The sequence below is a fragment of the Trachurus trachurus genome (assembly GCF_905171665.1).
Source record: "Trachurus trachurus genome assembly, chromosome: 1".
NCBI lineage: Eukaryota > Metazoa > Chordata > Actinopteri > Carangiformes > Carangidae > Trachurus > Trachurus trachurus.
This window is the reverse complement of record NC_139891.1, coordinates 36303284-36374925: the sequence shown is the minus strand read 5'-3', so window position 1 is coordinate 36374925 and position 71642 is coordinate 36303284. Positions and strand designations below refer to the sequence as shown.

Sequence of the window (71642 nt, the reverse complement as noted above, 5' to 3'; positions counted from 1 at the left end):
CAACCTCTGAGTCCTCAGCCTCTGCTTCCTCGACGGAAGGCGTGTCAGTGGGATTGAGGAGATCCTCGAAGTATTCCTTCCACCACCCGACGATATCCCCAGTCGAGGTCAACAGCTCCCCTCCTCCACTGTAAACAGTGTTGGCGGAGCACTGCTTCCCCCTCCTGAGGCGTCGGATGGTTTACCAGAATTTCCTTGAGGCCGACCGGTAGTCCTCCTCCATGGCCTCCCCGAACTTTTCCCAGACCCGAGTTTTTGCTTCCGCGACCGCCCGGGCTGCCGTCCGCTTGGCCTGCCGGTACTCGTCAGCTGCCTCGGGAGTCCCCCGAGCTAGCCAGGCTCAGTAAGACTCCTTCTTCAGCTTGACGGCATCCCTTACTTCTGGTGTCCACCACCGGGTTCGGGGATTGCCGCCGCGACAGGCACCTTACCTTACGGCCACAGCTCCGGACGGCCGCGTCAACAATGGAAGTGGAGAACATGGTCCACTCGGACTCAATGTCTCCAGCCTCCCTCGGAATCTGGTCAAAGCTCTCCCGGAGGTGGGAGTTGAAGGACCTCCCTGACAGGGGATTCTGCCAGACGTTCCCAGCAGACCCTCACGATACGCTTGGGTCTGCCAAGTCTGACCAGCTTTCTTCCCTGCCAGCGGATCCAACTCACCACCAGGTGGTGATCAGTTGACAGCTCAGCCCCTCTCTTCACCCGAGTGTCCAAGACATACGGCCGGAGATCAGATGACACGACTACAAAGTCGATCATTGACCTCCGGCCTAGGGTGTCCTGGTGCCACGTGCACTGATGGACACCCTTATGCCTGAACATGGTGTTCGTTATGGACAAACTGTGGCTAGCACAGAAGTCCAATAACAAAACACCGCTCGGGTTCAGATCGGGGAGGCCGTTCCTCCCAATCACACCTCTCCAGGTAACACTGTCGCTGCCCACGTGGGCATTGAAGTCCCCCAGCACAACGATGGAGACCCCAGTTGGGGCACTTTCCAGCACCCCTCCCAGGGGCTCCAGTAGGGTTGCAAAGGGGCGGAAAATTTCCAGTAAATTTCCGGAAACTTTCCGGAAACTTTCCATTGGAAGTTAAGCTGGGGAATTTTGGAAATATTCCAAATTGGAAACTTTCCATGGGAATTATGGGAATTTATGGGAATTATCGGGAATTTATGGGAATTAACTAGAAATTGGGGGTAATTTAAACAAGCTGTATCATATCCAAACATATATAATAAGTATTTTGTTTTGTCATAAGCAGACATCCATGCAAAATAATACAATTAAAAGCACTTTATCAAGTTTTAATTCTTGTTTGAACAATCAGTTCTTTTACTGAACAACAAAAACATGAATGTTGAGTAAAATTACCCCCCCCCCCCCCCCCCCCCCCCCCCCCCCCCAAAAAAAAAAAAAAAAAAAAAAATCCCATTCAAAATGTTAAAGGGACAACGAGGAGTTTTTATTTGGTTATAAAAAAGTCTCATATTAATGTGGATGAACTACATTACTGTTATTATTATTATTATTATTTAGTGGTCGGCTCACCCAGCATTTCCTAGTTTTGGTTTTGCGGACGCTGCCCTGTGGGTCATGGGAATAACGCCGCCGAATCGCGGTTTATGGTCGGAACTACGACGGTATCTGATCGTCTTCCAACCTCCGACTTTCATTCTTGATCAATGAAAACATTTTTGGCAAATGTTTTCGCTGTTTTCATCTTACGCCGGTCCAATTATTTCACTGTGCGCACGGAGGCTCATGGGAAATGTAGTGTGAAAACCCTTCACTTTCAAAAACTTCTCGTTGTCCCTTAAAATGAAAGGAGCCCCCCCCTTGTGCTTTGGGCTCAACAGTGTGGCCTTCAGGGTTCAAGAAATCATCTGTGCCGCGTGGCCTCAATAGCCCTGCAGTAAGCAGTGTGCTGTGTGCATGTGATGGAGGAATAGCATAGATATTCAAGTGCACTTGCATTAAATCTGGTTGTTTTAGCCAAGATTATGCTACAATATATTTTCTCCAACTATATTTAAGTTCCCTGTTAAGGGCCAACCATCAATTTAGTAAATTTCTTATTTATTCCCGTTTATTCCCATATATTCCCGTTAATTCCCATGGAAAGTTTCCAACTTTGAAAATTCCCGGAATTTTGCAACCCTAAGGCCGGGCACTCTGCACTGCCGTTCGGCCCGTAGGCCGAGACAACAGTGAGAGACCTATCCCCGACCCGAAGGTGCAGGGAAACGACCCTCTCGTTCAGTGGGGAGAACTCCAACACATGGCGGCTGAGCTGGGGGGCTATGAGCAAGCCCACACCAGCTCGCCGCCTCTCACCATGGGCAACTCCAGAGTGGAAGAGTGTCCAACCTCTCTCAAGGAGTTGGGTTCCAGAGCCCAGGCTGTGCGTGGAGGTGAGCCCGACTATCTCTAGCCGATACCTCTCAACCTCCCGCACGAGCTCAGGCTCTTTCCCCACCAGCGAGGTGACATTCCATGTCCCTAAAGCCAGAGTCGTTGTCCGGGGATTGGGTCGCCGGGGCCCACGGCTGCCACCCAAATCACACGGCACCGGCCCCTCATGGTCCTTCCTGCGGGTGGTAGGTCTACTGGAAGGCGGGCCCACGTCGCTCCTTCGGGCTGGGCCCGGCCGGGTCCCGTGGGCAGAGACCTGGCCACCAGGCGCTCGCCTGCGAGCCCCAACCCCAGGCCTGGCTCCAGGGTGGGGCCCCGGTGACGCCGATCCGGGCGACGTGAACTTCCTCGGTATAAATCCACTCATGAGGGGTTTTGGAACCGCTCTTAGTCTGACCCGTCACCTAGGACCTGTTTGCCTTGGGAGACCCTACCAGGGGCATTAAGCCCCGGACAACATAGCTCTTAACATACTCCATTATGAAGTGAACTTAAACCCTTTTCAAAACCTGTACTCTCTGTATGTAAAAAAGGCTAACAAATGCACATTGCACAATATTTAAAAAAAAACCAAGGAAAAAAAAAATCGATTTTTGAAAACAAAATCGATTTAAAAATCATCAAAAATATTGTGATATTCATGTGAATTGATTTTATCTCCCACCCCTAGCCGACGGTCCGGTCAGCTCGCCGGCGGACCGGGACCGCGACCAGGACCCGGACCAGGACCCGGACCAGGACCAGGACCAGGACCAGGACTGTCCCCAGGACGCCGCCGACCTGGAGCAGCGCTGCGCGGCGGCGGAGGGAACGACCTCGGACGACGAGGTCAGAGACACAAACAGAACTGGATCCGTCTCCGTCTCCGTGGCGGTGGCGGTGGCGGCGGCGGCGGCTGAGGACCGGGACGCTCAACAAAGGGACGAGGCCGCGGCCTCTGCTCAGGACGCAGAGACGGTTTGCACTAACGAGCCCGTCCCTCCGCCACCGCCGCTGGCGGACAGAGGCGACGGAGCCGCCGGAGACGAATCCAAAGACGGCGCGCCGGGCTACGACGAGCACGACCTGTCGCCCGACGGCGGCGCGGCGGCGGACAGCGAGGCCGGGCAGTCGGACGAGACGGAGACAGAGACTGAGACGTCTCTGGGCCGGCCGCTGTCCACCGACGCTCTGGAGGAGTACGGCGACGTGAGCACCACGGGCTCGGCGCCGTCTCCCCCGCTGCAGGGCGACACGGCGACGCCCGCCGACCACAGCCAGCTCGCTGACGAGGACGACGAGGACTTCGGGGACTTTGGAGACGTCGGCTCGTTTGGCGCTCAGAGCTTCGCCGACTTTGAGCCGCCGCAGCAGAACGGGGCGCCGGACTCGGCCGCTCGCGTCGAGGACGAGGACGAGGACGAGGACGACTTCGGAGACTTCAACTCCCCCAAACGCCACGGCGGCGGTGGCGGCGGGGGGGATGAGGCGTTCGCAGACTTCCCCGTCAGCGACAGCTTCGGGAACTTCAGCTCGGCGGCGGGCGGAGGAGCCGACGGGACGGAGGAGGAGGACGCCGGGTGGAACGCCTTCGGAGAGCAGCCGGCGGCGGGGGAGGGGGAGGAGTCCTGGGCGGCGTTCAGCACAGAGCCGAGCGGCGCCGCCGGCCCGGGGGAGAGCAGAGGGGGGAGGGAGGAGGAGGAGGAGCAGCAGGAGGAGGAGGAGCAGGAGGAGGAACCGGCAGCGAAGGAGGAGGAGACGGACAGACAGACGGTAAGAACCTGGTCAGACAGGAAGTGACATCATCACCTGTGGTTCAGAGAGTTGGTTCACAATTAGGGATGTCACAATTACTTGTTTTCACAATTAATCGCGGTATTAAACGCCACAATTAATTGATCGTAAAGATTCCTAAATACCGTCACTTTCACAAGGATTTGATGTTGGAACCGTATTGGCAGATGTGCGCAAAAATAAAGGTAAATGCTTTGATACTGGTCCATTTAACTAACGTAACTTTGAATTGGTAGGAATTTAAATGATTTTTATTTAAAAAAAAAAAAAAGCAAAACAAAACAAAAAACCATTAAAATAAATGCAAACATTTGGTATAGATGACAATTTATGACCTGAATATTTCAAACATTTCCCCTGGAGGATTAAGAATTGGTCATATATTAATAGATACTATACACTATTTTGTGTAAACAATGAGTAATGTAATTATATTTTGGACTATTTTTTACACGTTCATAGAAATTGCGTAATAATCGTGATAATCGTAACACCGTGATTATTTCTCCAACAATAATCGTACTAAGAAAATGTGTAATTGTGACGTCCCTAAGCTGTATTGATCATTTATTGATCATTTATTGACCGTGATGTCACAGACAGGTGAGTGAGTGACACACCTGTGACAGTCTGTGTGCTGCCGTGGTAACGCCAGAAGGAGGAAGTGAGCGCCGACTGAAATCACTTCTACTTCCTGTTTCTACACGGCTCAAACCAACTTCCTCTGAACACACACACAGACACACACACACACACACACACACACACACACACACACACACACACACACACACACACACACTCACACACACAGGTGTGGCCTCGCCCTCAGGAATGTGACTGAACCAGTGGAACCAGCTGTGACCTCAGAGCTGTGACATCATCCATCAGCTCAGGATGAAACCATCCTATTGGTTCCCTGTAGGTTAAAGGAGAAGTGCTGTTTTTTTTACAACCTGGACCTTATTTCTGTCATAAAACACAGTGGTTTCCTCGCCTGTAATGTCATTAGGTTAGATCCATTCAGAGCCGCGTTTATCCATATATAAAAACAGGGTGGATCGCCGTGGAGAGTGCGGTCGGGGCTCTGGTGTGTCTCAGTAACCAGGCCGTGGAGTGCAGAGAGAGTTCTTTATTTTCTAATAAAGTTGTTGCCTCTTACTGTGCCTTCATACCAAAAGCTTCCAAATCGTCAACAGATGAGAAGTTGAGCCTAAAGGTAATTAGCTATGACACGGTTCAGCTCCCCAACGACCAGCGCGATCGAATTTTGATGTCAGTATACGTATACGCTGCTCTGAATGGATCTAAATATCGTCTAAAGGATCCTCACTAGGACTGAACGATATGGACAAAATTTCATATCTTGATATTCATGCCAGATATCTCAACATCGATACGATATGATATGACTACTAAAACTGACTGATAAAAACATCATATACAAAAGAATGTGGAAAGTGCAGTTTTATTGATAAGAACTCACTGCCAGTCATCAACATTAACATAAAGTCACCAATAAATAAATTAAAAATCATTAACATTTTCCAGCAGCTCTGCTTTAACAATAAATAACAAATATGTATGCTGCAGCTGGTGGAAATAGTGCAACATCTTCTCAAGTGGGCGGAGCTTCACTGACGGACCGCTGTCCTCGTCCTCCTCTCCACAGGTATCACAGGTGTCTCTGTCCAGTCGACTGGAGAAGTTGTTCCACAGCAGCTTCCCCCCGGCCGCCGCCGCCACCGCCCCGGTGGAGGAGCAGGTGGTGTCGCTGCAGATCCTGCTGGAGCCCCACAGAGGACAGGAGGGGGAGGGGCCACCGAGCACCAGGTGAGCGTCATAACTTCTTTCAGCATCTAACTCATCTATAACTCACCTGTAACTCACCTGTAGTTCATCTATAACCACCTGTTGTACCTGTTCACTATAATACCTGACTGCTGTCGTCTGATTGGTCGTTCAGGGCGGTGGTGTGCGGCGGCGGCAGCGTGTGGACGCAGCTTCAGGACATCCACGAGGCGCTGGGCCTCCGCTACCAGTGGGGCGGCTCCCACTGCAACAAGGCTCTGCTCTGCTGCCTCGGCATCGACACCAGGAACATCGTGAGTTCACCTGGGGAGGAGGAGGGGAGGGGGGAGAGGGAGAGAGGGGGAGAAGAGAAGAGAGGAGACGGAGGGGCGGAAAGAGAAGGGGGAGAGAAGGAGAGTAGGGGGAGAAAGGGAGAAGAGACGAGAGGAGGAGAAGAGGAGAGAGGGGGAGAGAAAGGGAGAAGAGACGAGAGGAGGGGAAGAGGAGAGAGAAGAGGAGGGGAGAGGAGGAGGGATGGAGGAGAGTGAGGGGAAAGAAGGAGAGGAGAGAGAAGGGGGGAGGAAAGAGGAGGAAAAGGGTGGAGGAGAGAAGGAGAGTAGGGGGAGAGAGGGGGAGGGACAGGAAGAGAGGAGGAGGAGGAGTAGAAGTGGATTAGTAGAGAAGGAGGAGAGGAGGAGGAGTAGAGAAGAAATAGGAGAGGAGTAGAGTAGTGGGGGAGAAGAGAAGGAAGAGCAGGAGAGTGGTAGAAGAGAGGAGGAGGAGAGTAGTAGAGTAGAGGAAGAGAGGAGGAGGAGTAGAGTAGTAGAAGACATGTGGAGGAGTAGAGTAGTAGAAGACATGTGGAGTTCCTCAGGGGTCAGTCCTTGGACCCCTTCTGTTCAACCTGTATATGCTGCCTTTGGGTCAAATTCTACAGAACTCTAATGTCAACTATCATAGTTATGCAGATGACACACAGATATATCTTGCACTGTCTCCAGATGACTGCAGTCCAATAGAGTCATTATGTCACTGTTTAGAGCAAGTCAAAAATTGGATGAGCCAAAATTTCCTTCAGTTAAATCAAGAAAAAACTGAGGTCATTGTTTTTGGAAATAAAGAGAAGAGGGTTGCTGTCAGTAAACACCTTGAGTCACTGTCTTTAGAAACTAAAGACCAAGTCCGAAACCTTGGCGTGCTGATAGACTCAGATCTGACCTTCAACAGCCATATCAAATCAGTCACCAAATCAGCCTTTTATCAACTGAAGAACATATCCAGAATTAAGGGTTTTATGTCCCAAACTGATCAGGAGAAGCTGATTCATGCTTTTATCTCCAGTAGACTAGACTACTGTAACGGTCTTCTGACTGGTCTCCCCCAAAAAAGCATCAAACAGCTGCAGCTCATTCAGAACGCTGCAGCTCGAGTTTTAACCAGAACAAAGAGATCAGATCACATCACCCCGGTTCTTAAGACCTTACATTGGCTCCCAGTCAGCTACAGAATAGATTTTAAAGTTCTGCTCCTGGTTTACAAATCACTGAATGGTTTAGGTCCAGAATACATGAATGACATGTTAGTAGGGTATAAACCCAGTAGAGCTCTGAGATCTACTGACTCAGGTCAGATAGTGGAGCTCAGAGTTCAGACCAGACATGGTGAAGCAGCATTTAGCTGTTATGCTGCACACAAGTGGAACAAACTACCAGCAGAACTGAGATCAGCCCCAACTGTAAGCACTTTTAAATCCAGGTTAAAAACATTTCTCTTTTCACGTGCTTATAGCTGAGAACTTAAAACTTTATCTATTTTCTTTACTATTACTGGTATTTGCTCTTGCTTTTAACCCTGTTTTTAGTGTTTGTTTTTATTCTGTCTTATTTGCTCTTGCATTTAACTCTGTTTTTATTGTTTTGTTTGTTTTTATTCTGTCTTATGCTTCTTTTTTTAAAAAAATGTTTTGTCTTTATGTAAAGCACATTGAGTTGCCTTGGTATGAAATGCGCTATATAAATAAAGATGCCTTGCCTTGCCTTGCCTAGAAGTAGAGGAGAAGAAGTAGAGGGGGAGTAGAGTAGTAGAAGTAGAAGAGGAGTAGAGAAGGATGAGAGTAGTAGAAGTGGAGGAGGAGAGAAGAAATAGGAAAGGAGGAGGAGTAGAATAGTAGAAGAGGAGGAGTAGAGAAGGATGAGGAGAGTAGTAGAAGAGGAGGAGGAGGAGGAGGAGAGTAGTAGAGGAGGAGTAGAGGAGGAGCAGACCGGAGGAGCAGTGTGTGAACCTCCTCTGGTTGTTTGAACCTGTGATGTTTTCCTGACAGATGTTTCCTCTCTCTCTCTCTGCAGCTGTTCACGGGTCAGAAGAAGCAGCCGGTCATCGTGCCTATGTACGCCGCCAGCCTGGTCAGTCTCCACGGCAACCACCCAAACACCCCACCCCAACACACACACACACACACACACACACAGACACACACACACACACACACACACACACACAGTTTTAGTTTAGTTTAGATTTTTTATTTGCACATTATAAAACCTGTATAAACAATGAAAATAGTAAAATTAAACTTTGTGCAGGAGAGGTAGAAGCCAAAGAAGGCTCATAAAAATACCTCCCCTATGAAAAAACAACAACAGTGGTGGTCTTCAGAGTAGGAAGACAACACGGAAATTCACAACATAAAAAACAGAAAAGAAAGAAAAACAAGGAAAAAAGAAAGACAAGTTAAAGCAGAAGTAAGCGATATTCTTGTATTAACTCATTGAGTGCCGCGCTCCTTTCCAAAGTTTTAGTCAAGTGTACCGGCAATTTAGACCATTTTTGACGATTTTTGTAGAGCCACAGTGTATTCTATATTATTGCCACCAACACATACTGTAGCTCAATTGAAAGGTTTAACTTAATGCTTCAAGTGGCCACAAACCGTTTGTTTCTACGTGCCTCCGTTCCTGAGAAAAGTCAAGCTAAACATGGCTGGGTTTCACCAAAATCCCTCCTTTTTTTCTAGAAAAGGAGATAGAGCGTCTTTTATGAAAGGTGCGCTGTTTGTGTCTGTCGCTCTTCTCACACTCGCATTTCTGGATCAAAGGGCTCGTATAAGATAAATATATACAACAATTGTTGTTCTATTCACAAAACCACCATCGGGGGCGGGGGGGGCGCCACTAAACAACAATAACACAGACGCACCGTGCCGTGTCACAGCTTCTCCCCGCGGAGCGTGAGGGTCAGTCGGCCACCGCGGCTCGGGAAGACCGGTCCCGCCGGTGGTCGCGGTCCTTCTGTGGTACGGGTCAGTGATGCCGGTCTGCTTTGGCCCAGAGACCATCAGATTTTACCGCGGGAGGACTTTGGGGAGGACACGGTGTTGCTCCAGCTGAAGACCGGGCGGGACAGTCGGCTGAGAGCTTCCTGGTTCAGCTCCGAGCAGCTCGAGCAGCTGGAGCAGCAGCGCGGGTGAGAGCAGAGCAGCTGCGGAGCAGCTGCGCTGCATCTGCATGCAGAACTCGTTTGCAGAGGCCGAGTTATGATAAAAACTTCCAGATCATGAGCTGTCATGTGACTTTGATCGTCATCTATTTCAGTTCTCCTCGTCGTAGAGTCCCCAAATTTACATATAATGTGTATTAAAGTGTCTATTTTCATAATTTAAAAAAAAAGCAAAAAACGTAAAATTACGTTTTCGGCACTCAACGCATGGGAACGAAAAACGAGAAATTACGTGGTTGGCACTCAATGAGTTAATATAAGTCTTAAATAGTTGTATCTTCCGACAGCAATCACTTCTATAGAGTGTTTGGACCGAAACACGGGTCTGTCAGTCCCCGAGGAGAAAACTTTTATCGTATCCTACAATTTTTATCCAATGAGGAGAGAGAACGGCATAAAGGGGCAGTCCTCTCTGTGTGTGCAGCCAAGGGATGCGCCTGAATGTGGTGACGTAGGGACGAGGACCAATAGATCCATGACGAGGGCGGGGGCTGCTAACTCCATCGGCTGACAAGAAGTTATGGTGCGTTCAAGGCAACTCGTAACTCGTGTTTTTCCGACCTGTGAAGTCATACCAGTTCAATCTGGTACGAGTTCACAGGTCAGAAGTTACGAGTGGCCGTTATAGTGACTTTCACAGGTAAAACAGGTCGGAAAAACACGAGTGGGTTGCCTGGAACGCTACAAAGTCGTAAGTTGTGACTTGAAGCTGTAATTTACGGTTTCAAAAGCCTGCCTGGAACGCAGCATTAGCCAAAACGACCGGATCGCTTACTTCTGCTTTAATAAAAAAAACTTTAAAAAACTTTAAATTACATGTGTAGTTTTATTTTGAAAGGATTCAGTGTGTAAACACCTGAGTGTCTTCATCTCACCTGTGTGTGTGTGTGTGTGTGTGTAGGGGATGCTGGAACCGACCAAAGAGCCAGTGAAGCCGGTCTCTGCAGCGGAGATGATCGCCTCCATCGCCCAGGCCCCCCCACCGGCCCCCGAGAAAACCTCCTGCCCCCCCGACCCCGTCCAGGTCAGTACACAGCTCTGAGTGTGTGTGTATGTGTCGGTGCAAGCTATTTTTAGAACGGCGGAGCAGAGCCGTGAGCTGCTCAGAGCTACGCTACGGAGGCTCATGGGATTTCTTGGTTTCCCTCATCAAACTCATCAAATACACAATCCAACAACTCCACAACGCTCTGGTGGACAAGTTGTGACCTGCACATTCACCAGAATGAGATAATAACACAACGTTACCACACAGAGTTGTTTTAGAGGGAAATACAGAGACTGTTGATGAAAAACTGTCCCTGAAGGCAACGACCATCAGTGGTTTTGCATGTATTTCCCTCTAAAACAACTCTGTCTGGTAACGTTGTGTTATTATCTCATAGCGTGGTGAATGTGCAGGTCACAACTTGTCCACCAGAGCGTTGTGGAGTTGTTGGATTGTGTATTTGATGAGTTTGATGAGGGAAACCAAGAAATCCCATGAGCCTCCGTAGCGTAGCTCTGAGCAGCTCACGGCTCTGCTCCGCCGTTCTAAAAATAGCTTGCACCGACAATTAAAGGTAACGAACCTACTGCTATGACTATAGGGATTATGGCAATTGGACAATTTGACAAAATGTTGAACTATCCCTTAAAGTTGATTAACTCATTGAGTGCCATTGACGTATATATACGTCAATCAAAATCCAACGCTTGAGTGCCATTGACGTATATATACGTCAAATGCAGTTTTCTGCGGCTGGTAAATGGGGACGCTGTTGCGCACACTGTGAGTAATTTTGGGGCTTCTGGGATGTGTAGAACGAAGAAGACTGTAGATCAGAGCAAGAAGTGAAGAGGAAGGAGAAGACGAGTGCGATCGGTACAGAGATAAAAAAGTTGGGAAAAGTTTCTATTTCTAGAGGAAAACGACGGGCAGAGCCTGGAACAAGTGTAACGTGGAGCTGGAGGAAAGCTTAGCCACGGATGCTATTAGCATAGCTCCAGCATGAAGTGATCGGAGGAGGCAGGAAAGGTAAACTGATCTAGATGATCAGCACCGAAATGCCGAAGCGAAAGCGGATCGCGGAGTCAGTTTCACCAGTTGCTGTAAACCGACGTCGTGACGACGAACCGAGAGATCAGCGCGGTGCGTCGCTGCCGCGGCCGCGTCCAGCAGAGAGGCTGAAGACGCCATGACGTCTCCCTCCCTCCTTCAGAGACGAGGGGAAGCAGCAGGAGGAGAAGTAGGAGAGGGGAGGGGCAGAGAGGGGGTGAGGGGAGGGGGGAGGAGGGGGTTAGGAGAGGGTGAGGGGGCAGCAACTGCAGGAGGAGTAGGAGAGCAGGCATCACTCTGCATAGTAGGACTCCTACTTGTTGTATTTTAGTTTTTTTTTTTTTTTTGTACAATGAAAAAACATGTGAAATGAAATTTTCAGATGTCTTACATGTTTCTGAAGCCAAAATTAAAACGGATAAATCACTGTTTGTCTTGAGAGACTCTCTTTCACAAAAATGCATTTTTCTCAGCTTTCTAGAAAAAAAGTGGTCTTTTTGGTGCAACCAGGCTCTATTCAACTTAAGATAAATTAAGAATGGAACAAGGTACAAACAAATGGTTTTTCCCTAGTTAAATAGAGAGTCTCCTCTTTCCTTTGAGCTATTTTGTGTTTTCAGAGTCATAATACAAAATATTCTCTTGGTCTTAAAATATTACTCAAAATGCCCCGAAACGCTGGCACATGGCACTGACCATTTTATAAAAGGGCTGGCACTCAATGAGTTAATTGGTTTTACATAGTTTTCTTCGTATATTTCTTGCTGACATTGAAACGTGTGTGAACGCTGCTCCTCCTCCTCTCTCCTCCTCCAGCAGGAGGCGCTGCCCCCGGTGCAGTTTGACTGGAGCAGCAGTGGCCTCACCAACCCCCTGGACGGTAGGTCACCCCCCCCCCCCCCCCCCCCCCCCCCCTTCACCTCCTTCTCCTCCTCCTCTTCTAACCTTCATAGAGTTTCTGTCCTGATTTCTTTGGCCACACCCACGGACTCAAAGCCAATCAGAATAAAGCAGCGTGTGTGTGTGTGTGTAGTATAACAGATGTGTTAAAGGGGCGTTCACACCAAACGCGATAGACGCGAATTGAGCGGCAACTCTACATTGAAAATCAACGCAACGGTGGTGATCAGCCATGATCGATCGGTGTGAACGCCCCTTAAAGGATAACTACCGTTTTTTACAATCTGGACCTTATTTCTAGCATAAACTACGATCATTTCCTCCCCCAGATAACTTTGGTGTCATTACAAGTGGTTGTGATGAAATGAGCTCCAGCCGAGAGCCGCGTATATCCGTATAATGGAGTCTACAGGGCAGCAGAATGCAGCCTCTAAATAACACATTATCTGCAGAGAAACTCCTTCATTTCACCAATATTTAGTTGTGATAGGCTAGTGCTATTCCCCTCTGAGTCCGGGGTTAGCTGTTATCAACATCCGACCAGGGTCTGTAGGTTGACCTACTGACCTCTGACCTGGATGATGTCCAGGTCCAGATTGTAAAAAAAACCGGTAATTATCCTTTAAGAGTTTTCAAATTAAAACTCAAGCCCAGACTTTTCAAAATAAAAGCCTTGTAGTGAATCTGTGTGTTGGTCTCTAACGTTCCGATCAGTAACACTGCTGCATGTCTCTCTCTCGATCTCTCTCTTCTCTCCATCTCACCTTCTCCCTCCCCCTCTCTGTTCTCCCTTTTCTCACTCTCTTTTCAATCTCCCTCTCCTTTATCCCTCCCTCCCTCTCTCTTTTCTCTCTCTCTCTCTCTGTGTGTGTGTGTGTGTTAACCTCGGCCGCCCTCTGGCTCTGCAGCGAGTGGAGGCTCGTCTCTTTTAAACCTCGACTTCTTTGGTCCTGTGGAGGATTCAGGCTCCAGCAGCTCCACATCCATCCCAGGTAGCTCCTCTAGCTCCTATAACTCCTCTAACTCCTAACTCCTCCTTCTCTAACTCCTCTTCCTCTTAACCTCCACCCGCCGCTCTTCTGTGATCGTGTGGTTGATTTTTCATTTTTCATTTCATTTCTCCTTTATTTATTCAGGGAAGGTCAATTGAGAGCGAGCTCTCTTTTTCAATGACGCCCTGATTACAAAAAACACAATTATACAATATACAAGGTCATGATCCACAATTACATACAGGTTGTAAAACATTTGATAATAAGTTTTTACGTAAAACTATCTAAGGAAATAAGATGATCCAGTTTCAGACAGTTTTGTAGGTTATTCCACTTTTGTGGGGCATAAAACTGAAAGGCAGTCTTCCCCAATTCTGTCCTGATACTGGGAATTTGTAAAACCAAGGTGTCCTGTGAACGAGTGTGTAAGTTACAGATTCTAAGTGAGATTAAGCTGGTAAGATAAACAGGTAAAAATTTCAAGTAAAGCTTTGTAAATAAAAACCATGCAATGTTGTTCCCTCCTTACACTTAAGGAAGACCAGCCAACCTTGTTATAAAGAACTCAGTGATGGGTTGGGAACACATCTCCAGTAATAAAACGAAGAGAGGAGTGATGAAGTGCATCCAGGGGTTTCAATGTAGAGAGAGGAGCAGCATGCATGTAAATGACATCACCGTAATCAAGTGCAGATAAGAAAATGGCCTGAACAAGTTCTTCTCTACATTCCATTGACAGACAAGATCTATAGACCTTTTCAGAGAGTATAAACAAAGACAGGTGTGGCTCATTAGAAAACGCTCTGGTACACTAAATAGAATGGAGCCTTAATTAGTATCCTTGGTAACACCTGTATTTGTTTATACTCTCTGAAAAGGCCTATTACGATATAAGAATGATCATTTTCCCTTAAAGGGATAGTATAATTTTTTTTTAAAGTGGGGTTGTATGATCTACAAATAGCCCCTAAGTACTTTAATTGCAGTAGAAGACTCTCTGCACTCCTCCCGTTAGCAACGCTAGCCCATAATAGCCCTGCTCAGAGATTTACAACATACAGTGTTGTGAACAGACCCAAAGAAACGGCCTATTTTCACGGCCTAAAAGAGGTTTTACCTGAAAAAAAAATACACAGTTCCATTATTCGCTATAATATAATTTTTTCCAGCCCTTCAAAGTGCAGGAAAAACACAGTTTTTATTTGGACCTAACCAACTGCTGATCGACGGGCGCTAACCCTGGGCGGAGGGATACGTGAGTTGGTTAGGTCCAAATAAAAAATGCTACTATCCCTTTAAGTTTTTTGGTAAGATCGGAAATATGAGTTTTAAAAGACAGTTTTTGTCATCCAACCAAATGCCCAGATATTTGATGTCTTCGTTCCTCCAGGTGTTTGATTAGTCAGGACTAACTGTGTGTGTGTGTGTGTGTGTCTGTGTGTGTGTGTCCGTCCAGGTGTCGACCCTGAACTCTACGAGCTGACGACGGCCAAACTGGACCCGGGCGGCGGCGGCAGCCGGGTGGCCGACGCCTTCGCCCGCCTCATGTCGACCATGGAGAAGACCAGCACCTCCACCAGGTCAGACAGCATTCCTGGGATGTGGCCAATTAACACAGAAAACTGTTTTTAACTTAAGGATAGTTCACCCAAAATTCAAATTTCACTCATTATCTCCTCCCCCTCATGTGGACTAAGGGCTGGGAGAAGTTTCAGAGTCCTCCGTGGCTTCTCTGAGTTACAGGGGGTCTCGGCGTAGCTGTGCATGTCCATATAACGGTTGCAAATGGATACCAACTGTCTTCGTAACAAAAAGACACACCAAAACACACCCAAATACCTCCATGCTGCTCGTATGTAATGTCCCTCTTGTATTGAAGCCCCGACATGAGAAATTGTTCCGAAAAAAATTGAATAAGTCTATATTTTAAGCTTGTTTGTAGCAGAAGCTCCCAGTGTCTCAGTTCACTGCTTTGCCTGTGCCAGTTCACGGCTCCGCAAATCGCGCGAAATTCCGGTAGAGCAACAGTGGGAGCTTCCGCTACAAACAAGCTTAAAATATAGACTTTTTTTTGGGACAATTTCGCATTTCGGGGCTTCAATGCAAGACGGACATTACATACGAGCAGCATGGAGGTATTTGGATGTTTTTTGGTGTGTCTTTTTGGACGAAGAAAAGTGAGCACTGTTCTCAACCGTTATATGGACAAATACTGCTGCGCGGAGCCCCGCTGTAACTCAGAGAAGCCACGGAGGACTCTGAAACTTCTCCCAGCTCTTAGTCGACATGAGGGGGAGGAGATAATGACTGAAATTTGAATTTTGGGTGAACTATCCCTTTTAAGGTCTGGAGGAAAAGTGTTTTTTGTTTCAGTAAATGTAAAGTCATTTCTATTTAATTTGTGAACATTTTAGTCTTTAACATTTAAAACAAACTCTTTTTGGTTGTAAAATAAGAGTAAAAGGTAAAAAAAACTAAATTTAGGAAGATTAAAACAGATTTTATAGAGTCCTAGTCGGAGGTCAGGGAGGCTGAGGTGTGGTTGCTGATTGGTTGTCGGGTGTGTGACATCACTCTGCTCCTCTCCGTGACCGACAGGAAGCCGCGGAAGGACGAGAACCTGAGCGAGGAGGCGGCCAAGGTGATCGCGGCGCTGCCCGACCTGTCCTTCATGACGGCCAAGGTGCTGATGTTTCCCGCCACGCTGACGCCGCTCAGCTCCCAGGCGGCGCTCAGCTCGTCGGACTGATGAAGCCCCGCCCCCTTTTCCTCTTCTCTGGCCCCGCCCCCTTTCTCTTCTCTGGCCCCGCCCACCACCACCACCACGTCACGTCACTGGCCACGCCCACTACTGGCTCGGCCCGTTTTTATCCACCATCTTTTGTTGTTTTTTGTTCTGTTTTTGTTTTTCTCGCTGCAGCTTAGCTCCTCCTCTTCCTGTTTCCTGTCGTTTTTTTTAATTAACTTTCTGTTTTTCAAAATAAAAGCGAAGCATTTATTATCAGGGGAACGGCGGCTGAGCAGGACGACCTGCACGTGGAACAGCATTAACCTCTGGAGGATGGGAAGAGAAGGGTCGGACGAGTCGAGTCGAGGAGAAGGAGGAGAAGAGGAAGAAGAAGCGTTGTTGTACATATTCAGGGATTCTACGTTTCTTTTCCCGTTTTTGTTTTTTAGATTCCGGATGACTTCCTGTCTGTGGTGGGAGTGTGTTCATGTCTGTGAAGGAAAAAACACTGGCCGAAGCTCTTTGAATCAAACTGAAGTGGAGCATATATATATATTATATATTATATATATATATATGACCAGTATAAATTAATACATTTATATACATATATATAAAATCTCTCTCTATATATTTATGGACTTGAAACCACACTGCCTGCAAAATCCAGCTGAATGTTTCGTCCCCTCGTTGTCGTTCTGTTTTTTTTACCTCCACTCACCTGATTGTTTTAATCCTGTGGCCACGCCCACTTCCTGTTTATGTCATTTAATTAAGTTTTTAACATTAACAACCTCCCCCCACCTCCCCACTCTCCCTTCAGTTTAACCCTGTGTCGATAAAAACATGTGTTATCACTTCACAATAAGAGTCCCCTAAGTTGTTTGGTCAATAAAATGTTTTAAAAATGGTTTAAAAAATATATATATATATATCAATCAGTGTTTCTCAAACTTCAAATGTCTTGTTTTGTCCACAAACCAAAGAGAGACTCAGTTTATTGTCATTAAGGAACAAAGAAACCAGAAATATTCACATTTTAGAAGCTGAAATCAGAGAATTTGCACTTTTTTTTCTTTAAAAAACAAATTACACAAACTGATTAGACGATTAATTTAATACTCGATTGTTATAAGATCCTGATTAAACGTTTATATCTTGGTTATTAATGAACTTGTTGCTGTGTTATGAGTCATGAATGGACGGTTATTATTAACACAGTTGTCGTAATAAGTTCACACTACCTTTCCAGAGGGGGGACTCTTATTGTGAAGGGGCTTCTCTCTTCCTCTGTCTGTCGCGTTGTGTTGCGTTCGGGGGTAAAACGGACATTTAGGTTCAAAACCACTGAGATGTCGCCATCATCGTTGTCATGGCGACGTGTGACTCACACCTGAAGGGAACCAAGGGACCAACGGAGCGTCGGTGTGTTTTCTCTCATGTTTGTTTGGGTTTTTTGTTTTTTTATATTTTATTTTTAGTTCTGCTCGTTGCTACTGGTAGCCGTAAGCCCCGCCCCCCCCCCTTACCCCATGGCCCCTCCCCCTTTCGTCCCAGGAGGATTTTGCACATTGTAAAGATGAAATGGATGTAATCATAGTTCACTGTGGCTTTAGACTGTGTACAGTTAAACTATGGGCTGTAAAATGTACGGGAAAATTCCTATGGAAAAAAACTGAATCACTTGAAGAGCCTGTCAAAAGGTTTTCGTGCATGTCCGGGTTCTTTTCAGACTACGTGTGTAAATTTTACTTTTAGTGACACAAGAAATTAAAATAATTTAAGAGAAACTCCTGTGTGATGTCATCAAAACACCTGCACCTGAGGAGGCGGAGCTTAGCTGCTCTAAAGGTAGGTGTTTGTGTTAAAGCTCCTTCAAAATAAAGGGAGATGTTTGTGTTAAAGCTCCTTCAGAATAAAGGTAGATGTTTGTGTTAAAGCTCCTTCAAAATAAAGGGAGATGTTTGTGTTAAAGCTCCTTCAGAATAAAGGTAGATGTTTGTGTTAAAGCTCCTTCAAAATAAAGGTAGATGTTTGTGTTAAAGCTCCTTCAAAATAAAGGGAGATGTTTGTGTTAAAGCTCCTTCAAAATAAAGGGAGATGTTTGTGTTAAAGCTCCTTCAGAATAAAGGTAGATGTTTGTGTTAAAGCTCCTTCAAAATAAAGGGAGATGTTTGTGTTAAAGCTCCTTCAGAATAAAGGTAGATGTTTGTGTTAAAGCTCCTTCAAAATAAAGGTAGATGTTTGTGTTAAAGCTCCTTCAAAATAAAGGGAGATGTTTGTGTTAAAGCTCCTTCAGAATAAAGGTAGATGTTTGTATTAAAGCTTTTTCAAAATAAAGGTAGATGTTTGTGTTAAACTCCTTCAAAATAAAGGGAGATGTTTGTGTTAAAGCTTTTTCAAAATAAAGGGAGATGTTTGTGTTAAAGCTCCTTCAAAATAAAGGTATATGTTTCTGCTAAAGCTCCTTCAAAATAAAGGTAGGTGTCTATATTAAAGCTTTTTCAAAATAAAGGTAGATGTTTGAATTATAGCTCCTTCAGAATAAAGGTAGATGTTTGTATTAAAGCTCCTTCAGAATAAAGGTAGATGTTTGTATTAAAGCTCCTTCAAAATAAAGGTAGATGTTTGTATTAAAGCTCCTTCAAAATAAAAGTAGACGTTTTTATTAAAGCTCTTCAAAATAAAGGTAGATGTTTGTATTAAAGCTCCTTCAAAATAAAAGTAGACGTTTTTATTAAAGCTCTTCAAAAAGCACTGAGAGTGAGACAGTGTGAGGGAGCTTCTTCTGAATTAAGCTCCTTCAAAATAAAGGTAGATGTTTGTGTTAAACTCCTTCAAAATAAAGGTAGATGTTTGTGTTAAATTCCTTCAAAATAAAGGTAGATGTTTGTATTAAAGCTTTTTCAAAATAAAGGTAGATTTTTTGTATTAAAGCTCCTTCAGTATAAAGGTAGATAAGGTAAATAAAGACCCGGGCAACAACAACAGTTATCAAAGATCTCCTTCATTGTTTTAATAGAGACACTGTGCCACAAAAATGTTACGGTCCGCAGCCACAGATCACGTGATCATCATCATCATCATCATCATCATCATCATCGTCATCATCATCATCATCATCATCGTCATCGTCATCATCGCCGGGGTCGTTCGTTCGTTCTACACAATCTGCAGGTCACTTCTTCTGACACGTTATGTATAAATATATACAGTTCATAATGATTCTGGAGCTGAGGGGGGCGGGGCTTTCTCCTGAAGGGGGCGGGGCTTCGGTCGGGGGGGGGGGGGGGGGGGGGGGGTAGTTGTGCTGTTGACGAATTATTAGCAGAGGAACTCACACGGCTCCGATGCAGCACATGCTTCATCGTACGACACTGTCACCGCCGTCACCGCTGCCGCCGACACACGGGAACGTTAACGCAGCGTGAGGAGAGAACGCCGAGATCTCCTGCCACAAAGGCACTGGCACATGGTTGCTAGGGGCAACGGCGGCGACGACGGCAACAAACACGCTGCTTCTAAAGCATGTGCTTCATCATCTGGAGGACCGAGGAGGACGAAGCCGCCACTTCCGCCACTTCCTGTTTTACACACGGTGGCAGCGGCCAATCAGCAGCAGCGGCGTCAATCCAGTGTGAGTGTGTCTGAGTGAAGAAGAGGAGGGAGGGGGAGGAAGAGGAGGGAGGGGGAGGAAGGGAGGGCTATTGCTGATTTATAGAGAGCCTAAGCGGAAGCAGGAAGTAACGGTCGCCATTATGGGAACTCAATTCGGGAAAAGTTTCCATGTAAGTGAACGGGAGTCAAAGTTTTATTTCGTGATCCGGTTGAATTGCGCCATGAGAAAAAAAATATGACCTCTACCTGTTTAAAACATCACGTTTCATGCCGATAAATCAGCAGTTTATCGTAAAACGGCAACAGAAGAATGTATTTAGTGTAAAGACGCTCTAGTCTTTCTGGTTACAGATTCTTCGGAATTTTATTCTACAATAGTTTTACAACAAACTGCTGATTTCTCGGCATGAAACGCTATGTTTTAAACAGGTAGAGGACATTTTCTTTTTCTCATGGCACAATTCAACCGGATCACGGAATAAAACATTCACTCCCGTTCACTTAGACATGGAGACTTTGTAACACTTTACTTGAATAGGTATTCATAAGATTGACATAACAGCTGTCATAAACATCAATGAATACTTCTGACAGCTGTCATTAAGTGTCATTCGGTAAGTTATGTCACTTTTGATGCAAAGTTGACATTATTTGAGATGTTCCTTGTTATGAGAACTTGACATCATTTTTTAAAGTTTGGCAATTAGGTCTGCTATGACAGTTTAAATTGTCTTTATGTGAAGTTGTCAGAACAAAAACATCTCAAACAATGTCAACTTTGCATCAAAAGTGACATAACTTACTGAATGACACTCAACGACAGCTGTCAGACGTATTCATTGATGTTTATGACAGCTGTTATGTCAATCTGATGAATACCTGAAGTGTTACCGAGACTTTTTCAGAGTTGAGGTCCCATGGTGACTGTTACTTCCTGCTTCCGCTTCGGCTCTCTATAAAGGGGGGGGGGGTTTAGGGGGGGGGCCTGGTGTTGTAGCTGCACACACACACACAATTACACACTGATCCACTCTAAGCCCCGCCCCCTCCCCTCTGTGGAGCGTGATGTCATCAGACTGGTCGTGGGGGTGGAGTCAGGTCTTCGTGGTCGTCGTGGTGATAGTGTGGGGGGGTCGTGGTGTTGGGGGGTGGAGAGGGGTCTCAGCAGCAGCCTCCAGACGAGGTGTTGACCGGTTTGCTCTGGATCTTGACGTTGGACTTCTCGGCGGCGCCGGCCGTGGCGCCGGGGCCCATCCTCTTCTTGATCTCGGCCGCCATGGTCATGAAGGCCTGCTCCACGTTGGTGGCGCTCTTGGCGCTCGTCTCCAGGAACGGGATGCCCAGGTTGTCGGCAAACTCCTGGAGGAGGAGGAGGAGGAGGAGGAGGAGGAGGAGAGGAGATCAGATTCTAGTTTATAACGGTTATTATGTTAAAGGGATAGTTCAACATTTTGTCAAATCAGCCCATTGCCATAATCCCTATAGACCGAATCACCTTGTTGTACAACTACTTCCGGGTAGAAAACCAGCACGTAATTTGAATGAGAACAGTAACAAACGAGAGTTTAGCTATATATCATATTTTTCACGCCCTATCACTGTTTAGACAAATCTGAAATGATTGAAGAAACATTACTATTTCTGTGTGTGTGTTTTGTGTTGCTGTGTGTTGTATTTATTCAGTTTAGGGGGAATCACGGTGTCTAGAAAGCATCAGTGGCTGCAGCTGACAGGGACAGCTAACGGCGGTAGCTAAGCTAACACCAGGACGTCAGCTGTTAAAACCCTCCCGTTGTCGGACACGACATGAAACTACTCCAGTTAGCTCAGTCATGTTGGAACTCAGATATCCGCTGGAGAAAATATTTTTTCACGGAGCGTTTATTGAGTCACTGAGTTATTAAAGTTAAACAGGTAGCTAACCGTTAGCCCGGCTAATCTATGATAACCATGACTAATAACAAAAATGTGCACACGTAAATAGTAATGTTTGTCCAATCATTGGTTTTATAAACTTTACAAACACCAGATTAGTCTAAACGGCGATATAGTGACATGAAAAATTAGATATAAATAGTGAAACTCTCGTCCGTCACTATTGTTCGAATGCTGGTTTTCTACCCGATTTGTTCTATAGTCATAGCAGTAGGTTTGTTACCTTTAATTGTCGGTACAAGCTGTTTTTAGAACGGCGGAGCAGAGCCGTGAGCTGCTCAGAGCTACACTACGGAGGCTCATTATGGAATTTCTTGGTTTCCCTCATCAAACTCATCAAATACACAATCCAACAACTCCACAACACTCTGGTGGACAAGTTGTGACCTGCACATTCACCACGCTATGAGATAATAACACAACGTTACCACACACAGTTGTTTTAGAGGGAAATACAGAGACTGATGATGAAAAACTGTCCCTGAAGGCAACGTGCATCAGCGGTTTTGCATGAATTTACCTTTGTATATTTGAAGCTGCAGCTCTACATGTTTACTTTTGCGTCGTTGTGGAAGGAACACACAAACTAATTTTGAAAACAATTTGAATTCTGTTGAAATAGAGAACAGGTCGGGGCCGGTGTCTCATTGGTCTGTCTCATCGTATCTGTGTTTTTTGCTCCTCTGGATGCATTTTAATCTGAGAAAATTAACCAGACTGATCCTGACGCGTTGTCTCGATCAATAATCAACTAGTTTTTTTGATTTTGTGTAATAAATTCTCATCTGTTATCACCTGTTCAGGTTTAGTTAAAGGGCAACTTCATTTTTTTTCAACCTGGGCCCTGTTTTCATATGTTTTCTGTATATGTGAGTGATGGATAATACTTTTATTGAGGTGGCTGCAGTATTGAGCCGGGCAGGCAGCCTGCAGCCCAGCTGATGCTCTACCACGGGGCAAGTGGCTCCCGTCAAAGTTCGCCCTATAAACCTGCATTTTTTTCATACTGACAGGCTGAGATAGTTACAATGAGAGTCCGAGAACATACTAGAAAGGAGAAATGAACGTAATAGTCTCTACCTTTAGCTGGAGGTCGCTGTTTGCTGTGATCTGTGTCCAAATCTCACCACGCCAGAAATCTTGTGATAACTCGCGGCAAAACACTCATTGTAACTATCTGAGCCTGTCAGCTTGAAAAAAATGCCTGTTTATATGGCGAACTTTGACGGGAGCCACTTGCCCCGTGGTAGAGTGTCAGCTGGGCTGTAGGCTGCCTGCCCGGCTCAATACTGCAGACCCCTCAATAAAAGTATTATCCATCACTCACATATACAGAAAAACATATGAAAACAGGGCCCAGGTTGAAAAAAACCGAAGTTGCCCTTTAAACCAGAGTTCAGGTTTTAACTCAGAGTTGATTGAACCTGGATTAACTTTAGAGGTTGTGTGACCTCTGTGTGACCTCTGACCTTGGCTGTGGTGTAGTCGACCACCTTCTTCGTCGTCAGGTCGCACTTGTTGCCGACGAGCAGCTTGTTGACGTTCTCGCTGGCGTAGCGGTCGATCTCCTGCAGCCACTGTTTGACGTTATTGAAGGACTCCTACACACACACACACACACACACACACACACAGAGACACACACACACAGAGACACACACACCTTGTTACACTCCGTGACTCGGTCGTAGCCCCGCCCACTGACCGTCTGGCCAGGTGATGATGTCACGGCGGAGGACTCACCTGGTCTGTGACGTCGTAGACGACGATGATGCCGTGAGCTCCTCTGTAGTAACTGGACGTGATGGTGCGGAACCGCTCCTGACCGGCCGTGTCCCACTGGGGGGGGGGGGGCACAGCGTGTTATACACACACACAGACACACAGAGACACAGAGACACACACACAGAGACACATACACACTACTAGTACACACACTAGCCATGTTTCCATCCAAAGTGATTTGAATCACTGGGAAATGCGCATTAAAAGACATTTGAATCCGGTGTGTTTCCATTAAAGGGATAGTTCACCCAAAATTGAAATTTCCCCCTCATGTGGACTAAGGGCTGGGAGAAGTTTCAGAGTCCTCCGTGTCTTCTCTGAGTTACAGGGGGTCTCGGCGTAGCAGTGCATGTCCATATGACGGTTGCAAATGGATACCAACTGTCTTCGTAACAAAAAGACACACCAAAAAACATCCAGATACCTCCATGCTGCTCGTCTGTAATGTCCCTCTTGTATTGAAGCCCCGACATGAGAAATTGTCCCGAAAAAAATTAAATAAGTCTATATTTCAAGCTTGTTTTGTAGCGTCTCAGTTCACTGCTCTTCCTGTTTGCACTGACCGGCAGAACAATTTCTCATGTCGGGGCTTCAATACAAGACGGACATTACAGACGAGCACTAGCGAGTTTTTTGGTGTGTCTTTTTGGAAGAAGAAAAGTGAGCACCATTCACAACCATTATATGGACAAATACTGCTACGCGGAGCCCCCCCCGTAACTCAGAGAAGGCACGGAGGACTCTGAAACTTCTCACAGCTCTTGGATCGACATGAGGGCGAGTAGATAATGAGTGAAATTTGAATTTTGGGTGAACTATCCCTTTAATTCCAACATAACTGTTTCCATCTCTTTGAATCAACCAAAACCCGGCCATAGCGAGCGTATTTTAGTTTGTGTGAATCAGGGGATTTTAGTTCGAATTACGGCGTTTCCATCATAATTCTCTGATGCGATTCGTCTAGATGCATCTAAACAGCTGATGGAAACACGGCTACTGACACTGAGACTTACGATCTGCAGCTTGATGGTTTTCCCGTCCAGCTCGATGGTCCTGATCTTGAAGTCCACTCCGATGGTGCTGATGTAGCTCTCTGTGTACGTGTCGTCCTGCAACAGAACACACAGCGGGTGAGGGAGGGAGGGAGGGAGGGGGGCAGGTGGGTGAGTGGGGCAGGTTGGGGTGAGCGGGGCAACAGAAGCAGGTGGGGGCACAAGGCTCAGGGTGGCGGGGGAGGAACAGATACTCACTGCGAACCGGAGCAGCAGGCAGGACTTTCCGACCCCAGAGTCACCGATCAGGAGCAGCTTGAATAAGTAGTCACTGTGGAGGAGGAGGAGGAGGAGGGAGAGCTGTGACATCACTGTGACATCACTGTGACATCACTGTGACATCATCACACAGCATCACACGGCAACAAATAATCAATCACTAATAATCAATTCAGCTCTGGACACAGGGGTGAGACGATTCAGGGGTGAGACGTTAGGGGGTGAGATGACACGAGGGTGAGACGTCAGGGGTGAGACGTTAAAGGGACAGTATGGGACTTTATTGGCTTTTTATTGACAAAAATCAAATATCGCTTTCATAAATACGTATTTCACTGAAGTGGAATCGCGCCCGCATACAAACGAGCGCTTTCTCGTTCCTTAGAATGAGATGTTACAAGTCGTTACAAACATACAGGGGGGGGTTCACCGAACCTTCTCTGCCATGTTGAATCGCCATGTTTTACGTTCAGTGTCACCGTGGCTGTAAGTAACCTCAAACTCGGGCCGCCGGAGCTTCTCGGCTCGGGGAGAAAGTTTTCCAGACAGCGCCTGTTAAAACTGTCACCACCGTGTAGCTAGTGTGAGGAAGGACGGAGGCACTGGTGTTGCCTTCAGGTGCAGTCAGACACCTGAATGACGCCGTGAGTGACGCCGTCGGCAAACCAACTGGATGTTATTTTACTCGACGAGAGAAAGCCGGTAAAACGTGGGTCGGGTAAACAATACGACATCACCATGGCAACATATTGTCACGCCTGTATTGTTTTGCCTCGTGCTGGCGGACCGTTTGTTTACATAGAGGCTTGTTTATCCTGATACATGCAGCGTGTGTTGTTTTTCTGACTTCTGCCCGAGTTTACGTAAACGCAACAGCAAGAATACGTGCCGACATGCAACCGCACCGCTAGATGGGGGTAAATCTCACATACTGTCCCTTTAAGGATGAGAAGTTAGGGGGTGAGACGACAAGGGTGAGACATAAAGGGTGAGACGACACAGGGGTGAGACAACACGACGGTGAGATGTTAGGGGTGAGACGACAAGGGTGAGACATTAGCGGTGAGACGATAGAGGTGAGATGTCAGGGGGTGAGCTGTTAGGGGGTGAGACGACAAAGGTGAGAACTTAGGGGTGAGATGACAGGGGTGAGACAACACAGGGGAGACGATAGAGGTGAGACGACAAGGATGAGAACTTAGGGGTGAGACGTCAAGGATGAGACGTTAAGGATGAGAGGTTAGGGGGTGAGACGACACAAGAGTGAGACGATAGGGGTGAGACAACACAGGGGTGAGACGACACAGGGGTGAGACGACAAAGGTGAGAACTTAGGGGTGAGATGGCACGGGGTGAGACCACACAGAGGTGAGACATTAAGGATGAGACGTCACCAGGGTGAGACTTTAGGGGTGAGACGTCAGGGGTAAGACGATAGAGGTGAGACGTTAGGGGGTGAGACGACTCAGGTGAGACATCACCGGGGTGAGACAACAGAGGTGAGACGTTAGGGGTGAGACAACACAGGGTGAGACGTTAGGGGTGAGACAACACTGATCATGTTCCTTATCAAACTCTTATTTCTGGCTCCAGTTGTTTGTGTCTGTTTGTTGTTTGTTTTCCGGGGGGGCGGGGCTCCGTGGAGGTGATTAAGGGCGGGGTCGGTCGGTTTGTTTTCCCTCCTGACTGACTGATCGGTTAACCGGGACAACGGTCGGTGGCCGGTACCGACACAGATCGGTTCCGCCGGTACCGAGCTCCTTTCACCACAGTCCCTGTTTGTCCCGGTCCCCGAGAGGCCGTGTCCCGCCCGCTGCACCGCTCCGAGCCGGCCGTTACTCTGGAGGTAGCCTGTTAGCTCAGAGTTAGCCTGTTAGCTCAGAGTTAGCCTCCTAGAGCTAACGAGGCTAGCTCCGGTGGAGTCGGCGTCAGGGAGCGGACACGACACACACCCCGCCCGGATCAAACACACACACACGACACTAGGCTGCTTCTCTCGGTGACTTCCCGGTCAGAAAACACCGACATACTCCGAGCAGCGGAGACAAAGCAGCGGACGTGCAGCTCGTACCGGCCGGTCCGTTAGCCTAGCTTAGCCTAGCCTAGCTCTAGCTCAGCTGACAGCTCAGCCGGGACCTGTCACAACCAACCGACACGAAAAGTCGCACTTACTATTCGGGATTCATCGTTGTCTCCGGTGCTGACAGGCGTCGTAGCGGAGGAGCAGGAGGAGCGGGAGGAGCAGGAGGAGCAGGAGGACCGGGCTGGAGCTGAATCCGCCTCGTAACTGGACCGAAAACACCGTTGTTGTTTTTTTTCTCTTTTTTGCTGAGAACTGGTTAAACTGGTTGTCGCAGCCACAACAGCATAATCGAATCAAATATGGCTGTCAGCGCTACCTACCCGGAAATACCAGAGCACACAGGAATCATGGGTAGTGTAGTCCTGTTGTAGCAATGGGCGTCCACGCAGCATCAGTTTGCAGTCTTGATAGTGTTTTGAATGGATGCATGTGATGTTTTAGAGGTCAGTGTGCATGCATGATGCATTCTGGTTTCACTCCGTCTTACTTTGTTTTGTTTTTTTCAGGTTCCACACATGACAAACTGCAGGCAGCAGTCAGACAAATGCACAGGTAGGCTATATTTGTGGACAGGTTTTAAATCTGAACTCTCCAGGCAGGGGTGGAGCAGTGGTTTTAAATGTGGGGGTGTTCCAATGAACGGAAATTGAATTTAAAAAAAAAAAAAAAATTAAACACACAGATCAACAAGAAGAGGCTTTTTCCAACTTTAAACAGGTATATGGTTGTCCCAGGCCTTGGCTATCAGGAGAAAAATTTCCAACAACAAAACATGAATTAATTGTATTTTCTCGGCTCGCTTTCCTCAATCCAGTCACTTTTGTGTCACATGCTCTAACTACTCGACCGCCAAGCCCCCCTAATGATACATACGTATATGTCAATGATCTAACACAAGGTAATTCACATGTTACAGATGCGCAACAGACCAGCTGAGAGGTAAGAAGTTGCTTAGATTCAGTAGGCACCTGAGGATATTTAGGTCGGCCATTTTCTTTATACTTCTTATTAGTGTGAATGCTTTCAGCATTCACACTAATAAGAGGTTAGCTTGCTGGGTTGGAAATCATGAGGTCCAGGGTTCAATTCCTCCCTCCGTGTGTGTGTTGCATGCCATTCCCCTACTTCCTGTCAAATTCTACTGCTAAATTAGCATGGCTTCAGCAATGGCTTTCAGCATTCACACGCATTTTCCTTATGGAAATGCTCTTTCTAGTTCTCCCTACTTTTCGCCTTTTTATGGACCTCTTCTAGTCCTTCATACTTTGTGCTATTTCAACAATTCATATATCAAAACATGCAGCTTTTTTATACTTTTTAAAATAATATTGTTTTCTAATTTCTTTGTCCCATAGGAAATACATTGGAACAGGCTTCAAACTCTGAAACTACGGCGCCTACTTTGAACCTCATCTGCTTCCACATTCTTTCACCTACAGGCTTCATTTAGCTTCTGAGCTGTAGACAAACTTTTAATGTGTTCACCCTGTATACAACATTTTCAAATCTTGTACCGTTTTTGAGATGAAGCCTTTGAAAGCACATGGTTTCTGACAAATTTCACACTTTTCAATGAGTGTGTATGGTGTTTGGTCAGAGTGGTGACATCGTTAGAGTGTGGGAGAGCCAAAAAAAGCGACTGGAACTTTTCACTTTAATTTGCAACCAAACCCACGAATGACACTCTACACTCATGATTTTGGAAACAGTTTGTAGACACACTTGTCCTCCGTCTCCGTCTCAAAATGCCATCAAAAAAGCAGAGACTTAGAGAATAATTTTAAATATTTTTTAAATGCAGCCAGGGAGCTCTCTGCTCCCATTTACCCTGGCCTAGTTCATTTTTTCAGAGCCCAGCAGATGGAGCTCCAGCTCGCTGTAAATGGCATTATACTGTGTTTAAATTCTGCTAAACTTTCAGCTATCATTGAATAATCTCACATTTTATGAAAGTCTCAACCTCCCATTACCTCAAGTATTGCTATAGTCCAATGGTAAGGTGGCCGCTTGCCAACCCCAAGGTCACTGGTTTGAAACCTGTCTGAGCAACCTTATTAGCGTATCAACCTCTTCCAACTTTAACTACTACCACTTGGTCTGCCTTATTTTCAGATCTTGCGTGAGCAACCTTGATAATGCATATTTGCCCCCCACCTTTTCTCTTTACCTCTTTCTATCTTGGTTTGTGTTAACATGTTTCTTGTTTATACCACTGCACTAGGATTGATTTGCACTGGAACTTTGAAAACTAAGAAAGCAGCAGAGACAAAGCACAGGTCTTGAATGATTTGCATTCATCATTTCTTGTCCTGCGCTGCCCACTAATGGATATCGCAGGCAGAATTCACCTCCCCTCCCCCGCCTTCAATTGGCTACAGATGGTCACAACTCGTTAGGAGACTCATTGATTGGTCCAGAGCCTCAGCCAGCCAGGTTTCAAAGAAGTCAATGGGTTGTCTTCCCTCGATCCCCTCTTTTAATCCAAATATCCGGATGTTATCACGGCGGCTGCGACTCTCAAGGTCATCAGTCTTTAAGACCAAAGCGGAGATTGTTTTTTCTGCCGTGGCGAGGCGAACTTTCAGTTTGGTTACATCATCCTCGGTTGCGGAGATACGCGTTTTAATTGCCTCAACACGTTTATCCACCCCTCCCAGTCGTTTATCAATATTCCCCAGCCTTGCGGAGACAGCATCCAGTGTTTCAAATATTTGGGCAAGTTTTACCTCCAATAGAGCGCCCACTTGGTTTGCTATATCATTGCTTACTAAGCACATTCTCTAGTCAGCAGAGTCGGGGTGGTTGTGAGGTTGGCGTCTCCTTCTGTGGCGGCCATAGTTGCTTGACGGCAGAGGCCGCTTCTTGTTAATCGTGGTTCGACCGAAGTATTTGGAGTCTGTGAAACTTTCCTCTTTGGCATAGGGCTACTTCATTTAAGCATTTAATGTGGCCAAATTAAGCCGAGATGCCCTAGAAAGTCACATAAATCACAGATTGTAGCGAGGGGGAGCGGGAGCCAGGTGCGTGTCCTGCTCTCAGCTACGCATGCGCATCAGTAAGATTCTTCAGTCTACTGTGTGCAGTTTACAGGTAGTCCTGTCTGAAGTACAGTAAAGATTCATCAGGTAGGTTCATGCTCAATAGTTAACAACCAACTACCACAGACATGACTGTAAAGAAGACTGTCTGAGCCAATCCAGCCTATGGAGGAAGCCCATTTCATTAGCTTCGACCCACAATCTCACTCCTGAAGGCACTACCCAAATTTCATGACCAATGGTGAGGTTTGGAACATAGATTGACTGGTAAATCAAGAGTTTTGACTTCTTGCTCAACTCCTCTTCACCACACTTGTGAACAAGACCCTGGGATGCTTTAACTCTGTCACTTGGGGCAGCAACTTTCGCTGACCTGGAGGGAGCTGTCCACCACCTTTTGTGTATGATACATTGGCCTCAGACTTGGAGGGTTTGACTGGCAAACTGTTCTGGTGAGTGCTTGAGGTAACTCTGAGGCTTTCAGTACGGAAACACTCCTCACCTTTGTCTTAAGATCCAACCACAGACAGGATCAGGGACAAAGGACAACCTTACTGGCAATGTGTCTGACTTTGTGCCAAGAATATGGACACAGCTGTCTCTTTGGTTGTAGAGGAACCGAGTGGTCCCCAACAATATGTTCCTAGGAGGGCACGATCATAAGCCTTCAAGTCCACACAGCACATATAGACTGGCTGTTCAAACTCCCACGTCCCCCTCTGTACTCCTGGTAGGGTAAAGAGGATTGAACCTGCATCGCTCTTCTGCATGAGGCTCAATGATTGGTTGGAGCTTTCTTTCCAACTACCTGCTGTCAACTGTCCAATGTCATGAAACCAAAACTAAAATGACTACAAATTGCCAGAATACTTATTAGTGGATATTTAATCTATATTAGTTTAAAATGAATAGTCAAAGTGAACACAACTCAAGAGACTTGCTTTTTCTTTTATTTCTTTTTACACATGTAACACATAGGGCTAATTTCTATCATATATGTGCAGCTACAAAATCTGAAAATTTCCTTCTACAGCAATCCAACAGCCAAAATCACTGTATTTGCAGTTTATATAATTGCATCTCCAACACCTGTAATGGGCTGTTCTTCCTCCACCATTCTTTGATTTATCATTTTACTGTAACTCACGTTAAGACACATTAGTGGATCCCATAGATGGAGTTGAGATTACATAGCAATAGCAGTGGATACAAAATCAACGAAATCAGTCAATAAAGAACCACTAAAAACCAATAGTATATCATTAGCACTTAATAACTGCTCTCATGCACTGTAATACTCTGCATAGTAGTAGTTGCAGTCGATTGGTGTGATGATCAGAGGGGCAGAGTTTTTACCTCCATGATGAAGACAGGGACTGAGGAGTGGGTGTAGTTTGTCAATGAAGCTGCAGCCAGTGAAGGAGTAGATGAGAGCTGCAGCATGTACGTCATAAAAGGAGACCAGACCCCCCTCATAATCCACAAACACCCCCACCTTCTCAAGACCAGACCTCAGATTGAGACGGACTGAAGGGACATCAGCAGCTATGTAGAGATTTCCATTTCTCAAACATATCGTCCAGAGACCATTATGAGGGCACGGTGTGATGTTTCCCTTCTTGCTGATCATCTTTCTCGCCACTCCCACATCCCACTCAGTTTTTCCTTTAACCTGAACCTCAAAGTAAAATCTGCCTGAAAAGAAACTCTGTTTCCCCAAGACACAGGGACATTTAGAAAACCTCTCTGGGTTGTCTGGGAGTTTCTTTTTCGTATCACCACAGTGAACTTGTTTTCCATCAACAGACAGGATGAGTTGAGGATTTGCTGTATCAGGATCCAGAGTCACATCCACTGCAAACTGCTGGATCATCTTCATCTTGATCTCCTTCATCTGTCCACGGAGCGTCTCCTCCAGCTGAGGCACAGCTCTCCCCACAGTCCCCTCATATGATGGTAGACGGACTCTCACCTCTGTCCAGTCCTTGGTGGGTAGAGCAGCTTTCAGGGATGGGAAGCTTTGGAGGAGCTGGAGGTGGTCTTCAGAGAGTGAGAGCTGCTTCATCTCAGTCCTTCTCTTCTCCAGCTCAGAGATTTCATGTTCCAGCTCTCTGATGAAGTCTTCAGCCTGTTTCTCTAAGCTTTTCTGTTTCTCTTCAATCTCCTTGATGAGCTGCTTCAGGCCTCTGTCAACAGACTCCTTCAGAGCAGTGAAGACCTCAACACCTTCTGCTTTCTCTCTGTCTGCAGCAGCTTTACTGATCTTCACTGACTGTTTCATCTCCTCAATTTTCAGTCGTCTCTTCTGCATCATCTGCTGAGTTTCAGCCTCTGTCTTCTGCAGCTCTGCCTTCTTTCCCTCATAATCTTCTCTCAGAGGAACAAACTCATGAGTCTTGTGGTCTAAAACAGAGCAGAGCATGCAGACACATGTCTGGTCCGTCTGACAGAACAGCTCCAGAGGTTTATCATGCTTACGACAGATCTTGTCCTCCAGGTTCTTCACAGGCTCCGTCAGCCAATGTCTTTTCAGACGTGACACTGTCAGATGAGGCTCCAAGTGAGTCTCACAGTAGGAGGTCAGACACACCAGGCAGGACTTCAGGGCCTTCAGTTTGGTTCCAGTGCAGACGTCACAGGGAACTTCTCCTGGTTTGGAAACTTGTTTCTCTGAGCTGCTGCTGCTGGTTTTCTGTTGAGCTTCACATCTGAACTGAGCCACCATCACAGAGAGCAGAGTGTTGATCTTCAACTGAGGTTTTGTGTCGAAAACCTTGTTACACATTGGACACTGACATGGTACATTAACGTCCCAGTGCTGAGTGATGCAGCTCTGACAGAAGTTGTGTCCACATGGTGTAGTGACTGGATCAGTGAAGACATCCAGACAGATTGGGCACAGGAACTGATCTTCAGACCTCAGGTTGCTGGCAGCAGACATGTCGACACACTGCGGACAAAGGGAGAACAAACCATAACTCTTATTTGTTATTTATTCAAATGTTGAAACTTCGGACACAACTGTCGACGCAAGCGAACAGAATAAGTTGCCTGTAGAAAACAATCACATACTTAAAGCTGTGGTCTACGATCTGAAAGAGGATGAGAAAATTTTGAAAAAAAGTTTGTATGTCCTAGCCTCAAAAACCAGCAGCTCCCGGAAATGCAATTCATTTCATTTGTGAGGGAGAGTCTGGCCTCATCGCCGTTGGAAGCGTTTGGCCTGAAACCCTCAGAAGGCCGAGCCAATCAGCGTCGCCGCTGTGATTGACACAGCACGTTGGCCAATCAGGGACCGACTGGTACAAAGCCCCGTCACTACACCAACTTGCTGATTGGCTGAATGGGGTTGTCTGTCAACGCTACTACTCCCGCCCAGCTCCCGCCCAGCCCAAACGCTTACAGGGGGAATGAGGCCAGACTCTCTGAGAAATTAAATGAAATGCATTTCCGCGAGAGACTGGTTTATGAGGCTACGTATGTCCCTCCCCTCGGAGCCTCCTCGCGACACGCCCCCCAGAGCAGAGCGGAGCAACAAGTCTGCTGCCAGCAGAAACCAAACACAGCTTTGAATGTGGAGTAAAATGTCATATTCACAGTCACAACTTCCACAGTAAAACCAAAGATTACCTGTTCAACATAAACTCCGCTGTATCAGCACCGCCGCTGCAGCCTGACGGGGGTTTCTCTGCACCGTGGCACCGCGGAGCTACAGGCCCCGCTTCCTGCTCCTCTCCCCCAGACACAGCACCCTGTCCTGGGTCGCTCGGCACAACGAGTCTCCCTGTAGCTCGGCTGTGCTCGGCACTGCTAAGAAGGAAGACCGGGGCCTGTAGCTCCGCAGGGCTGCGGTGCAGAGAGACCCCGCTCAGACTGCAGCTGCGGCTGGAAGGCAAGGCAATTTTATTTGTATAGCCTGTTTTTACAAACAGTTTGTCTCAAGGGGCTTTACATGGCATCATAACAACATCCTCTGTCCTTAGACCCTCACATCCACTGAGGAAAAACTCCATAGAAAACCCTTTTAACAGGGAAAAGAAGCGGCTGTGTGTCAGGGAGAGGATCAGGGAGACTCGATGTGGCACCGATACTAGTAATAAGGGCAGCAACACATTCTGTGCTTCTATACTGTGCCTCTCTGAATCCTAGTGGGGCTTTCAGCGGCAGACCGGCCAGGGGTGGGGGGCCAGCAGGCGCTGAATTCATGGGTTCATGTGTCTGAGCAGCTCAGAGCGGTTACAAACTATTTGTAGTTTCTAAGCGGAAGGGGGTGGGGACGAGGCGGGTCAAGGCAGGACGATAAGGAGCAGGGGAGACGAGGGGATTGGATGGAGGGTACGAGCCAATGCGAGCTTACCGTGATGGTTGGATAGCATTGGTCAATTTCTATGCAGGCCCACGGCTGATAGATTGAATGGATTTTTTTGGTTCTTTTTGCTATTCATATTGTGTAGATCGGACTACAGGACCACAATCGCCGTATAAACGATGTTAATAATAATTACCAGTCCTCCAAATCGTAGACCATAGCTTTAAGAGTCAACTATACTGTGATTTTTAAAAGTAGAAGATACTGAACCAGAGCAGTGAACTAAGTGAGTCTGAATGTGCTTTCAGTCTGGACCTCCCTAAAATTTTGTTTTGACGAAGCTCTATTTTCTTTTTAACCACATTTAAATGACAGCACAAATTTAGACATCAACAGTGTCACAGTTGCTGATGTTATTTGTTCATCATATTGGCCCAAATGTAAGGCCTGCATGTGTTGTGACAGATTAACAACAGCAGGTGGCGTCCGTGAATCAAGTGTTGTCTGCTTACTGGAGGATGGTGCTCCAGAGTGACTTCAGTGATCATGTTGTCTAGACATGAGTCAGTATGAGATGAGTGCATAGTTCTGTACTGATACGAAGAATAGTCTCTAATAATATTATAATGTTTACCCTTTCATTTAACACTTTGTTCCAAATTATTATGCATATGCTGTTTTTGTTCTTTTTTCCCCCCTTAAATGTCATTATAACTGACAGTCAATAGGTTTTTTGGTTCTTCAACAATAATAACTATTTTTATCTGGATTTTGTTAAACAAAACTACCAATGATGATGACAGACAACACTTTTTTTTTTAAATTTTGGCACTCCAGAGGCACTGACAGCTTTAAATACCTGTTTGTTGCGCATCAGTGGCTTTTTTTTAACAACTGTTTTCTTAATGCTGAAACTTTCCTTGATATGTCTTTAGTCTGAACAAACCTGTCTGCACTCTGAAGCACACACAAATCTTTTTACAATACGACAATCTCTCTTAACGCTTCATGAAATATACAGTAGGTTTGGTTTCTTTTATTTGCAGGACTTTACACTATTTAATGCTTTTTATGTGGAGGAAGATTTTTCTTTTTGCCCATATTGCAAAAAACCTGTGACCGGTTAACCAAACCTGTTAATAATGTGTAACAACCATAGTTTTTTTTTATTAGGTTCACAGGGCAAACTAATGCCCCTAAACAGTTATAGCTCTACTCTGCTCAACTAAGTTTAGGTCCTTTTCCATTACATCTGAGTTACACCATCGTTCCTCTTGAACGTGGGCGGGGTCGTCAGCATGCCTGCTATAGTTGCAGTCATGTAACTAACGTGAAACAATAACAACAGTTACAATACAGATCAGTGTTCACTGTTGCCGGTGAGTTTTTAAAATTAGTAGGTTTGATTCTCGTGTTGGACGTCACACTCATGACTTTTCCAGTGACGATGCTCTGGCCAATCATTGGAAGGCCATTGGTTGACGTCACGTTTTCATATTGCCTCAGCTAAGGCATTATCAAAAAAATACTGGGTACCGAGTGGAAAAGCAAAATGACTGTAGAGCCACGGCAAGTCGAGCCAAGTCGCACTTGTGGAAGAGGGCTGTAACTGCCGTAACTGCTTAACCTGCCTGTGAGAGTGATGTCAGTGATCTAAACAGACAGAAAAACAGCACAATGAAACATTTTATTGAAAAACAAATGTTTGTTGTTTGTTTCACTAAAATCCTATTTGCATAACAATTTGGAACGCAGTGTAATGTTGATGTACAAAGGAGAGACAATAAGTGTGTATATTTACACACATACATGTGGAGAGGTGTCATAGACATTATCAGGACATACAGAGACAGGTGTGTTAGCTGCTGACACTGTCACCGAGACAAAGACAAATATCTCCTTGTTTTTCCTGCAGGTTAAACCGGTTGTTGAAAAATTTGGGGATTTTTACCTGCCAAGGTTTTACATGCACTTATTAACATTAGCTACTCACAGTAACTATGAACGCAGTTTACATTCACTTCATTTGTGTGTGTGTCTGTGCTCTACACACACACTGATCTGGAGTTAGGGGCAATGTTTGCTTTTTGTTTTTTTGTCTGATCAGCAGAGATCCTCTCCACTCAAAATCAAACACACAACAGCAAAAACACAAAATTAACGTCTCACATTAAAAGTCAGTGTTTTTCTGACAGGCTCTGGAAGAGCTGCTGCGGGTAATTTAATGGTCTGGTCTATAATGATGGATGACCTTCAGTGTCTAAAGTATTCCCTCACAACTGACTCCATCTGTTTTGATGGGGGAAAGTTCTTGGGGTTCAATTCCTTCACATCATAAACACAGGTCACTGTACTCAGCTGACTGCTGCACTAACCGGAGGACTGGGCGTGATGTGCTGCACACAACCCCAGAGATTCCTTTGGGTCATTAAAATAACTTGTCTTTGACAAGAGACAAATTGTTTTAACCTGAGGGGAAAACAGCTCATACCGTAGGAACAGGATGACGAAATCTATTGGTGGTTTGAAATGTTGACCTTTTCAAACCATGGTATACCTTCAACCTGACTAATGCTGACAAACCTACAGTGCATTCAGTATGTTTACATGACAGCTGAAAAAAATGAATTGTTGCCTTAATGCGACTATAACTGGACAACTGCAGTCAGCGTGTAAACGTGTTAGTCCGACTAATACCGGAATTCTCCAAATCCCACTAGTACAACCAGATAATGTGATTGGAAATCGATTTTCTTCTGCAGCCGATGTCAATCTGGCCCTCTGCGTTGTGTTTCTCAATACGGACTGCCCCAGGTGGGGTTTGAACTCTGGTCTCCTACACGGCAGGCGACAATGCAAACCGTTTTGCCAAGAGCTCAATGAGCGTTTGGCAGTTTAACTGGACAATGCATTAATGCATGCTTCACAACAGTAAAAATTTTTAAAAAGGCAGTATCAGCGCCGATTGAATGCATTTCACAGAGTGTGACCAGCGGAAAGATGTGTTTCATATTAAAACATTTTTTTTTAAAAGGAAGCCCGTGGACCAACCCGAGTCATTTGTAGCCTATATATTCTCAGCCCGAACCAGCGCTTCTGGTCAGAAACTGAAGTTTAGAACTCCAAGTTATTTATTTACATTTTTTTACTCGGTGAGCATAGCTCGAGACTGATAAGTGAAGAACAAGTGTAACAATCATCGCATTCATTTTTTAACTTATTACAGCTAGCCTAATTATTCAGTCGGTGCTAAATTAAAGGAAACACTGTATAAAGACGAAACAGAACTCTTCAAAGTTTCATGCACCTTCTAGTTATTATCAGCTCTACTTACCAGTGTCAGAGATTACGTTTGTTCTGCAGGAAGAAACAGACTTGTCTCAACTTTGCACCGGTTGATCTGACAAACCTTGACTTTGGTTTGAGGTGTTTATATGCAAGCTATGTTCTCTATTGTGACGTTATTACCAGTGACTGAGTCCTGGCAGGTCGACTTTCCTGTCAGGCTGCATGCTGATCGCATTTCGTTTGCAATGAGTGACTCTCCGACCTTGAACTGTCAATCTGTGCATCTCGATGTGATTGGACATACAATCAGCGGCCACTTTATTTGGTGCACATGTCCACAAGCCCGTTATTTATTTACATTGCAGTAACTAAATGCATTTAGGTTAAGTGAACATGGTCAACACAAGACAAACTGAGCATTGGAATGTGGAAGAGAGGTGATGTAAGTGACTTTGAATGTGGCGTGGTTGTTGATGCCGAACTGCTGCTGTGCCCAGATTCCATGCACAACCATGTAACAGAGAATGATCTGGAAAAGAATGAATATCCAGTGAGAAAAGTTGGTGCTACTGGTCAAAGGTGGAAGGCCAGACTGGTTTAAGCTGATAGAAAGGCAACAGTAATTCCGGTTGTGGCCCTTTAGCACCATCTGATCTTCATTTGAAGGCCACAGCTGACCTGAGTGTCGTAGCTGACCCTCTTCACATCCTTTATGAGCATGTTGGACCATCTTCTAAACGCTGCTCCATGTCAGAAAGCTCTGATCATCTCAAACTGGTTTCTTGAACATGAGGATAACTTCTCTGGACTCAAACAGCCTCCACAGTCACCAGGTTTCAGTCCAGTAGACCTTTGACCTTTGGGATCTGGTGGAACAGGAGATTCTTATCATGGATGTACAGCTGAGTGGTGGGAGATTGGCGTTACTAAAGGAGCTACTTTTTTCAGTAACAAGTAATCAAAAGACTTGCTCCATTACTCAGCTACTTGACTCACTGGCACAGCTTTCACCAAAGCATGCAATTACAATCAAGTATTCTGATACATTCTGATAAACACCAAAAACAAAGAAGAAGACAGAAAGCTTCAAACTCCTTGTATTCAAACTCCAAACTCCAAACATTATAAGTCAGGGGAGTCAAACTCAAATACAGTGGGGGCCAAAATTTAAAAATTGGTGCAAGTCGAGGGCCAGACTGGTTCACTGTTTATTGTGAATTTACTGAAATGACCTTATTGCATCTATTGAACCTGGAACTAACAAAGCCTGCAAGTTATTGCATATAAAATAGCATTAATCATTAAATAAATAAAAAATAAGTTGCATTAATTTCTTATGGCTCTTTCTGCAGCTTTCCATAGTCATTGCACTTGATTAACTGTTAATCAATAGCAAGAACTGACCAGACCAATTGGTACTATCATATATTTTTATTTTATTAGTTCCTTAGGTCGTCAGCTTATGGTGGCATGCCCACACGTGCAGACTTCCACATGCCTTCAGCCGTAATTCGCAGCAAGAAGTTGCACAGGAGGCCCCCGATAGACGTGCCAACGCAATGGCAGTGCATTGTGGGATTTGTAGTGCATTAGTGGTGCGTGCAACATACCAACGGGCCAACTCTAATTGTAATTAGATATTATCATGCGGGCCAAATCCGGCCCGCGGTCCTTGAGTTGACATGTGTTATAAGTGGATTAAATGTTGACTGCAGTCATGTATGTTTACAGGCAGAATAAACCATATCCAGACTTACTCTGACTGCTACGAAGACATGGGCCTCTGAGTTGATGTTCCTTTGTTGATAAAACAAACAGGAGCTTCAGACCTGTAAACATAGTTAGCCCTCAACTTGACTTTCACGCGAGACTTTGTATTACAGAGAATGTTGCCAAACCCCCCAGATGTCATCCAGATATCGAAGGTAAATGAGAGGTTGTTTTATACATTTTAAAAGGGCTGCTTGTTCCCAGCTGGCCATATAGATGTCCGCATAAGCAGCGGAAAACCTTTTCCCCATTGCAGTACCCTTGATTTGGAGGTAGGTAGAGCTGTTGAACTCTAAATCATTTGAAGTTAGGTTGATATGAAGTAGTTCCAAAAGGATCTTGTCTGGACGGGTGGGGTCTGGGTGTTGGCCAAGAAGTTCCCGAACTGCCGTCATTCCCATGTTTGTGTCAATATTAGTGTAGAGATTTTCTACATCCATGGTGAAAAGGAAGCAATCTGGTGGCAGAGAGAGGGACTTAACTTTAGCCACAAAATGGTTTGTGTCCTTTATATAGCTGGGGTGTGAATGTGACACAGGGTTAAGATAGTGGTCAATTAGTTCAGCCGAACCATATGACTCGCTCCCACAGTTGGAGACGATCGGGCGGCCAGGAGGCATCTTGTTTGGGATGGGCCATGTATTGGGCAGTTTGTGGATTTTGGGGAGAAGATAAAAATATATTTTTCGAAGGGGATCTAGTCCTTTAAGATAGAGGAGTCAGATGTCCCTCCCTTTTTAATTGATCCAGCAAGTCCCGGATTTTTGCTGTAGTCTGGGGAACCATTGGTTTGCCGAGGGGAAGATAGTAATTAGTGTTTTGGAGTTGGTTAAGGGCTTCTCGGATGTAGTTGCATTTGTCCATGATGACTACGGACGAGCCCTTGTCTGCCGGTTTAATTACAATGGAGTTTTGTAATTGTAACTGCTCTATTGCCTGTTGCTCACCAACAGTGAGATTGGGCTGGAAACGTCCCTTTCTTATTGTAGGGGATTCAAACATTGCCAGGTTACCTCCTATTCAAAACAGAGGGATTCAAGTTGAATGCTATCCAGGTGACACAAGACAAGACACCAACCTCAGATGACGTCCATGCAGTGATCCTCAACTTCAGGTTGAATGACAGGGAGCAGAGTAATCCGTCTCTTATGAAGGACTCCGTTTCTCGCATGGTGGGTGGCGGGTGCAGCTAAAACCACCTTCCCTATGGCCAAGGTTTATACCCCTCATCAACTACTCACCCTCCTTCCACTGGACGGTGAAAAACAATATAAACATGTCTTTCTACTTTTATCGAGACAATACAAACTAAATATTTGAATGACAATATCCGCACAGGTTTGTACGGTGGCCCTGAGACACCTGACACACACACCATAGTCGTTTCCTTTAGTTTCCAGATGATGTATTTGTGTTGTTCACATCTCATCTTCTCTTTCACGTTCATCATATTAGAAACAATAAAAAAATAGAACTGAAAATGTACATCATACACTTGATACATAGACATATACATATATATATATATAATTATATATAGATTTAGATTTTTTACATCAGTAAAAATGTGAATTATGTATAAAAAAAGACAAATCAATGAATTCAACCTTTGCATTTTTTTTTACACAGTTATTTGAAATGTACAGTTGGACATGATGAAGAGGAGGCTTCAGGCACTTTCCTTTAACACGGTCACCAACACTCACCGCTCTGACGTCACCGTCGTTTAAAGCCCCTTCTGTAAAAAGGTAGATGTCCATGTGTAGTGTGATTATAAAGCAGCTCTAGGTTCTATATTAATACTGTGAAAGTATCAAAGCCTCAGTCCACAGAGAAATGCACACAGCCTGTATTCAGAAACTGAGCCTTATTTAAACCAGCCGTCAGGACTTCCTGTCCCTTTGTGATGTCACAACAATGCCCCGCCCCCTCACCACCTGGATTTGGTGTTTTACCTGAAATCTGCCCTATTTTTATTGGATCACACAGAAAACTACATATTCGACCTGCAGATCTGATCTGACAACAGAGACATAAAGACACAGTGAGACTGGACTCAGGTGTAACACCAGACTGGATTCAGGTTTAGAACCAAACTGGACTCAGGTTTAAAACCAGACTGGACTCAGGTTTAGAACCAAACTGGACTCAGGTTTAGGACCAAACTGGACTGAGGTTAAAAACCAAACTAGACTCTGGTTTAAAACCAAACTGGACTCAGGTTCAAAACCAAACTGGACTGAGGTTAAAAACCAAACTAGACTCTGGTTTAAAACCAAACTGGACTCAGGTTCAAAACCAAACTGGACCCATGTTGAAAACCAAACTAGACTTAGGTTTAAACCAAACTGGACTCAGGTTCAAAACCAAACTAGACTTAGGTTTAAACCAAACTGGATTCGGGTTTAGAACCAGACTAGACTTAGGTTTAATCCAAACTGGACTCAGGTTCAAAACCAAACTGGACCCATGTTGAAAACCAAACTAGACTTAAGTTTAAACCAAACTGGACTCAGGTTCAAAACCAAACTAGACTTAGGTTTAAACCAAACTGGATTCAGGTTTAGAACCAGACTAGACTTAGGTTTAATCCAAACTGGACTCAGGTTTAAAACCAAACTATACTTACGTTTAAACCAAACTAGACTCAGGTTCAAAACCAAACTAGACTCAGGTTTAAAATCAAACTAGACTCAGGTTAAAAACCAAAATAGACTCAGGTTTAAACCAAACAAGACTCAGGTTTAAAACCAGACTAGAGTAAGGTTTAAAACCAAACTAGACTTAAGTTTAAACCAAACTAGACTCAGGTTTAAAACCAAACTGGACTCAGGTTAAAAGCCAAACTACACTTAGGTTTAAACCAAACTAGACCCAGGTTTAAAACCAGACTAGACTCAGGTTTAAAACCAAACAAGACTCAGGTTTAAAACCAGACTAGAGTAAGGTTAAAAACCAAACTATACTTAGGTTTAAACCAAACTAGACCCAGGTTTAAAACCAGACTAGACTCAGGTTTAAAACCAAACTGGACTCAGGTTTAAAACCAAACTGGACTCAGGTTTAAAACCAAACTAGACTCAGGTTTAAACCAAACTAGACACAGGTTTAAAGCCAAACTAGACTCAGGTTTAAACCAAACTAGACACAGGTTTAAAGCCAAACTAGACTCAGGTTTAAACCAAACTAGACACAGGTTTAAAACCAAACTAGACTCAGGTTTAAACCAAACTAGACACAGGTTTAAAACCAAACTGGACTCAGGTTTAAACCAAACTAGACTTAAGTTTAAAACCAGACCGGACTCAGGTTTAAAACCAGCCAGTCATGGGTTACAAACAGACTGAGGCTCAATGTCAAAAAAGTTGGTTTTGCAAGTATTTTCTGCATGTTGAGAATTTGTGGATGAAACTCTGTTTGTACCAGAGACAAGAACAAGCAGGTCCAGGACCCGGACCAAGATCGGGTCCAGGTGCAGCACCAGGACCAGCACCAGCATCAGGACCAGCACCAGGAGCAGGACCAGCACCAGCATCAGGACCAGCACCAGCATCAGGACCAGCACTAGGACCAGGACCAGCACCAGCAGCAGCACCAGAACCAGGACCTTTGCTGTGTAATATAAAGGATCAGTTACGGGCTTCCGAGGAGGCATCATTCAAACCACACACTCTCTAGCTTTGCTCCTCTCGTAGTTTTTGTACTTATCAGAACCAGAACTGAACTGGTTCTGAAACATCCACCTCAACACCAGGAGTGTTTTTTCAAAATAAACCTTTGACCACGTTTCTGAAACGTTCTGCAGCAGCTCGACAACATTCACACATCTCGTCTCCTTCTTCACCTGTAAAACACCAGTGTAAAAATATAAAGGACCTGTTTCATATATGTTTGTTTTCATATATACAGAGAATTCTATATCGAAACAAACACTCTTCGTTCAGTCTGCTTCATCTCCAACGTCACAAATACCAACAGGAACTTGTTTTGTTTTTCCTTCTGGAAATCTGGGACGAGACAAAACAACAACCTACAAATCTCGGCTGCATCCTCCCATGAGTCCTTGCTGTCTGTGCGAGGTGGGCGGAGCCTCCGACTCTTCAGCCCACAGCTTTGTGTTTCCCGCCGCAGCAGTGGCAGGCGACGCCGCAGCGGTAACACGCCCTGAGGGGGGCGTAGCAGCACATGCAGGGCGCCAGCAGTGACAGCCCCACCAGCGCTGTCCAGCGCAGACAGAAGCGCTCATCGCTGGTGTCGCAGGAGCACGGGTCGGAGTAATCCCCCTCCGGGTCCGACATGCAGTGGTACAGGAGGCTGTCGGCGCACCACATGAAGCTGACCCGCCGGATACACGTCTGGATGGGGTCGGGTGCCTCGTGGCAGCGGCCCCGCCCGTTGTCGTCATGGTTGAACATGTCCTGACAGTAAACGCAGCGCGAACGCTCGCCGTCGTCCTTCCGCCGTTTGCCTTTAGGCTGCAGAGCTCGCGGCTGCACCGTCACCACCGCCCTGCAGCCGCCGCCCAGCTCCAGGCAGCCGGGCTTCCCGTTGCAGCCTCCTCGCTGCACGTCGCAGCTCAGCGGGTACGGGTAGGTGTATTCCCGTTTGGGCGGCTCGCTCTTGGTGAAGTGCACGTAGGCGTTGGGGGTGTCGGGCTGAGTGAGTTTGTCCCGGGTGGAGTTGGCGTGGCGGTAATCCTCGTAGCCGGTGAGCCAGGTCCGCTCCCGAGGGTTGATGCGTACGATCCCCTCCTCCTCCACCTGGAAGCTCACGTGACGAGGAAACATGTGCACCGCCTGCAGAGAGAGCGGTGAGGTGTGGTTACATGCTGTCATTCCGACATCCCGCCATTTAGACATCCCACCATTCCGACATCTCACCATTCTGACATCCCACCATTTAGACATACCACCATTCCGACATCTCACCATTCCGACATCCCACCATTTAGACATACCACCATTCCGACATCTCACCATTCTGACATCCCACCACTCCGACATCCCATCATTTAGACATCCCACCATTCCGACATACCACCACTCCGACATCCCACCATTCCGACATCTCACCATTTAGACATACCACCATTCCGACATCTCACCATTCCGACATCCCACCATTCTGACATCCCACCACTCTGACATCCCACCATTTAGACATCCCACCATTCCGACATACCACCACTCCGACATCCCACCATTTAGACATACCACCATTCCGACATCCCACCATTCCGACATCCCACCATTTAGACATCCCACCATTCCGACATCTCACCACTCCGACATCCCACCATTCCGACATCTCACCACTCCGACATCCCACCATTTAGACATACCACCATTCCGACATACCGCTATTCCAACATGCGAGCGTCCCACCATTCCGACAAGGCTTTCCATATAAGGAAATGTGCTTTACTCAACAGGTGACTCTTCTTTAAGACATGCTGATAGAGGAATACCCACATGGTTGTATGTAATTACGCAGCAGAGCGCAGACAGGGACTAGTCTGCCTGTCTAGCCTCTATCTGGTCTTTTTACTGAACTTAACCAACTCCTTTCATCATTGCCTAATCCCAACCAGTGCAAAATCTTTTGGGGTAAAAATACGCTATTAAAGGAATTGTCAGAAAGGCAGGATGTTTAAAGCAGAAATAAGCGATCCGGTCGTTTTGGCTAACTTCTTGTCAGCCGATGGAGTTAGCAGTCCCCGCCCTCGTCCCTAGAGAGGACCGCCCCTTTATGCCGTTCTCTCTCCTCGTTGGATAAAGGTTGTAGGATACAAGGAAAGTTTTCCCCTCGGCTTACAGCAGAGCAGAGTGATTAACAGACCCGTGTTTCAGACCAAACACTCTATATAAGTGATTGCTGTCGGAAGATATAACTATTTAAGACTTATATTAACACAAACATTCCACTTACTTCTGCTTTAAAAAAAGGAAAAAATACCGTCATTCTGATCATAGGAGGCAAAAATTTTCGGAATGATGGGACGTTTGATAGAAAATTAAGTGTTGCCATTTAGACAATTAGAGGCCCGGACTGGTGGGATGTTGGAATGGCGGTTGCCCCGGGCCGTCAGGTGTGAGGTCACGGCTGACAGCGCCCTCTGCTGTACGTCCCCTCTCGTTGGACTCACGTGGTCCAGGAAGTAGTGATCCGAGGGCCGGTGCTGCTCGTAGAAATGTCCCAGGATACAGTGGTGCCGCCGGGGCTCGCAGAAGGTGGGCGGGGCCAGCGCGTGCATCGCCGGCTCTCGCCTCTGGGATGAGTTTGACGAGCTGTCGGTGGCGGTCTGCGGGAAGAGGAGAGACAACAAGGTTAAAGGTTGATAACGTCTGTTTAAAACCAGGTAGAGACTTGGACCACCTGCTGCGTTTTGTTCCCAGGTGGAAACCTCCTCCTGGAAAAAACTACAGATGACGAAACTGAAATCCATTCACTACTCGTGACAATTCAACTCAATGGCACTGACCATGCACTTTGAAATAGCACTATGCACTTTTCATATACATATATAATATAGTACATAAATATAAACTCTTATGTGCAATAACCCCCCCCCCCCACCCCACATCTAATGTATTTTATGTTGTTAAAGCAGAAGAAAGCGGAATATTTGTGTTAATATAAGTCTTAAATAGTTATATCTTCGGACAGCAATCACTTATATAGAGTGTTTGGTCTGAAACACGGGTCTGTCAGTCACTCTGCTCTGCTCTGAGCCGAGGAGAAAACTTTCCTTGTATCCTACAACCTTTATCCAATGAGGAGAGAGAACGGCATAAAGGGGCGGTCCTCTCTGTGTGTGCAGCCAAGGGATGCGCGTGAATGTGGTGACGTAGGGACGAGGGCGGGGACTGCTAACTCCACCAGATCGCTTACTTCTGCTTTAATGTTTCTTATTTTATTGGTGATGTGTGTAACTCTTGTTGTATGTTTATTTTTGCATAGAGCTGACTGTCAACATTTCACTGCATTACATGTATGTGACAAATAAACTCTGAACTGAACTGAACTGAAATGTCAGGGCTCACCGTGAAGACGTCGTCGTCGCCGAGCTCGGCTTCGTTCTGCAGCGTGGACGAGGACGTGGTCGAACCTGGAGACACACAGACAGACAGACAGAAGTGACTGGACCTATAATCTGTGTGGCGGAGGGATACAGCCACAGGGAGGAGGATCTAGTTTTCTCCTCAGAGCTTCTCTGAACCTCAGGAGGACACAAGAAGTGACAATACTGAACCTGCCACAGGTGTGTTCAGGTGTGTAATAGGGATGCACATTATTAATATTTTTTCGACCCATAAATTAACCGTTAACTGACAGGATTAAAATCCTCTGAGTGTCTGTGACGAGGCTTGTGATGGTCGGCAACCCAACGCTCCATCTTGAGAGGAAGACCAATGATGTTTCTTTTGTTCTGTTTTTTTGCCGTTATAAAACACACACGCTGCTGTGCAGCGCCACATCCACTGAGCTCTGGATGAGCTGATCAGCCTCAGATGGAGGTTAGATCTTAACTTTTTTGTCTTTTCATGCCTTTATTAGATAGAACAGTTGAGAAGTGAAAATTAGACAAAACAAACGATTTTATATGTTTTCATTCTCTCTCTGCGGCCCGGTCGTTGAGAACCCCTGATTTTATTTTATTTGATTGATCACATTCCGCATATGTCAACACGCCGCCCTTGGTTGACGACATAAGGAGCTAATAAATAAAAGAATGAACCAATAGTATTAATCAGTCAAAGTTCTTGTTTTCAGTTAACAGTTAGACAGTTAACTGTGTGCATTCCTAGTGTGTACAGGTGTGTCCAGGTGTGTTGTACCTTCCGTCAGGTCTTCCAGAGCCTTCCTCACCCCCCGGTCAAAGGCTCGGGCGTCGGCCGGGCTCTGGAAGGTCAAGCCACACTTCCTGTTGTCCACCTTCCAGTGGTGGAAAGTGGGCGTGGCCTTGGTGTAGACCAGGTCTTTCTTCAGAAAACACTCTAGGATCACCTGGAAAACACACAGAAACCTCAGGCAACAGTGGAGGGATCCCTCACCCAGGACGGACAGACGTGCAATAGATGTTGTTACAGACAAGAAAACAGTTTACAACAGACAGTGGTGGACAGTGTCAAGTTCTCCTCACTCTAGTGAAGTTTCCCCCACTTGAAAGGGGCAGCTTGCTTCGGAAGATTTCAACTGGACTTCACTCAATGACCAGGAATCAATTCTTTCTTTTCTTTCTTTTATTTGAAAAGTTAAGTAGCTAACGGAGTAAATTTACTTGAGTACTGTACTTAAGTACATATCCGGAGGATTTGTACTTTACTTGAGTATTAGATTTCTTTGGTATTTATTACTCTTACTTGAATACATTTCCAAGACAAATATTTTTACTTTTACTCGAGTTAATTTCTAGGAAGGCTGAAAAGTACTCGTTACTTTTTTTTTTCTAAAATCCTATTGGACACAAGCTGTGTTTGTCAAAGAAGGAAACCCTAACCCCTAAAAGCAGCACATCAGTGCAGCTGCTTTCAAAGAGTTCATTCTCAGAAACAAGAGATAAAAGCTCCTTAAAGTCATTTAGAAGAAATTATAGTAATTCATTGATGTGGAAAAATAAGACATTTACTCTTACTCTTACTTCTACTTAAAGTAAATTTAAAAGCATGTACTTTTGAATACTTAAGTACCTTTAAAAGCAAGTACTTTTTTACTTTTACTCGAGTAACATGTCGACTGAGCTACTTTTACTTGCAACAGAGTACATTTTGACCAGTAGTATTTGTACTCTTACTCAAGTACTGGGGTCGAGTACTCTGTCCATCTCTGACAACAGAGAATGTGAGAAACATGGAAATGTTAACAAGAGCTTGAGAGGTGAGCTGACAGACAGATGACCTCTTCCTGGAGGAGGGGCATCACCCACCTGTCTGTCTTTGAGCCGCTCGCCGTGGATCAGGAAGCTGTTGCGTCCCAGCAGCTCGCTGGACAGCAGCCTGGCCACGCCCACTCTGCTCAGGCAGCCGTCCTGTGCCAACCAGCCGCCGCTCGAGTCGTCCCTCGTCATCACCACCGCTTTGACGCGCACTATGTAGCTGTCACTGTGGGAGAGCAGGTGAAAGAGGAGAACATGTTAGCACGCTGGTAAACGCTCCCAAAAGATTTAATACAGGTCAACGTTTCAGATCAGGGCTGAAGAAACAGGAAGTGGCCAAGTCACACCATGAATCTGATTGGCTGGCCACACCTAAACCAGTTATACGACGGAGCAGAGCCGTGAGCTGCTCAGAGCTACGCTACGGAGGCTCATGGGATTTCTTGGTTTCCCTCATCAAACTCATCATATACACAATCCAACAACTCCACAACGCTCTGGTGGACAAGTTGTGAGCTGCACATTCACCACGCTATGAGATAATAACACAACGTTACCAGACAGAGTTGTTTTAGAGGGAAATTCATGCAAAACCACTGATGCACGTTGCCTTCAGGGACAGTTTTTCATCATACAGTCTCTGTATTTCCCTCTAAAACAACTCTGTCTGGTAACGTTCTGTTATTATCTCATAGCGTGGTGACCGACAATTAAAGGTAACAAACCTACTGCTATGACTATTGGGATTATGGCAATGGGCCAATTTGACAAAATGTTGAACTATCCTTTTACTGTAAACCCAAATAAACATTGTATAAAATTGTATTGTATAATTAATGTGGATACAACAAACTGGACCATACAAATAGAGAGGAAGGTCAAAAAGAACATAGGGAGAAAGGAAATCCTCAATCAAAATGATCTCAAATATAAGGTACAATGTAGAATACAAGTATAAGTATAAGTACACTCAATCAAACCACGGCGACCAGTTTTAATCCCACTGCACTCCCACTGCTAGACTCTGACCTTTGACCCCTGGTCAGCTCAGGTTCATGTTGGCGGTGTCGTCCAATCAGAATGTGGAGCACTGATGACATCATGACTTCGATGGTATGGACACGTCCTCCCTTTACAGAGACTCAATGTTCCCTTCACCGAGTGTCAGTGAACGCAACATTACTCACCTGTGGTCACACACACACACACATGTACACACACACACTCTGTCTCCATCTGTTCTCCAACATCTCTGCTACATCCTGTTGCCACGGTCACAGTAACATGACGGTCTCCATTGGCGACAGGTTGTTGAGCTGTTCTGCCGTGCAACGCCACATCCTGACGGGCCAATACACACACACACACACACACACACACACACTGCTTCCCTGCACTGTGTGATTCAGCCTGCCTGTCAAGCAGATGGTGCTTATATATATATATATGTGTGTGTGTGTGTGTGTGTCACTGCACGCTGCCGGCAAATGCAGTGATGACTCATGCCACACACACACACACACACACACACACACACACACACACACACACACACACACACACACACACACACACACACACACACACACACACACAGGAGGGACTACAGTATATTCTGTAGTTTGGCTCCATTTGCAAACAGTCTCCTTCACTTGATGAAGCTTCAGTGTTTAGTTGGAGCAGGTCAGAGGTCAGAGGTCAGCTGATCCTCTATGAAATAATAACGTATAATCATGTAACATTACGACACATGAAGCAAATACTCTGAACTACTTTCTCTTCTGAAATCCCTCCGCCCAGCAGCCGTGTCTGGAATGTAGTTCCGGCTGCATTTCCCTCTAAAACAACTCTGTGTGGTAACGTTGTGTTATTATCTCATAGCGTGGTGAATGTGCAGGTCACAACTTGTCCACCAGAGCGTTGTGGAGTTGTTGGATTGTGTATTTGATGAGTTTGATGATGGACAGGGGACCTGTGTACCGTTCACCTCCATTGTGTTCACTGAGCAGCTCACGTCTCTGCCCCGCCCATCTCAAAACAACATGCACTGATAATTAAAGGTGATGAACCTACTGCTAGGCAAGGCAAGGCAAGGCATCTTTGTTTATATAGCGCATTTCATACCAAGGCAACTCAATGTGCTTTACATAAAGACAATATAGACAACACTTAAATACAGAGACTGCTTGCTGAAAAACTGTCCCTGAAGGCAACGTGCATCAGCGGTTTTGCATGAATTTCCCTCTAAAACAACTCTGTCTGGTAACGTTGTGTTATTATCTCATAGCGTGGTGAATGTGCAGGTCACAACTTGTCCACCAGAGCGTTGTGGAGTTGTTGGATTGTGTATTTGATGAGTTTGATGAGGGAAACCAAGAAATCCCATGAGCCTTCGTAGCGTAGCTCTGAGCAGCATCTTTATTTATATAGCGCATTTCATACCAAGGCAACTCAATGTGCTTTACATAAAGACAAAACATTTGAAAAAAAGAGAATAAAAACAAACACTAAAAACAGAGTTAAAAGCAAGAGCAAATAAAAGTAAAATAAAAGAAAATAGATAAAGTTTAAAGTTCTTAAAAAGAGCTCAGCTATAAGCACGTGAAAAGAGAAATGTTTTTTGCTATGACTATAGGGGTTATGGTGAGAGGAGGATCTGACTAAATGTTGAACTGTCCCTTTATTATTTAGGAAATTCGTCCTTAGCTCAGAAGAGAAACTCCTACGTCAGGTGAGTCCAGGTGTGAACGAACAACGAACCGAACTGTAACCCTAACTCGTGTTTTTACTCCGTACTAATGGATAAAACTTTATCTCATAGTGCTGGGATGGAGGTCAGCGCTCATAGAGAATCAATGGAGTCCTGTGTGGGCGGGGCCAGAGCAGCACAGGGACACTGTTGCCAACGGTGACCTTCCTCAATGTCATCATCGCCCCCCGGTGTTATCGACAGCTCGATCAATAGAAAACAACCCCCCCCCCCTCTATGAAACCACTGACTGACCCGGGGTCAGATCTCCAGCTACAGAGACGTTGACTCTCTGCAGGATGTTGAACCGACCGCATCGACACTGCTTCTACAGATTGTTCTGTTTTATTTCATATCCACACACGTCACCATAGACGTTGAATATACTGTATGTTGTGCATACGTTGACATATTATTGGATGCAGAGGTCAGAACCAGCTCCTGCAGGTCACCTGATAGCTGACTGAGGACTGAAGGCCTGATGGTGCGTTCACAGTCACAAGCTGTGTCTCAATTCTTCCATACTTACACCACCTGTTGTTGAGTGTGTAAGTGCGTCTCAACCACTATTTAAAGGGACAACGAGGAGTTTCTATTTGGTTATAAAAAAGTCTCACATTAATATGGATGAATCTACGTTACCACTTGTTAATGGGCCCATTTTCGATAAATATATCATTTTGTCTCTATCGTATTTTGTTATTATTAGTGGTGGCGGAAATGCTGGTCGAGCCGACCAGCGTTTCTTTACTTTCGGTTTCGTGGCGAGTCATGAGAATAACGCCGCCGAATCTCCGTTTATGGTCGGAACTACGACGGTATGTGATCGTCTTCCAACCTCTGACTTTAATTCTTGATGAATGAAAACATGAGTCTGTCTTGCGCCGGTCAAAGAATTTCACGGTGCGCGCGGAGGCTCATAAATGTAAAAACTCCTCGTTGTCCCTTTAAAAAAAGTAATTCGTTATTTCTCGTCGCGTTAAAAATCTGTCTCGCAACATTTTCTTTTTGTTTTTAATGTTAAAACAATGTAAAACAGGGTTTCCACTACCAGTTACCATTACTTTGCCCCTTTCCACTACACAGTTATAACTCAACTCAACTCGGTTTAGGTGCTTTTCTTTTCAATCACAGCTGAGTTCTTCATAGTTCCTCCTCAGTAAAAACTAAACTTATAAACCAGCGCATCCAGCGTTTACCATTAATTAACGACTCTGTGGCGGCCGCGACTCTCTTTTAACTTATTTTAACTTTAACTATAAATTGTAGTTTTAGTTTCAATTTGTGGAAGAAGAAGTTTATTAAAAGCTCATGCTTACATCATGCATGTAAAGAGTTATAATAAAACATTTCAAAATGCAAGTGCAACTCGGTTAAATAAAAGTCTGTTGGTCCAATCATATATTTTGTCATTGTAGTTTTCTTAAAATCTCGTCTCGTCTCGTTCTGTTGAACCCAATATCGTGTCTCGTCCCATCTCGTGAGATGAGTGTATCGTCACACCCCTATTAGTTATAGTTACTAGTTACTTTACCCAAAAGCTGGAGGAAGAGGACAACAGACTGAAGCTTGATTTTAAACGTACATTTGCAAGGCTAAGCTTAAAACAAATGTGTATTTCTGTTGCAGGTGTAAAACTATGGCATTCACAAAGCAAGGAACTGAAATGTTGTACAAGTATATCTCAGTTTAAGAAAATGTTTAAAAAAGAAAAAATAAGCAGCTACAAAAAAGGAGAAAGAGGAAAAAGAAGGGGGAAAAAAGAAAAGTTAGATAGACGAGTGGTGTCCACTGCTATTTTGCTTTTTTGTTACTTATTATATGTTTCATCATCTTTCGTTTTTTGAAATAGTGTATAATATTGGTGTTGATACTAAGCCAATGCAATTATTATTACAGAGAGGGGCAGGTACTATAAGTTTTTCTTCATCCTGCTCCTTTTCATTTATGGTGACTATGTGTACATTATGTAATATGTGCAACCATGTGCTAAGTATGTAAACCATGAATGGTATAAATCAAAAATGAAATGAAATAAGTTACTACATGATAAAAGTAATATAAGGGGGTTTCCTGCATAGAGAATTTGGTGGCTCACCGTAAGCAGCTGTGTTTTTTTTTTCTTTCTGGAGACTTTTTATGCATTTATTTTGAAAGGACAGCTGGAGAGGGACAGGGACTGTCGGGTGGAATCGAACCCAGGGTCGCTGCAGCAGGCGTGCTCTAACAAGTGAGATATACGACGCTGGCGGCTGGAGATTTTTTGCTCATATCTGATTTTTTGTTTGTCTGTTCACATCACCGTCTAAAATGTGGCCTATAACAGATTCCAGTGTGAACGGTTTGTGGTTCTGAACTGACCCAAGAGATAAATAGCAACGAGGCTGTTGTACAGGAAACATAGATTGGAACAAGTATTTTATTTCTAAATGTCTGTGAAATGGAAGCTGGAAAATGTCTGAGGAGGAAAAGAGTCAAACTCTGTGTTTTAGTTTCAGTTAGGCTCCATTAGTTTAGTTTATAAACCTCCTAAAGTGTCTCAACCCACTGGGCAGCGTTCGCTTTATTAAGAAACAACGTCAACAAGGTTATTACAACCCAAAGTTTAAAGGTGTACAGAAAAGAAAATTGAATTTGAGCCCACTCTGGGTCATAAAATTAATGTGATAACTCATCTTTCAGATGTTGTAGGCCAAACTTTGTGCAAAATTCTATTTTTGAGTAAATCCGGGATGAAAGTGTGTATTTTTTTTTCCGCATTGGATAATGCAGGCACACGGATTATACGTCAGCCTGTACACGATTCACCAGCCACTGATATTGGATCCGTCATCCGTCAATCAAACGTCTGAGACACGCACACGGAGCTCGGGCTCGCCCCAAGCTTTGAATGTCCCGCCCGCTCGATAACGACCAATCAAATTCGTTTTTCTTACTCGGGTAAATTCGTGTTGCAGCTCGTGACAACTATTCTGATAGTCGGACAGTAAATGGGTAATTTAGGACAAAATCCAGCTCCTCTGGCTCCACCTACAGCCTGGAATCGTATTTGCCAAAATCCACCGCGACCGACAATTCTCTCTCTACAGCTGTTCTCTGTCGGTAAACACACGCCGCTGCTCCTCAAATTATCCCACATTTTATCTAGACATTTTTTTTATTGCTCTCTCTGTGTGTGTGTGTGTGTGTGTGTGTGTGTGTGTGTGTGTGTGTGTGTGTGTGTGTGTGTGTGTGTGTGTGTGTGTGTGTGTGTGTGTGTGTGTGTGTGTGTGTGTGTGTGATCCTGCTGCCGCTTCTTAAAACAAAACCTTGAGTAAACATTGTAAATCCGCCTTAGCTGTTCACACTGGCGTCGCATTGGAAAAAAATCGGATCTGGAACCACATAAGGAAGTGGTTTAAATCAGATTTGAGTGTTCACACTACTTTGAAAAAATCTGACCTGGTCGGACTTGGGCCACTTTAGCCTGCAGTCTGAACGCAGCCTAACTGTAGAAACTCACACACTCCAATTTTTCCCTGTTAAAAGGGTTTTCTATGGAGTTTTTCCACAGTGGATGTGAGGGTCTAAGGACAGAGGATGTTGTTACGATGCCATGTGAAGCCCTTTGAGACAAACTGTAAAAACGGGCTATACAAATAAAATTGCCTTGCCTTGCCTTGCCTACAGAAGTAAGAACATAGTCAATAGTAGTACTGAACTACATGACAGTGAACTCATGGAAGGATTCACACTGAGACACGGCAGCAGGGCTCTGAGCGGTTTATTCAAACTCTGCTGTTCTGGCTTGAGTTCGTTCAGCTGCTCCTCCACTAACCTCAGCCTCATACTGTAGCTACAGCTCAGTGGAAGATCTAAAAACCATCTCAGTGTAGTTTTCCATCTCCTCTCTCAGCTTCTCTCTGGAGCTCTAGTAACAACAGGTTGGTGTCAGACAATCAGAAGAGAGGAGGAGGCTCTGTTTTCTGACTGATCCAATAGCTTGTAGCTATAATGTGGTACGATGCATCATATGGTGACATTTATGTTTGAGCTGTAGTACACTGTCCCTTTTAAATAATAAAATAAAATTGAAAATTGAAGAATGAAACACTCAGAGAAACCAAATCCTGCAAAGTTGTTGGATGGTGGGTCCAGGTGGTGAGGGGGCGGGGCTTAGTTGTGACATCACAAAGTGACAGGAAGTCCTGACGGCTGGTTTTAAGGCTCAGTTTCTGAATACAGGCTGTGTGCATTTCTCTGTGGACTGAGGCTTTGATACTTTCACAGTATTAATATAGAACCTAGAGCTGCTTTATAATCACACTACACACAGAGGCGTCGCAACAGGGCAGGAAATTGCCTCAGGCCCTGAGCTGGAAGGGGGCCCCCAGGGATGGATGACATTGGTCCATATCGGTGACAACCTGATGTTGTCACTGGCTGTGTACATTAATCCAGTATCATATATAAAAATGTAACCAGGAAACATTGCCGTTTTGAATTATTCTGGCTAGATCTGAAAAAACAACAAGCAAGCGAATGATTATGTACGTTCTCTGAGCGAATATTATGAAAATAAAATATATATTTCTCGCTAGAAATGTAATTAAAAGGCGTTTTTATGCAGAAACTACCTCAAAATTATAGATTTTTCCACTACAAATTCTAGAAATATTTGCTATGTTTTTTGTTCTCACGGCCGGAAACTTGAGAGTCACGTGACTTGGATGCAAAACAATAGGAAAAAATGTAACAGTCATACAATTTAAGAGCCGTTATTGTAAAACCTCTATGTTGTTATTATATGAGAATTGAATTTTGGATTTTTGGATTCATTATCAGTTAATGTTTGTGGTCTCGGTTGGGGCTGGGGGCCCTCCAAGTTACCTCTTGCCCAGGGCCTCCAGAGTGTCTAGAAACGCCCCTGACTACACATGGACATCTACCTTTATACTGTATGAAGCTTTAACACAAACATCTACCTTTATACTGTATGGAGCTTTAACACAAACATCTACCTTTATACTGTATGGAGCTTTAATACAAACATCTACCTTTATACTGTATGGAGCTTTAACACAAACATCTACCTTTATACTGTATGGAGCTTTAACACAAACATCTACCTTTATAATGTATGGAGCTTTAACACAAACATCTACCTTTATACTGTATGGAGCTTTAACACAAACATCTACCTTTATACTGTATGGAGCTTTAACACAAACATCTACCTTTATACTGTATGGAGCTTTAACACAAACATCTACCTTTATAATGTATGGAGCTTTAACACAAACATCTACCTTTATAATGTATGGAGCTTTAACACAAACATCTACCTTTATACTGTATGGAGCTTTAATACAAACATCTACCTTTATACTGTATGGAGCTTTAACACAAACATCTACCTTTATACTGTATGGAGCTTTAACACAAACATCTACCTTTATACTGTATGGAGCTTTAACACAAACATCTACCTTTATACTGTATGGAGCTTTAATACAAACATCTACCTTTATACTGTATGGAGCTTTAATACAAACATCTACCTTTATACTGTATGGAGCTTTAATACAAACATCTACCTTTATTTTGAAGGAGCTTTAATACAAACGTCTACCTTTATTTTGAAGGAGCTTTAATACAAACATCTTTATACTGTATGAAGCTTTACACTGTATGGAGCTTTAACACAAACGTTATGTTGTGTAGTTGTGTTGTTGTGTTGTTATGTGTGTGTGTGTGATCAGGGACCAGCAGGAACATGGTGTCTTGCTCCCCTGAGGCTGAACCTGTGTGATGAGTCACCGGCTGCAGTGGCCTCCTGCTGGGGGGTCATGGAGGATGGAGCCGCGGCTTCACCTCTGTTTTATGAATGAAGGACAAACGGGTGGAGGAGGAGAAGAGGAGGCAGCTGCTCCTCCTGCTCCTCCATCAGCTCCGCTCTGTGATGATGACTCCATCACATCTGCAGGAGCTCGCTGCACATGTTTCTCCTCCACCACCATCACCCCCCTCCCCCTCCTCCTCCTCTCGACGGCTCCTCAGGAGGAGGAGGAGGAGGAGGATGAAACGACAGATCATTTCTATGAACCGTCTCCATGTCATCGATGCTCAGACCTCAGCACAATAACAACCAACACCATCATCACCATCATTATTATTATTATTATTAGGGGAGGGGGAGATGGGGAGATGGGGAGATAGATGGGGGGTACTCACTCGTCTGGGCGCGTGTCCTCGCTCATCTTTTCCGTTTCACCTCTGGTAATGAGAATCTCCCGCCACAGCTGCACGGTGCGGTGTCTTCTTCATGTTTCCGCTCCGGTTCCTCCCTCCCGCTCTCCGCTCGCTCCTTTATTTTAATCCCGGCGTGTGTTCAACATTCTCGGATAAAACCGTCTCTCTCCTCCTCCACCACCACCACCTCCTCCTCCTCCTCCTCCTCCTGCTGCTGCTTCTTCCTCTCCCCCTTTCACTCCTCAGTTGCTGAAGCGCATCCGATCTTCTCCTCCTCCACCTCCTCCTCCTCCTTCTTCTCCTCCTCTTCCTCCTCCTCCTCCTCTTCCTCCTCTACCTCCGACCCCGCCGGACCGGGCTGGACCGCGGTGACCGAAAATGGTGCGTCGGTGTCGGCTCGGATCGCCCCGGACGAGCCGCCGCGTCTCGCTCCATGTTGGATCAGTGAGCGCAGACGGAGCGGACCGAGGGGGGGGGGGGGGGGGGGGGGGGGGGGGTGACGTCAGACCCGAAGGACTGCAGAGTCACGTGCTATTAGCATATGATAATAATAATAATGATAATAATAATAATAATAATAATAATAATAATAATAATAATAATAATAATAATAATAATAATAATATTGATTAACAACACTGTCATTACCACTACTACTAACATTGGAGGATGCTGTGTATTGATATACATGTAGTAGCCTAGTATTGGGCTAGTATTTGTTGTAGTACTATTAGCAGTAGAAGTATTTGTAGTAGTATAGTTAACTGTAGCCTAATTTCATTTTTATTTATTTTAATGTTTATTTAACAGGGACGATACATACTGTACAACATTGCCACAAAGAATGAAAAATGCGATGCATACAAGACGTCTAGCTTCAGCTAATGGTCAGTCTTTGTCCCTGGTTTAGGATAAAGAAGGATAAAAGATACTGAATACCGTTACAATAAGTGCAATAATACAAATACAGTGAATAATACCGTGAATAGATATCATGATACAATACTCGTCCAGCTTGTGATAGTTGAGTTTGAGTTTGAGGTTTGACGGTTTGAACAGTAGAAGTAGTAGAGTGGGAATACTGCAGCAGTACCAATATAGAACTGGAACGAGTAGGCTACATGTAATATTTATGGTAGTTGTGGTGATAATACTCATGTTACTTCTACTACTACTACTAGGCCATTGCTACTACTAATATCAGTATCAGTAGTATTAGTATTAGCATCAGCAGTATTAGTAGGCTGGTATTAATACTAGTAATACAGCCTATTACTATATTGATACTACTAATACTACAACTACTTGTAGCCTATCAGTAGCCTACTAGTATAGTATCAGTAGTATCAGTACTAGTATTAGTATTATTAGCAGTAGTTAGTTTCCTCCTGATGAACCTGTATTTTTCTGTATTTTTCTTTAATGAGCTTTTATTCTGAAATGAAAACTTTAGTCTGAAATCACAGTCACTTCAAAATAAAAGCTCCAGCTGCCCCCTCTCCTCTGTGATCAGTGTCAGACTGTGATCTGCTGACACCTGGTGGCCAGGTGACGTCACTGGACCTGTAACATCACCACTGTCATTCTACTGAGTCTCTATTGGTCCAATGACTGTAGAGGATCAGTTGCTGCTCAGTGAACGGCTTCAGGGTCAGAACTGGATCTGAACCAGGATCAGGATCTGTGGAGCGAGCAGACTCAGGGCTCTGACCTCTGACCTCTGTGGGGTCGCGTTCTTCAGTGATCAATAATCAACATCATAATAAATAAATAATACATTTTATTTGTAAAGCACTTTTGATAAAGTGATCTCAAAGTGCTACAGAAACCCCGAAACAAAATAAACTAAAGACTAAGAGAAAAATCAGACATGTTAAAATCAGCAGAAGATAAAAAAAAGAAAGTACATTAAAGGGTTAGTTCGGGTCTTTTGATATGAATCTATATGGCATCCCCATCATCAGTTACGTGCTGTGACAGTGACTTTCCCCGGACTGCGTCCCGTGAGCGGAGTTCCGGTCTGGTTTCGGTGCTGACGAATGTAGTCCGGCTAGTTGGCTGGGGTCACGAAAATAAAGCGTTTTTCTTCTCAAAACAATATGCGTTCAAAAGAGTGATACATTTGCATCACAAAACCGTTGTCCACGTAAAAGTCTGACCTCGCAATCGCTTGGCGCTATTTTCTCTCCCTCCGTATCACTGCGCGCTGCCGCCTGTAGATGGCTGTGCGCATTTCCATCAGCTGTTTCACTGAGTTTACTGCTCGGATAGTTCACATAAACATATCTGATTATGACACAAGTGACGAATCCATCCCTTGTTTTAGCACAGAGCCAAAGGGAGACCTTTATGAACCTGATGTGATGCTAACCCTTTAAAGAAAACAGCTAAAGGAGGAGATTAAAGTGCAGAAACAATAGTAAAAACATCTAAAAAAAAACAAAACAAAAAAAACCCACCTAATCATCTAAACATCAGTGTTTTTATGTGAGTCATTGATTAACAAGCAGGTGAATATTTAATGAATATCCAAAATATTAATATTAAGTAGTTAATGATTACATAGAGAAATAGGATTTAGGAGAATAATCAGGTTTTATTTGGATATTTATGTTTCATTATTGTGCTTTTACTTAAATTTGTTATGCTTTTTTTTTTTTAATTATTTCTCTTAAACACAACAATCTCAACGTGTCATAATGTTCTACACAGGTAAATCTATCTGGATGAATATACAACTTTTGTCAACAGTTCCTGTGTCTCTGATAAAGATGTGTTCATATTCACAAGAGTCATAGTGATCAACAGTTACATTAATAAACACTTGCATCATTTCAGTGGTAAAACATTTCAGCTGTTTTCACTGGTCTAATCTAATTGACTAAAGTAACAAGTGATTAAACGGCAGTTATCACACACATTAACTTTCCTGTGTGATGATGATCTGATGAAGGTTAACTCAGTAGAAAACAAAAAGATTTAGATTGTTTAGTATTGACAATAAATATTTACATTTGTTCCATGAATTAAAAATCAACTAAGTTCTTCAAAGAACTAGATGTTTTCAGATGCCCAGTTTGATTGACAGGACAGATGATCAGAGGGGCAGAGTTTTTACCTCCATAATTAAGATCAGGACTGAAGTATGGGTGTAGTTTGTCAGTGAAGCAGCAGCCAGTGAAGGAGTAGATGAGAGCTGCAGCATCTACGTCATAAAAGGAGACCAGACCCTCCTCATAATCCACAAACACCCCCACCTTCTCAAGACCAGACCTCAGATTGAGACGGACTGAGGGGCGAGCACCAGCTTTGTACTCATTTCCATTTCTCAAATATATTGTCCAGTTACCATCCTGAGGACTCAGTTTGATGTGTCCCTTCCTGTCAATAGACTCTCTGGCCACTCCCACTGTCCACTTAGTTTTCCCTTTAACCTGAACCTCAAAGTAAAATCTGCCTGAAGAAAAACTCTCTTTTCCTAAGATGTCCTTATAACGTGTAAATCTCTCTGGGTTGTCTGGGAGTTTCTTCCTCACATCACCATGACAAACTTGTTTTCCATCATCAGACAGGATGAGTTTAGGATGTGCTGTATCAGGATCCAGAGTCACATCCACTGCAAACTGCTGGACCCTCTTCAACTCAGCCTCCATCACCTCCTTCATCTGTCCACGGAGCGTCTCCTCCAGCTGAGACACAGCTCTCACCACAGTCCCCTCATATGATGGTGGACGGACTCTGACCTGTGTCCAGTCCTTGGTGGGTGGAGCAGCTTTCAGGGATGGGAAGCTTTGGAGGAGGTGGAGGTGGTCTTCAGAGAGTGAGAGCTGCTCCACCTCAGTGCTTCTCTTCTCCAGCTCAGAGATTTCCTGTTCCAGCTCTGTGATGAAGTCTTCAGCCTGTTTCTCTGAGCTTTTCTGTTTCTCTTCGATCTCCTTGATGAGCTGCTTCAGGCCTCTGTCAACAGACTCCTTCAGAGCAGTGAAGACCTCAACACCTTCTTCTTTCTCCCTGTCTGCCGCAGCTTTACTGATCTTCACTGACTGTTTCATCTCCTCAATCTTCAGTCGTCTCTTCTGGATCATCTGCTGAGTTTCAGCCTCTGTCTTCTGCAGCTCTGCCTTCTTTCCTTCATATTCTTCTCTCAGAGGAACAAACTCATGAGTCTTGTGGTCTAAGACAGGGCAGAGCATGCAGACACATGTCTGGTCGGTCTGACAGAACAGCTCCAGAAGTTTATCGTGCTTCCTACACATCCTGTCCTCCAGGTTCTCCACAGGCTCCATCAGCTGATGCCTCCTCAAACGTGACAGTGTCCGATGAGGCTCCAGGTGAGTCTCACAGTAGGAGGTCAGACACACCAGGCAGGACTTCAGGGCCTTCTGTTTGGTTCCAGTGCAGACGTCACAGGGAACTTCTCCTGGTTTGGAAACTTGTTGCTCTGAGCTGCTGCTGCTGGTTTTCTGTTGAGCTTCACGTCTGAACTGAGCAACCATCTCAGAGATGAACGTGTTGATCTTCAACTGAGGTCTTGTGTAGAAAACCTCTTTACACATTGGACACTGACACCTGTCACTAACGTCCCAGTGCTGAGTGATGCAGCTCTGACAGAAGTTGTGTCCACATGGTGTACTGACTGGATCAGTGAAGACATCCAGACAGATGGAGCACAGGAACTGATCTTCAGACCTCAGGTTGCTGGCAGAAGACATGTCTACACACTGAGGGAGAGAAAACAAACAGTCATTTAAAATAATGTTCTGTGTCCTTAAAGGGACATTGTGTAACTTCTCCTGTTATCTGTTCAGGAAAATCGATTATTTGGTTCAAAAGTCTGTTTTTCATTAACCAGTAATCCCCCCATCAACAAACTGAAGTGTTCCTTTCAGCTCTGAAAGAGCCGTTCATATCATTCATATCTACATGGAGCAGGTAAGCTCGGTGCTGGCTGCCATGTGGTGTCGCCATGTTTTTACGTTCAGTGGCAGCGTGATGGTGGAAACCACGGAAACTCAGTGGAGACACCGGAGCTGTCGGCTCAGGTCGAGGTGGCGTCTGTGTAAAGTCACCGTGGTAACGCAGTGAGGAGGAATGGAGCGTTACACTGATGCTGCATTCACCTGCAGTCGGGCAGACGGCCGTCGCTAACAAACCAGATGTAATTTTAGTCAAACGCTGTCCTCTGTGGCCAGCGTTTGACTAATTCACACTTATATTGTTTTTCCTCTCCGCCATTTTCTTTATACTTATTAGTGTGAATGCTGAAAGCATTCACACTATTGTTCTTCTGTTCGGCCATATCTTTGGCACTTAACTAGTCCTTCATACTTTGTGCTATTTCAACAATTCTCACATCAAAATGTTCAGCCTTTTCGGGACAGGTGTGCTATTACTTTTCTCTTTTCAACTATTCATACTTTTTGCAATATTCAACTATTTCTGATTTTTTTTTCCCCATAGAGAATGCATTGGAACAGTCTTGAAACTCTTCAAATCTTCTTACTTCTTTCAGTCTCTAAAGCGTCCACATACTTTCAGCTAGAGACTTCATTCAAATTCTGAGTTGTAGACAAACTTCTAATGTATTCATCCTGTATTTACAACTTTTTAATAGCTTGTACCGTTTTTGAGATAAATCCTTTAAAAGCACATGAGGATTTCTGACAAATTTCACACTTTTCAATGAGTGTGTATGGGGTTGGGTCAGAGTGGGTGACGTCATCGTAGAGTGCAGCAGATCCAAAAAAGCGACTGGAACTTTTCTTCTGAAATTGCCAGCAAAGCTACAAATGACACTCTACACTCATGATTTTGGAAACAGTTTGTAGCCACGCTTGTCTTAGGTCTCACAATGCCGTCAAAAATGCACAGAGACTCAGAGAATAATTTAAAATATTTTTTAAATGCAGCCATGGAGCTCTCTGCTCCCATTCAGCCCAATGCATTTTTTTTACAGCAGCAGGAGAAGGAGCTCAACTTTGTAACTTGCTGTTAAGTGCTTTTTAATTCATTTTAATTCACCCAAAAATAGTCACAGGTCACAAAAAAGTCCTCTACTTACTTGTTGTGGCTCATTTATACTATTTTCTGCTTCTTTTAAGCATCATTGAAAAATCTCACATTCATTAAAGTCTCAACCTCTCTTCTCCACAACTCTGTCTGTAGTCTAGTGGGTAAGGTGGCTGCTTGCCAACCCCAAGGTCACTGGTTCAAATCCAAGGGAAGCACTCTTTTTATGTTATGTTGAATTCTGCTCCCCTCCCCCACCCTCAATTGGTTACAGGTGTTCGTTAAGAGACGCATTAATTCCTAGTGCCACAGTTTGCAGCACATCATCACATTACAATGGCAACATGCTTATGTGTGTGCTCTCTGTGGCGAAGTGGCAGAGTAAAGGTTTAGTGATTATGAGGTTGTGGGTTTGATTCCTGGTTCAAATCTTGCCTCAACAACAATTATAGTGAATTATTTTCCCAGTCGTCCTCTGTTGGCTTCTGATAACTTGCTTCATGTTGAAACTGCTGCTCTCAGCCTGAAATTCACAGAAATGTTCATTCTAAGTCATTCAGGCTTGACTCTCAAGCTTTCTTGGTGTTGACACAGTGCGTTTCCAACAGGTGCAACTTTGGGCTCGTTAACTTCAGAGTGAGACAGAGTGCAGCTCATCAACAGACAACAGTCTCTGTAACTGTGTGTATACTGTGGCTTTGAGGCAGAGTGGAAGTCTACTGACCATGAGGTTGTGGGTTCAATTCCTACCTTGGTCAAACATTTGTATGGTTTGCACTGTTTGCTAATTCTGCAACAGCGTTCAGCTGCTTTCAGCATTCACACCATTTCCATTCTTGGAAATGCTTTTTCTAGTTATTAGTGTGAATGCTTTCTGCATTCACACTATTGTTCTTCTGTTCGGCCATTTTCTTTCAGCAGTCACACTATTGTTCTTCTGTTCGGCCATTTTCTTCCGCCTTTTTACGGTTTTAAACTAGTCCTTCATACTTTGTGCGATTTCAACAATTCATATATCAAAACGTGCAGCTTTTTTTGAACTTTATCGGCATTACTTTTCTCTTTTTAACTATTTATACTTTTTAAAATATTTAACTTTTTCTGCAAATTAAACTCTAGACAAATTGTTTTCTCCAGTTTTGTAGCCACACTTGTCTTCTGGCTAAAATTCTGGTCAAAAATGCAAAGACGCTTAGATAATAATTTAAAATATTTTTTAAATGCAGCCAGGGAGCTCTCTGCTCTCATTCAGCCCAATGCATTTTTTTCACAGCAGCAGGAGAAGGAGCTCAACTTTGTAACTTCTCAACAACTCTGTCTGTGGTCCAGTTGGTAAGGTGGCCGCTTGCCAACCCCAAGGTCACTAGTTCGAATCCAGGCTGAGCAATCTTGTTATGTGATGTTGAATTCTGCTCCCCTCCCCCACCCTCAATTGGTTACAGGTGTTCGTTAAGAGACGCATTAATTGCTTCTGCCACCGTTTGCAGCACATCATCACATTACAATGGCAACATGCTTATGTCTGTGCTCTCTGTGGCGAAGTGGCGGAGTAAAGGTTTATTGATCATGAGGTCATGTCGTACTTTCTGCTAGAGACTTCATTCAATAATAATTTAAAATATTTTTTAAATGCAGCCAGGGAGCTCTCTGCTCTCATTCAGCCCAATGCATTTTTTTCACAGCAGCTCAACTTTGTAACTTGCTGTTAAGTGCTTTTTAATTCATTTTAATTCACCAAAAAATAGTCACAGGTCACAAAAAAGTCCTCTACTTACTTGTTGTGGCTCATTTCTATGTCTGTCTACTTTTTTTTTTTTTTTTAAAGCATCATTGAAAAATCCCACATTCATCAAAGTCTCAACCTCTATCTCACCAGAAGTGTTGGAATAGCCCAGTGGATAAGGTTCCTACCATTCGAGCACAAGGTCACTGGTTCAAATCCCACCTGAGCAGTCTTGTTAGTGTGTCAGCCACTTTGAACTTTAACCAATACCACTTGGTCTGGTCACATGATCAAACTTGATAAGGCATATGCGCCCCCACCTCTCTATTATTTGTACCACGAGACAGAGTGCAGTTCATCAACAGACAACAGTCTCTGAAACTGTGTGTACACTGTGGCCTAGAGGCAGAGTGAAAGTCTACTGACCATGAGGTTGTGGGTTCGACTCCTACCTCGGTCAAACATTTGTATGGTGATCATTCACTGCTTGCACTATTTGCTAATTCTGCAACAGCGTTCAGCTGCTTTCAGCATTCACACGCAATTCCATCAGGAAATGCTACTTTATCTAGTTCGGAGTTCTTCTTCCCTTTTTTGGTCTCTAACTAGTCCTTCATACTTTGTGCTATAACAACAATTCATATATCAAACCGTGCAGCTTTTTCTGGACATTATCGGAATTACTTTTCTCTTTTCAAATATTCATACTTTTTGCAATATTCAACTATTTCTGATTTCTTTTGGCCCATAGCGAATGCATTGGAACAGTCTTGAAACTCTTCAAATCTTCTTACTTCTTTCAGCCTCTAAAGCTTTAGCATACTTTCTGCTAGAGACTTCATTAAAATTCTGATCTGTAGACAAACTTCTAATGTATTCAACCTGTGTACAACTTTTTCATAGCTTGTACCCATTTTTGAGATAAATCCTTTAAAAGAACATGAGAATTTCTAACAAATTTAACACTTTTCAATGAGTGTGTATAGCGTTGGGTCAGAGTGGGTGACATCATCATAGAGTGCAGGAGATCCAAAAAAGCGACTGGAACTTTTCTTCTGAAAGGCAAGGCAAGGCAATTTTATTTGTATAGCCCGTTTTTACAAACAGTTTGTCTCAAAGGGCTTCACATGGCATCGTAGCAACATCCTCTGTCCTTAGACCCTCACATCGACTGAGGAAAAACTCCATGGAAAACCCTTTTAACAGGGAAAAATCTGAGAAACCTCAGGGTGAGCAACAGAGGAGGGATCCCTCACCCAGGACGGACAGACGTGCAATAGATGTTGTTACAGACAAGAAAACAGTTTACAGTTTGAAACTGCCACCAAAGCTACAAATGACACTCTACACACAAGGATTGGCCACAGTTTGTAGCCACACTTGTCTTCTGGCTAACAATCTGGTCAAAAATGCTAAGAAATTTAGAGAATAATTTAAAATATTTTTTTAATGCAGCCTGGGTGCTCTCTCTCTCTCCCATTAACCCCAATGCAATGTATTCTGCTCTCCTCCCCCACCTTTAATTGGTTACAGGTGTTCATTACGAGACTTGCTAGTGCCACCGTTTGCAGCACATAATCACATTACAATCAATGACAACATGGTTATGTGTGTGCTCTCTGTGGCGAAGTGGCAGACTAAAGGTTTAATGATCATGCGGTCATGGGTTCGATTCCTGCCTCAGTCATGTCACATCACTTCTTGACTTTTCATTCCAACTATTCAACTGTCATTGGACAGTCCTTGATTCCTCATAGTATAAAGCTCATTGTATCTCAGGTCTTCTGTGGCCATATGGTTAGTGTGTCAGGATACCAGTCCTGAAGTTGTGTGTTCAATTCCTGCCTTGGACATGTTTGCGTGTCATTCCGCATGTCTTTGTCAACTTATTCAGCATGGTTCAGCAATGGCTTTCAGCATTCACACGTATTTCCTTCAGGAAATACCAATTCTAGTTCTCTTTTTATATTCTTACTACTTTCTGCCTTTTTACGGTCTTCTTCTAGTCCTTCATACTTTGTGCTATTTCAACAATTCTCACATCAAAACGTTCAGCCTTTTCGGGACATTATCGGAATGACTTTTCTCTTTTTAAATATTCATACTTTTTGCAGTATTCAACTATTTCAGATTTTTTTTCCCCATAGAGAATGCATTGGAATAGTCGTCAAACTCTTCAAATCTTCATACTTCTTTCAGCCACTAAAGCTTCCCCATACTTTCTGCTAGAGACTTCATTCAAATTCTAAGCTGTTGCTGTAGTGTTCCTCTATGACTCAGCTTATTGATATCTTCAACAGTTTCTGATATTTGGTTTTAAAATCATTACATTTTTTGACAAAATCCAGCTTCATAATGGGTGTGTGTTGCGTCTAACGAGCAGAGCTAGAGTGGTGACATCGTCAGCCAGAGTGGAGAGAGCCAAAAAAAAGCAACTGGAACTTTTGTCTTAAAACTGTCACCACAGCCACAAATTACACTCTATACTCATGATTTTAACTCAGGTCTTCTGTGGCCATATGGTTAGTGTGTCAGGTTACCAGTCCTGAAGTCCTGGGTTCAATTCCTGCCTTGGACATGTTTGTGTGTCATTCCGCATGTCTTTGTCAATTTATTCAGCATGGTTCAGCAATGGCTTTCAGCATTCACACGTATTTCCTTCAGGAAATGTAGTGTACACCCCCCCCCCCCCCCCCCCCCCCCTTTTTTTTCTTTTTTCTTTTCTCTTTCTTTCTTTCTTTAGTTTGTTTTGTTTTGTTTTGTTTTGATTTGATTTGATTTGTAACTACGTGATTAGCCTATGTCTGTATGTATGTTGAGTGCAAGGACGTGCAGTCAGGGGCTGTCAGGAATAATTAGATTATTTAATCTAAGGTTTAATTATTATATTTTATTTCAGATAACTTTACCACAGGTTCAAATGTGTCAGCATCTGGGGTCTCATTTATAAAACTGTGCGTGGGATCGTTACTAAAAGTGTACGTACGCCCAAAAGCCAAGTTTTGCGTGCGCCAGTAAATATTCAGACTTATAAAACCCTGCGTACGCACACTTGCAGGCAAACTTCCCTTTATAGATCACAGAGTTCCTACAAGTGTGCGCAGCTGAATCCGCTTCACGTTACGCCCTGTACACGCCCTGTTTTAACCGTAGATGGTCAATGCAAACCACCACATGAATGCGATCTGCATGTCAATGAGCCTGACATGCTGTTGTTCTGTCGCTGTTGTGAATTAGCTGCAGGTGTGAAAGTTACAACGTGACGTGTTGCTGCAGCTGTTAACGGCGTCAGTGGCTCAGAGCGCACGCAGTGTTGTTTTGGTGCGCTGCCTCTCACATGCTGGACCCGGTTCGGCACATGGTTACAACAATGACAACAGTTCTAATCTGAAACGAGTTATTAACCATTCATCATGGTCTCCCTCTCCCTCCTTTCTCCTCCAGCGGTGCCGTGGTGCAGAATTACGCACGGGGCTCACCGCTGTATTCATACATTTACAGTAATTAGACTGATCGATAAAACTTTGAATAATTAGCGGAATCAGTTAGGCTACATTCTGAGGAATGATCAAACATGACACTTCTCTTGATAACAAGAAAACAGAATGTAACAATTGTGCGAACGATTACTGGATTTTTTTTCCAGGGTTTGAGATGTAATTGACTCTCGATGTTCACAGTATCATAGGAACATTTAGTTATTTACACCATGTATTTATTCCATGCAGCCGCGCCGTCCTCTCCTCCTCCTGCACTCTGGGAGTGGACAATATGACGGAGAGACGGTGGTGATTAAATATAGAGAAGGAATTTTGATTTTGAATTTTAAGTTAGATTCTAAGAAGATATTTCTGAAACACCAGTCCGATGCAAAATAACGCTGTTGAATTAAATCACCGTGGCAACATGGATCTAACGCATACGGGTTGAAATTAAATGTTTGACGGCCGATAACAAAAACATAATCGTTCTTCTCAATCATCATTTCCTGAGTCTGACTTCAGTTCACCACCACACCGTCTGTGTCGCCAATTCCCCTTTTCCTCCAAACCATGCGTACGCATGGCTCAGAGTTTGCTTAGAGCTGCGCACATTCTCCCGTCAAGTTTGTTTTTTATAGATCACAACATTGGCGTGAAAAGTCACGTACGCCACTTTCAGCCCCGTTTTGTGCGCACGCAACGGTTATAAATGAGACCCCTGGTGATTTTCATAGTCTAATAAACGCAACTCAACTGAGTTTACCTCCGGCCAGGCAGCAGCCGTAGAAGCCACTCGTCGTCTCGTTGTATTTTAGAGGTGAGGCACAGACAGAGCACCTCTGCCTCTTCTGCCCGTACGGTGTGTATGTGGCTGCGCATGCGCAGTTTGTCCGCCAAGGGAGACCAGCGCCTGAGCTACGGTAGCTAGCAGTTAGCAGGTTTTACTTTCTCTCTCTCCCTCCCTCTCTTTCTTACACACACACACAGCTGGTTGTCTGTCATATCTGTTGTAAACCTTGTAATAATAGCTTGTTGATTACAGTTAACATTATTGTTGCTTCGGTTTGAGTGTGGATTAATTGTTAACGGTTAACGGTTGTGTAATGTTAGCGGTGGTCCAATGTTGCGATCCAGTTATTGATGAGTTGGGTTTTAATAACAGCTGATCTGTGTTGTAACGTTAGATGGCGTGGATTGTGATGAGAAGGTGTTGCAATGCACACACTTTAAAACGTATCTGTGCAAAGTGCAAATCATTGTGCAAAACCTGTTTGTTGTGACTTTCTTGCGTGATAAGCTGATTTGCCGAATACCCTCCCCCCCGTCGCCGTCGTAGTCTGTGATCGCCTGCCTCCCCTGTCCTAGAGGTCACCGCACGTGGTTGAGTGCGAGTGGTGTCTGGGTGTGTGTATGCGTGTGTGCCTCTGGGTGTGCTGTTAAGTGTGTGTGTGCATTGGTGAGAGGTATGGTTGGATATGTACATTGCAGTGCCATGCAGCAGACTTGTCATTCCTTTTGCCTTGTTTTATTATGATGTTGAAAATCAATTAAAACATTTTTTAAAAAAGTCACAGAAGTCGAGAGAAAGCCGGTAAAACGTGGGTCAGGTAAACAATACGACATCGCCATGACAACATATTGTCACGCAAGGCCGTAATTACCATATACATTGGGGGGGACACATCCACCCCAAAATTCAAATATGCTCAAAATGCCCCCCCCCCCAATAGCTAGCTGATTAAAAAAGAAAAAAGCGAATGTACTGTACTTTCCGGACTATAGAGCGCACCTGAGTATAAGCCGCACCAGCTAAATTTGAAAAGAAAATACATATATAGGCCGCACTTGAATATAAGCGTCAGGTTTTCATGTTGTACAGTAACATGAGATATTTACACATAAAGACAGTAGGGAACTGTGCAAGTCCGCTCATTTTTCCGCTGTTCTGGTTACGCTCCTCTCACCCATTTGCATTTGCTTACAACGAAGTCTGCAAAAAATCAAAAAACGGAGTGGTGGATAATGTTACGTATACAATGTTACGGCGTGTGTGTTTGTGTAGTCTTAACCGTCAAAAACAAAATATTACGGGTTACGGAACGCGTTTGTGTTACGGTGCAGCAGAGACAAGAGCTGGGACACCGGGGCGGGGAAAAAGTAGCGGCTTATAAAGTACGGTATATATATAGAAAGAGAAAGATTTGCCCCCCCCCCCAATGTTGACTCCATGGTTACGGCCTTGTTGTCACGTGTATTGTTTTGCCTCGTGCTGGCGGACCACTTGTTTACATAGAGGCTTGTTTATGCCGTTATGTGCAGCAGTTGTCGTCCGTCTGCCGTCTGCCCAATTTCACGTGAATGCAGCATGAAAAATACAATTGAGTTGCTTGCGATATACAACCACAACGGTAGATGGGAGTAATTCTTACACAATGTACCTTTAAACAGGGCCGTCCTGTTGACCTGTTTATTTCCCTAAAGTTCAACATGGATCCTTCTTCATCAGTTATTCTGGTCTCAATAACTGACAGAAATGTTGGCTGAAGGGCTGTGAAGCATTTCCACCTGTAGGGGGCGTGGTGGAGGAAGTCTGAGAAGCTCTGGTTTAAACAGTTTAAAAATATATTTTATTAACTGTTATCTGTTAAAGCAATACTTACCGATCTGGCATTTCACTCAGCACAGCACAAACATTTGAAAATCAACAGCTCCACCTCCCTCACAAGTCCCACCCACCTCTCCCTCCTGCCGCATCTCCACGAGCCCCCTCCCTCCCTGCTGCATGCGTTGGCATGGCAACGGTAAACAGAACAGGAACGCGAATGAAACGGGAACAACACAAACAAACACAACACCGGAGTTTTAAACTGTATAAACGGACTCAGTGATGATGACTGATGAGTTTTATAATAAACTGTTGTTAGCCTACTGCTACTGGAGACGCAGGGGAAGTGATTGTTACAGATTACAGTTCTCAACGAGCCGGGCTGGCGGCCGGACCAGCGCCACCTGATGCGCTGGTTCAGGGCCAAAATAAATCCAGACCGAGCCGCGCCGGTCCGGAGTTCAACCGGGTCCGGACCACTGAGAACTCACAGAGCTAACAGTAGCCTAGCCGTTAGCACAGAGCTAACAGTAGCCTAGCCGTTAGCACAGAGCTAACAGTAGCCTAGCCCCCTAGCCGTTAGCACTATAGACACATGTGACTTCCTGTGTTTACGTATCACTCGGGGCTGCTCACTATAACGTTACAATATCAGACATGAAACTCCACGACCAGCTGCGGCTGCAGTTATTGGTCTTTTAAAAAACTATTTATTTCCAAAAACCTTCTTTCTTGT

General features: G+C 44.6%; 4 protein-coding genes across 7 annotated transcripts in view; 1 reads left to right on the top strand and 3 right to left on the bottom strand.

Annotated features, from left to right (window-relative positions):
* The window catches only part of aftpha (aftiphilin a), a 24597-nt gene extending 6689 nt beyond the window's left edge, over positions 1-17908 (top strand). Inside the window, exons 3-11 of one of the 4 annotated variants that reach the window (XM_083970102.1) lie at positions 3089-4170; positions 5864-6024; positions 6158-6296; positions 8328-8384; positions 10379-10501; positions 12335-12395; positions 13324-13407; positions 14864-14987; positions 16006-17908. In XM_083970102.1, coding sequence (XP_083826228.1) covers positions 3089-4170; positions 5864-6024; positions 6158-6296; positions 8328-8384; positions 10379-10501; positions 12335-12395; positions 13324-13407; positions 14864-14987; positions 16006-16156 — 1982 coding nt within the window. In that variant the 3' untranslated portion in view covers positions 16157-17908. Of the gene's footprint in view, positions 1-3088; positions 4171-5863; positions 6025-6157; positions 6297-8327; positions 8385-10378; positions 10502-12331; positions 12396-13323; positions 13408-14863; positions 14988-16005 lie in introns of all 4 variants that reach the window. The other 3 variants (XM_083970101.1, XM_083970104.1, XM_083970103.1) reach the window with 3 other exon arrangements.
* A 2827-nt stretch (positions 17909-20735) lies between these two features.
* Positions 20736-27129, bottom strand: LOC310985549 (ras-related protein Rab-1A). Its single transcript, XM_083971164.1, has 6 exons — positions 26917-27129; positions 24724-24796; positions 24487-24582; positions 23432-23527; positions 23158-23289; positions 20736-21112 (listed from the first exon to the last, which is right to left on the bottom strand). Exons 1-6 carry the CDS (start codon positions 26928-26930, stop codon positions 20915-20917), a joined length of 609 nt encoding a protein of 202 aa, XP_083827290.1. The 5' UTR covers positions 26931-27129; the 3' UTR covers positions 20736-20914.
* Positions 27130-43332: 16203 nt separating this feature from the next.
* On the bottom strand, positions 43333-57095 carry LOC310985399 (sprouty-related, EVH1 domain-containing protein 2-like; the record flags this gene model as incomplete). The annotated part of the gene is made up of 6 exons (XM_083970975.1): positions 43333-44028; positions 45378-45533; positions 46276-46340; positions 47071-47239; positions 48159-48333; positions 57070-57095. The coding sequence occupies 6 exons, from the start codon at positions 57093-57095 to the stop codon at positions 43333-43335; spliced, it is 1287 nt and encodes a 428-aa protein (XP_083827101.1).
* Positions 57096-60113: 3018 nt separating this feature from the next.
* On the bottom strand, positions 60114-61799 carry LOC310991642 (E3 ubiquitin-protein ligase TRIM21-like; the record flags this gene model as incomplete). Its single annotated transcript, XM_083979458.1, has 1 exon — positions 60114-61799. One exon carries the CDS (start codon positions 61797-61799, stop codon positions 60114-60116), a length of 1686 nt encoding a protein of 561 aa, XP_083835584.1.
* Positions 61800-71642: the final 9843 nt, after the last annotated feature.

Coding starts and splice junctions, on each gene's coding strand:
- LOC310985549 (XM_083971164.1), bottom strand. Junction 23,528..24,486: donor AAACCATCAAGCTGCAGATC/GTAAGTCTCAGT, acceptor CCCCCCCCCCAG/TGGGACACGGCCGGTCAGGA. Junction 21,113..23,157: donor TCGACTACACCACAGCCAAG/GTCAGAGGTCAC, acceptor CTCCTCCTCCAG/GAGTTTGCCGACAACCTGGG.